At 44.1% G+C, this 72,089-nt stretch overlaps 3 protein-coding genes across 4 annotated transcripts; 2 read left to right on the top strand and 1 right to left on the bottom strand.

The window, feature by feature from the left end:
• Positions 1-21,061: 21,061 nt before the first annotated feature.
• LOC123404373 (MEIOTIC F-BOX protein MOF-like) lies at positions 21,062-23,160 on the top strand. The gene is made up of 3 exons (XM_045098291.1): positions 21,062-22,006; positions 22,106-22,264; positions 22,749-23,160. Exons 1-3 carry the CDS (start codon positions 21,098-21,100, stop codon positions 22,848-22,850), a joined length of 1,170 nt encoding a protein of 389 aa, XP_044954226.1. The 5' UTR covers positions 21,062-21,097; the 3' UTR covers positions 22,851-23,160.
• A 4,543-nt stretch (positions 23,161-27,703) lies between these two features.
• LOC123401604 (beta-1,3-galactosyltransferase GALT1-like) lies at positions 27,704-33,982 on the top strand. 2 transcript variants are annotated; one of them, XM_045095434.1, is made up of 8 exons: positions 27,704-27,807; positions 30,162-31,002; positions 31,239-31,453; positions 31,530-31,769; positions 31,946-32,074; positions 32,165-32,344; positions 32,422-32,529; positions 32,941-33,982. In XM_045095434.1, exons 2-8 carry the CDS (start codon positions 30,261-30,263, stop codon positions 33,145-33,147), a joined length of 1,821 nt encoding a protein of 606 aa, XP_044951369.1. In that variant the 5' UTR covers positions 27,704-27,807; positions 30,162-30,260; the 3' UTR covers positions 33,148-33,982. The 2 variants fall into 2 exon arrangements, with proteins under 2 accessions (XP_044951369.1, XP_044951368.1); XM_045095433.1 differs by having other exon boundaries at positions 31,530-31,811.
• A 128-nt stretch (positions 33,983-34,110) lies between these two features.
• LOC123401606 (pyridoxine/pyridoxamine 5'-phosphate oxidase 1, chloroplastic) lies at positions 34,111-42,241 on the bottom strand. The gene is made up of 13 exons (XM_045095435.1): positions 41,797-42,241; positions 41,635-41,673; positions 40,955-41,122; positions 40,762-40,867; positions 39,942-40,105; positions 39,594-39,836; positions 39,426-39,514; positions 39,287-39,337; positions 39,105-39,195; positions 38,104-38,208; positions 37,959-38,029; positions 34,632-34,727; positions 34,111-34,508 (listed from the first exon to the last, which is right to left on the bottom strand). The coding sequence occupies exons 1-13, from the start codon at positions 42,169-42,171 to the stop codon at positions 34,442-34,444; spliced, it is 1,665 nt and encodes a 554-aa protein (XP_044951370.1). The 5' UTR covers positions 42,172-42,241; the 3' UTR covers positions 34,111-34,441.
• Between the last annotated feature and the right edge of the window lie 29,848 nt (positions 42,242-72,089).

Below are 72,089 nucleotides of genomic sequence, written 5' to 3'. Positions count from 1 at the left end.
TTGATCCAAAACCACCACAAACATAGCATGTGTATGTTGTGGATCGAGTCAACCTTTGGCATGCACCACCACCCCCTCAGCCACTACCACTCAAACGATGTTGTCGGTGAAGAAATCAACTCCACCATTGTAATAGCCCGGAATCGACGCTCCAGAAGATTCCCCTTTTATTCCATTGTCGTCATGTGATTTGTTTGTCGCATTCATCATCGCATCATTCGCATCATCCACATTGCATCGACATTCTGTTGCCGTCATTTTTCAAAACTTGCATCCGTTGTTTTTGTTTTCTTTGTTTTCGTCGTCGACCGTTTCGAGACCAACCGCACATGCACGCGCCTGCGACACCATTAATATTTTGTGTTTAAAAATATGTATAAAACTTTCTCGAATTGGGTTGAAATTTGGTGTGCGGTCTTATTATCTTGTAGGTAGACCGCGTGACAAATTTCGTCGCAATTGATGTCCGTTTGATACCCAAACCGTTAAACCTATAGCAGCACTATAGTCGGTCTAAATCGCACACATTTTGATATATTAAACTCAGTCGCAGGGCTTCCCGTTTTCCCTCTCTTCTCAGCCTAGCCCTCTAACATATCCCAACTAGCCCACCTAAGCTTATCCGGTTATCGAGGCCGTCGATCATGGTTAGAGGGTCCGAAAACGGACAAAACCCCCCTAACCCTAGCCCCTTCTTATATATAGAAGACCTACACTTCCATTTTGGTCTCCACCTCTCCCCTCCTCAAAATCAGGGCCTCCTCAGTCGTCGGTCACCACTTGGCGAGCCCTGCCCAGCCAGCCCCGCCGCAACTGCCGCGCTCCACCTCTCTCCGCCTACCACATTGCCCTCCACCAGCCACCACCACTGCAGGCCCGCGACGGCCTTGATGTGGCCCGCCTGGGCCCGAAGCAAGCGCCCCCAATCATCCCGAGCCGCCCCGCAGCCACCCGCTGCCAGGAGCGTCCGACCTCCCTCTCCCCGTGCCCGACCTCCTCCCTCGAGCCGTCGGACCAGGCCGCCGATGCTCGCCGGAGCACGCCGCCCCTGGACGCCGCTGACCCCGCGACGCCTTGCTCCTCTCTCTTCTTCCTTCCTCCTTCTCTCTCTCTCACCCCGACCTCTCTCTCGCTCCCGTAGGTCGCCACTGCATCCATGGAGAGAAGCTCGGCCCCGTGCCGGTTGACCTTGCTGTCAGCCGGATTCGTCTTCTCTCCACCGAATTCGGGACCCCCACACCCGGATCTATCCATCCCCACCAGTGTCGGCCCGTACCTCAACATTGTTGAAGCTCTAAGGGTTGCCGCCATCGTGCCATGCCTTCTTCCTTGCCTTTGGAGCGTAGGCACGAGGAGCACGACAAGCGCTGCGCTCGCTCGCATGGGCCGCTCGCTCGCTCGCATGGGCCACTGCCTCGTCATCGCTAGGCCTAGCCTATGGCCAGATTCGGCCCAGCTCCATCGCACCAAGGCCGGCCCAGCGCGCCTCCCTCCGCCTCGCCTCCCCCCGAAGGCCCAACAGATCCAGCCTATGTCGACCTGGGCGGAGCCCAGCTAGGTGAGCTACCGCCCGAGGTCCCCAATATATCGCCTAGTCGTAAGTTTGTTATATTGCACTCAGTAGAGTCGGCCCGTGTATGTTTTTTTGAGCGGGCTAATTTCGTAATACTGCAGGGACTTGGCAGATTAGACCCGGAACTTCATGCATTAATAACTCCACAACCGTGCATCGGATTAAAATAATTTAGATATGTAAAATGTTCAGAATTTCGTGTAGATTCACAATATGCCACTTTGACACATGTTAAAAAACATTTAAACGTGTTGTTTGCATTGTTTTGCATGATGCCATATTAAAATGATTTAATTTATAGCAAACTAACCGTGCTAAAAATGCTTAAAATTGTGTGTAGTTTCACAATATCCAACTTTCAACAATGCTAAAAATATTTAACTTGTTGTTTTCATGTAATTTGCATTAATGCCTTATTAAAACGGTTTGTCTCATAACTAATTAATCGTAACTCCGATTAAAATGATCCATATATATAACTGATAACCCATAAGTATAGGGGATCAATTGTCTTTCTCGATAACTAATAGTGTCAAACCCAATGAGGAGCTAAAGGTAGAACAAATATTCCCTCATGTTCTATCGACCACCGATACAACTCTACGCACGCTTAACGTTCGCTTTATCTAGAACAAGATGAAACTAGAAGTACTTTATAGGCGTGATAAGATAGGTGTTGAGGCATAGTTTATGCCTAAGTAATTTTGGTGATTGATGACAGTACCGTACAGGACTAATCGTGTGTGTCAAGGTTTCAGATAACACTCGTCAACGACACAGGACGACACGTCTCCTCTCTTCTGAAACGGAAGCACGGCGCTCTCTACGATTCTCTTTATTTGAGTCATAGGAAAGCCGTACTATTAAGAGGGGATCCGCAGTGGAAAAGTTTGGGTGGAATCTATCTTTACACATGCACACTTCACTTTCTCCCTTTCCTTATCTTTTGGAGCGGCCCTCGCCTATTCGTCTCGATTACCTCTGCAAAATGGTCCCAGCGGTAGTACCGCTGGTACCAACGGTAGTACCGCTGGTACCAATAGTAGTACCGCTGGACTGCTAGCGGTAGTACCGCTGCATTCAGCGGTAGTACCGCTAGCCAGCGGTAGTACCGCCCCTGGTTAGCGGTAGTACCGCTCCAGGTGTTTTGTTTCACCTACCTAGCGGTAGTTTGTGGACGGACCCTTTTGCGAAGACTTTCCCGGCGGTAGTAGTGCTTGTGCACTACCAAGGGGCCAGCGGTAGTACCGCTGGTGTCAGCGGTAGTACCGCCAGGCAGCGGTAGTACCGCTCCTTCCCAGCGGTAGTACCGCTGGATCTCGGGCAGAGAGTGGGAAAACGGTCTGAATTTTCCCCCCACTGTATAAAGGGTTCTTCTAGCTGAGGAACCCTATCTCTTACCTCTCTAAGCTCCATTGTTGCTCCACAAGCTCTAAAGTGCCCGATCTCTCTCCCTAGCCAATCAAACTTGTTGATTCTTTAGGGATTGGTTGAGAAGGCCTAGATCCACACTTCCACCAAGAGAAAAGTTGATTCCCCCACCAATCCCTTGCGGATCTTGTTACTCTTGGGTGTTTGAGCATCCTAGACGGTTGAGGTCACCTCGAAGCCATATTCCATTATGGTGAAGCTTCGTGGTTTAGTTGGGAGCCTCCAAGCTTTGTGTGGAGTTGCCCCAACCTTGTTTGTAAAGGTTCGGTCGCCGCCTTCAAGGGCATCTATAGTGGAATCACGGTACCTTGCATCGTGCGAGGGCGTGAGGAGAATACGGTGGCCTTAGTGGCTTTTTGGGGAGCATTGTGCCTCCACACCGCTCCAACGGAGACGTACTTCCTGTCAAAGGGAAGGAACTTCGGTAACACATCCTCGTCTCCATCGGTTCCACTTGTGGTTATCTCTAACCTTTACTTTGTATTTGCTTATGCTTGTGACTATATCTTACTTGTCTTAATAGCTCTAGTTGTTAGCTTCTATAGGGTTCACCTCTTTGTCATATTAATTGTGAACCCGTATAGTGTTTACCTTAACTGGTTAAGATTAATTAAAAAGTGGTCGTTGTCTATTCACCCCCCTCTAGCCAACCATATCGATCCTTTCAATAGGTTTGCAAGAAAATAAGGACACGTAAATAAAAACTAGGGTCAGCTAAGATAAACCAACAACAAAGTTGGTCTTAGTAGAGATCTTTTTGTCACAAGAAGGTTATTTGTCCCTAGGCAATCGATAACTAGACCGGTAATCATTATTGCAATTTTATATGAGGGAGATGCATAAGCTAACATACTTTCTCTACTTGGATCATATGCACTTATGAATAGAACTCTAGCAAGCATCCGCAACTACTAAAGATCATTAAGGTAAAACCCAACCATAGCATTCTAAGGTATCAAGTCCTCTTTACACCCATATGCAACAACCCACCTACTCGGGCTTATGGTTCTATCACTCAAGCAACCCACCATAGGCAAATCATGAACACATTGCAACACCCTACAACGGGGATCCCTCACGCTTGCGCGACACGGAGAGCACCATAGGACGGCACCAATAGTAAAACATGCAACTCAAATCAATCATGATCATCAATCAACCCATAGGACAAAACGGATCTACTCAAACATCATAGGATAGCCATACATCATTTGGAAATAACATATAGCGTTGAGCACCATGTTTAAGTACAGATTACAGCGGTGAGAAGAGGTGTTGAACCGCTGCATAGAGGGGAGAGAGTTGGTGATGACAGTGGCGAAGTTATTGGTGTAGATCACCGTCATGATGATGGCCCCGGCGGCGTTCCGGTGCCACTGGGAGAGAGGGGGGAGAGCCCCCTCCTTATTCTTCTTCCTTGGCCTCCCCCTAGATGGATGAGGGTTTCCCCTCTGGTCCTTGTCCTCCATGGCGGCGGAGGGGCAAGAGCCCCTCCGAGATTGGATCTATCTCTCTATTTCTTTCTGTTTCTGCCTTTTTTATTCTCTCTTTTCATCGTTTCTTATATTCCTAGATATACGTAACTCCCATTGGGCTGAAACTATAACACTATTTGTATCCAGATATTAGCTCTCTTGCGGCGAAAGAAGGGCATAAACCGCCTTACGGGGTGACCACAAGCCACCCTGGCGCACCCTACCCCCCAGGGTGCGCCCATATGGCTTGTGGGCCCCTCAGGCACCGCCTTCTGTTGATTCCACTTCCCAACATTCACATATATTCCAAAAAAATCTCCGTAAGTTTTTATCCCGTTTGTACTTCGTTTGATATGGATTTTCTGCGAAACAAAAAATATGCAACAAACACGAAGTGGCACTGGGCACTAGATCAATATGTTAGTCCCAAAAATAATATAAAAAGTTGCCAAAAGTATATGAAAGTTGTAGAATATTGGCATGAAACAATCAAAAATTATAGATACGACGGAGACGTGTGAGTAACTTGGCTGGAAAAATGTGTAGAATAACATGGTGGCTTTAATTTTGCTGTTTAACAACTCTAAAATTGTGTTATAGGAAGAACAGTACCGAAATCTTAATTTGCATATGGGACTTTCGAGAAATGTCATTCGTTGTTCCGACCTCATTTAAACTTGCCTAGAATTTCATGTAGTTTCTTAATATCTTGTCGCATCCATGATTAACATGCTTGTGGCTCTCATTTGCATACATTTTGCATTCATACCATATCATCTTGTGTTGCTCATATCTTTTAGACCGTAGCTTTGTTTTTTATGATCTATATATGTAAATCGACTAGAATGACATGTAAATTCACACTGTCCACTTTATTTTTTGTTTAATAAATATAAAATGTGTTTAGTTCAGATCTGGACCAATTTCCAAAATTAACATATGGGGTCACTTAAAAAATCCTATAAGTTGTTTCCGACCTCATTTAATATGCCTAGATAGGTAGTTTATTTATGCTTCACCTCTTGCCATGTTTAACAATATTTAATGTTGTCATGTACCTAAATGGGAGTGAACTAAGTAATTCAAATATGGAGTTTCGTCAATATGCAACTCGTTGCATGTTGAGCTTCATTTAATGTGTAGGAGTTGATTGTTGTGGTTTGCCATACCATGCATAATTAAATGGGCATCCATCATATTTAATTGTGCATCTTGTCATGTATATGTGGTGGTGTTTATCTTGTGTTGATTGTTACTTTCAGATTGTTTCTTCTTGATAGAGTTCCGAACCGCTTCGGAGTGAGAGGATTCGTTCGACTACGTTGGTTCATCTACTTCATGGATTCGTTTTTCTTCCAAGCGAGATCTCAGGCAAGATGATCATTTTGCTAGATATCATTACTATCATTGCCATGCTAGTTGTCTCGTTTCTATTGCTATGCCTCGTTGCCTACCACCTGTTATGTCAAGCCTCCCAACATTGCCATGAAAAGCCTCTAACCCCTCCACATCCCAGCAAACCATTGTTTGGCTATGTTACCGCTTGCTTAGCCTTCATATAGCATTGCTAGTTGCAGGTGCAGTTTCTTGCATGTGAAAACATGGGTACTTTGTTATATCACCATAATATTGTTATTTAATTTAATGCACCTATATACTTGGTAAAGGGTGGAACGCTTGGCCTTCTAGCCCGGTGTTTTGTTCCACCTTTCCCACCCTAGTTACTTGTGTACCGGTGTTATGTTCCATATTGAGCACTCCTAACATGTTTGGGGTTGCTATGGGGACCCCCCATGATATTTGTTTTGGGATAAAGCTCGTCTCGCAAGGCCCAACATTGGTACTATTTGCTTAATAACAACAATTTTTATTTGCATAGTGCCCTGATCACCCGGTAGATAATTAATCAACAACCCGAGCGAGTGCTCCTCACGAGTGTTGATCCAAAAAGGGCAGACCGCGGGGCCACCGTGGGGAAATCGTGGTTTGGTTTTACTCGTAGGCGTTCCCATCCGGTCATGTCCGGAGAACGAGATACGCGGCTCCTATCGGATTCGTCGACACGTCGGTCGGCCTTGCTGGATTTTTCTTACCCTTCTTGAACGTCCTGTGTGAGGGATTCCGAGGATACTTTGGGCTATCTCGAGGTTGAGGTTTTCCACCAGGAATCCGAGGAGATCACGGGTTTTTCGTGGTCGAGGTTTCCGATGCAGCTTGTGGTAGTTTGTGATGGACTAGTTGGAGCACCCCTATAGGGTTAAATCTTTTGGAAAGCCGTGACCGCGGTTATGTGGCAACTTAGAAACTTTGTTTAACACCCGTTCATAGCAAACTTGAAGTAAACTTAATTAAAATATGCCAACTGTGTGCGTAACCGTGACTATTTCTCTCGTGAGTTCTTATCCGAGAGAGGACATGGTGGGGTTATGTTTGACGTAAGTAGGTGTTCAAGATCACTTCATGATCATTCTTAGTTCGTGTACGATTATGCGTAGATCAAACCCCTCTTATTCTTGTACTCGTAAGTTAGCCACTTAAAATAAATGCTTAGTGCTTGCTGCAACCTCACCACTTAACCATACCTCATGCATTAAGCTTTGCTAGTCTTGCTACCTTTGGAAATGAGATTACTCAGTCCCTGTGGCTCATGGATTACTACAACAACAGTTGCAGGTACATGTAAAGCGATACTTTGACATGAGCGCGATGATTGTTCTATTTGGAGTTTTTTCTTCTTCTTCTTCTTCATCGATCTAGGAAGGGTTCCAGGCCGACAACCTAGAATAACAAGGATGGATGTCATTCTTTTATCGTTTGTTTTCTTCTGTAGTCGTACCCTGCTCTTCTACATGATGTTTGAATGTATTGTTGTATTGATATGTTCTTGTTGTAGCTTGTGGCGAGTGTAAGCCAATTCCATATACTCATCTCTTCTGTACATGTACTTGTAACGATATCCATTCTTACAAAACGATGAGATGCACTTCTATCCCTGTCGAGGCCCTCGAGCCAAAATAAGGATAGGATCGCATCTTGGGCGTTACAACCATCCTCTCGGCCATGATCACCACCACTATCCTCTTGTCCACCATCATTACCATTGCCATCCTCTTGGCCACCACCATCAATATCATCGCCGCCACCACTCCCTCGGCAACCACCATCAACACCACCCCCTCGGACACCATCAACATTCCAATGAGAGGCTTCCAAGATCGCTCCACGAGTGAGCTCCCAACACTTTCTTGCAGTTGCATACATTGTGCTTGGATTCATGAACATGATAATGTGTTCCTCGGCCTTCTTGAGATCACAAATCCTCTCCTCCTCAAGTGCAAGCCTACCCCTCCGCCTTCAACTTTTTCTCCTCGGCCACTCACATGGCCTCCCACTTCCCATCCTCCAACTCCTTGAGCTCATTCCACTTCGCCATCTTCTCCTCTTTGCGTTCGGACGCCAACGGTTGGGGAACGTAGTAATTTCAAAAAAAAATCCTACGCTTCACAAGGATCTATCTAGGAGAAACCAGCAACGAGCAAAGGGGTAGAGCATCTTCATACCTTTGAAGATTTCTAAGCAGAAGCGTTACTAGAACGCGGTTGATGGAGTCGTACTCGTAGTGATTCAGATCGCGGTGGATTCCGGTCTTAGCGCCGAAAAACGGCGCCTCCACGTTCAACACACGTGCAGCCCGATGAGATTTCATACGCCTTGATCCAGCAAGGAGAGAGGAGAGGTTGAGGGAGAGCTCCGGCAGCACGACGGCGTTGTGACGGTGGAGCTGCGAGGTACTCCGGCAGGGCTTCGCCAAGCGCTACGGAGGACGAGGACGAGGAGAGGTAGGGTTGCGCCTTGGAGGTGGAAGAACTTGTGTCTAGCAGCCCCAAACCCTTGGGTTTATATAGGAGGAGAGGGAGGAGGGTGTGCCACCCCTAGGGTTTTCACCCAAGGTGGTGCGGCAGCCCTAGATGGGGTGGGCCGGCGGCCAAGTGGAGGAAGAGGCGACGCCCTAGGGTGGCTTGCCACCCAAGGCAAGCCCCCAAGCCTAGGGTTAGCCCACTCTTTCATGTTATGCGCCTTGGGCTGAAGGTGGGTGGCGCACCAGCCCACCTAGGGGATGGTTCCCATCCACTTTTGGCCCATGTAGCCCTTCGGGGCTGGTGGCCCTTCCCGATGGACCCCCCGGAACCCTTCCAATGGTCCCGGTACAATACCGACATTCTCTGAAACTCTTCCGGCGATCAAAACTCCACTTCCTATATGTGAATCTTTACCTCCGGACCATTCCGGAACTCCTCGTGACGTCCTGGATCTCATCCGGGACTCCGAACAACATTCAGTAACCACGTATACTATTCCCATAATAACCCTAGCGTCATCGAACCTTAAGTGTGTAGACCCTACGGGTTCGGGAACCATGCAGACATGACCGAGACACCTCTCCGGTCAATAACCAACAGCGGGGTCTGGATATCCATGTTGATTACCACATGTTCCACGATGATCTCATCGGATGAACCACGATGTCGGGGATTCAATCAATCCCGTATGCAATTCCCTTTGTCTACTAGTATGATACTTGCCCGAGATTCGATCGTCGGTATCCCTATACCTTGTTCAATCTCGTTGTCGGCAAGTCTCTTTACTCGTTCTGTAACACATCATCCCATGGCTAACTCCTTAGTCACATTGAGCTCATTATGATGATGGATTACCGAATGGGCCCAGAGATACCTCTCCGTCACACGGAGTGACAAATCCCAGCCTCAATTCGTACCAACCCAACAGACACTTTCGGAGATACCTGTAGTGCACCTTTATAATCACCCAGTTATGTTGTGACGTTTGATACACCCAAAGCACTCCTACAGTATCCGGGAGTTGCACAATCTCATGGTTTAAGGAAACGATACTTGACATTAGAAAAGCTTTAGCAGATGAACAAAACGATCTAGTGCTATGCTTAGGATTGGGTCTTGTCCATCACATCATTCTCCTAATGATGTGATCCCGTTATCAATGACATCCAATGTCCATGATCAGGAAACCATTACCATCTATAGATCAACGAGCTAGCCAACTAGAGGCTCACTAGGGACATATTGTGATCTATATATTCACACATGTATTGTGGTTTCCGGTTAATACAATTATAGCATGAAAAATAGACAATTATCATGAACTAGGAATTATAATAATAACCACTTTATTATTGCCTCTAGGTCATATTTCCAACAGTCTCCCACTTGCACTAGAGTCAATAATCTAGTTACATTGTGATGAATCGAACACCCATAGAGTTCTGGTGCTGATCATATTTTGCTCGTGGAAGAGGTTTAGTCAAGGGATCTGTGACATTCAGATACATATGTACTTTACAAATATCTATATCTCCATCCTGGATGTATCCACGAATGGAGTTGAAGTGGCTCTTGATGTTTTTGGTCTTCTTGTGAAACCTAGGCTCCTTGGCAATGGCAATAGCACGAGTGTTGTCACAAAAGAGAGTCATCGGGCTCGACGCACTAGGAATCACTCCTAGGTCGGTGATGAACTCCTTCATCGAGACTCCTTCCCGTGATGCTTCCGTAGCAGCTATGTACTCTGCTTCACATGTAGACGCCGCCGCGATGCTTTGCTTGCAACTGCACCAGCTAACTGCCCCATTATTCAAAATATACACGTATCGGGTTTGTGACTTGGAGTCATCCGGATCCGTGTCGAAGCTACCATGGACGTAACCCTTTAAGACGAGCTCTTCGGCACCTCCATAAACGAGAAACATATCTTTAGTCCTTTTTAGGTGCTTAAGGATGTTCTTGACCGCTGTCCAGTGATCCACTCCTGGATCACTTTGGTACCTCCCTACCAAACTTATGGAAAGGTTCACATCAGGTATGGTACACAGCATGGCCTACATAATAGAGCCTATGGCTGAAGCATAGGGGACGGTACTCATCTTTTCTCTATCTTCTGCCGTGGTCGGGCGTTGAGTCGTACTCAACCTCACACCTTGTAATACAGGCAAGAACCCCTTCTTGGCCTTATCCATATTGAACTTCTTCAATATTTTATCAAGGTATGTGCTTTATGAAAGACCAATGAGGCGTCTTGATTTATCTCTATAGATCTTGATGCCTAATATGTAAGCAGCTTCTCCAATGTCCTTCATTGAAAAACTATTATTCAAATAGTCCTTTATGATTTCCAATAGTTCTATATCATTTCCCATCAACAATATGTCATCCAAATATAATATGAGAAATGCTACACAACTCCCACTCACTTTCTTGTAAATACAGGCTTCTCCATACGTCTGTACAAACCCAAACACTTTGATCACCTCATCAAAGTGAATGTTCCAACTCCGAGATGCTTGCACCAACCCATAGATGGAGCGCTCGAGCTTGCATACCTTGTTAGCATTGCTAGGATCAAAAAAACCTGTCGGATGTATCATATACAGTTCTTCTTTAAGAAAGCCGTTTAGGAATGCCGTTTTGACGTCCATTTGCCAGATTACATAATCATAAAATGCGGCAATTGCTAACATGATTCGGACCGACTTCAGCATCGCTACGGGTGAGAAGGTCTCATCGTAGTCATTCCCTTGAACTTGTCGATAACCCTTAGCGACAAGTCAAGCCTAATAGATGGTCACATTACCATCCACGTCACTCTTCTTCTTAAAGATCCATTCATTTTCTATGGCTCGCCGATCATCGGGCAAGTCCAGCAAAGTCCATACTTTATTCTCATACATGGATCCTATCTCGGATTTCATGGCCTCAAGCCATTTGTTGGAATCCGGGCCCGCCATGGCTTCTTCGTAGTTCGAAGGTTCACTGTTGTCCAACAACATGATTTCCATGACCGGATTGTCGTACCACTCTGGTGCGGAACATGTCCTTGTGGACCTTCGAGGTTCAACAACAACTTGATCCGATGTATCATGATCATCATCATTAACTTCTTATCTTGCCAGTGCACGCACCTCAAAAACATTTTCTTGTGTTGCACTACTTTTCGGTTCGAGAGGAGGTGCAATTACTCATCAAGTTCTATTTTCCTCCCACTTACTTCTTTCGAGATAAACTCTTTCTCTAGAAAGGATTCGTTCTTGGCAATAAAGATTTTGTAAGGTGTACCCAATAGTTTCCTTAGGGTATGCTATGAAGAGCATTTTTTTGCTTTGCGTTCGAGCTTCTTAGGTTGAAGTTTCTTCACATAAGCATCGCAACCCAAAACTTTCAGAAATGACAGCTTAGGTTTCCTGCCAAACCACAATTCATACGGTGTCGTCTCAACGGATTTAGACAATGCCCTATTTAAAGTGAATGCGGCAGTTTCCAATGCATATCCCCAAAATGATAGCGGTAGATCAGTAAGAGACATCATAGATCGCACCATATCCAATAAAATGCGATTATGACGTTGAGACACACCGTTACGTTGTGGTGTGCCAGGCGGCGTGAGTTGTGGAACTCCACATTTCCTTAGGTGCGTGCGAAACTCGTGACTCAAATATTCTCCTCCACGATGAGATCGTAGAAACTTTATTTTCTTGTCACATTGATTCTCTACCTCACTCTGAAATTACTTGAACCTTTTAAAGGTTTCAGACTTGTGTTTCATTAAGTAGACATACCCATATCTACTTAAGTCATCGGTGAGGGTGAGAACATAACGATAACCTCCACGAGCCTCAACGCTCATTAGACCGCATACATCCGTATGTATTATTTCCAATAAGTTGGTTGCTCGCTCCATTGTTTCGGAGAACGGAGTCTTGGTCATCTTGCTCATGAGGCACGGTTCGCATGTGTCAAATGATTCAAAATCAAGTGACTCCAAAAGTCCATATGTATGGAGTTTCTTAATGCGCTTGACACTGATATGACCAAGGCGGCAGTGCCACAATAATGTCGGACTATCATTATCAACTTTACATGTTTTGGTACTCACTCTATGAATATGTGTAACATCACGTTGGAGATTCATTAAGAATAAACCATTAACCAGCGGGGCATGACCATAAAACATACCACTCATATAAATAGAACAACCATTATTCTCAGATTTAAATGAGTAGCCATCTTGCATCAAGCGAGATCTCGATACAATGTTCATGTTCAAAGCTGGTACCAAATAACAATTATTAAGGTTTAAAACTAATCCCGAAGGTAGATGTAGAGGTAGCGTGCAGACGGCGATCACATCGACCTTGGAACCATTCCTGACGCGCATCGTCACCTCGTCCTTTGCCAGCCTACGCTTGTTCCGCAGTTCCCGTTTTGAGTTGCAAATGTGAGCAATAGCACCGGTATCAAATACCCAGGAGCTACTACGAGCGCTGGTAAGGTACACATCAATAACATGTATATCATATATACCTTTGACGTTGTCGGCCTTCTTATCCGCTAAGTATTTAGGGCAGTTCCGCTTCCAGTGACCGGTTCCCTTGCAATAATAGCACTAGGTCTCACGCTCGGGTCCTTTCTTTGGCTTCTTTCCGGCAACTGGTTTACTAGGCGCGGCAACTGCTTTGCCGTCTTTCTTGAAGCTCTTTTTACCCTTGCCTTTCTTGAAACTGGTGGTCTTATTCACCATCAATACTTGATGTTCTTTCTTGATTTATACCTCCGTGTATTTCAGCATTGAATACAACTTGGGAATGGTCTTCTCCATCCCTTGCATGTTGTAATTCATCACAAAGCCCTTATAGCTAGGTGGAAGCAACTGGAGGATTCTGTCAATGACCGCGTCATCTGGAACTTCAACTCCCAGTAGAGTCAAGCGGTTGTGCAACCCAGACATTCTAAGTACATGCTCACTGACAGAACTATTCTCCTCCATCTTACAACTGAAGAACTTGTCAGAGACTCCATATCTCTTGACCCGGGCATGAGCTTGAAAAACTAGTTTCAGCTCTTCGAACATCTCATATGCCCCATGTTGCTCAAAACGCCTTTGGAGCCCCGGTTCTAAACTGTAAAGCGTGCTGCACTGAACCAGAGAGTAGTCATCACTCCGGGACTGCCAGGCGTTCCTAACATCCTGGGTTGCCGCGGGAACGGGAGTTTCACCTAGCGGCACATTAAGGACATATGCCTTCTTAGAAATGGTGAGAATGAGCTTTAAGTTACGAGCCCAGTCCGCATAGTTGCTCTCATCGTCTTTCAGCTTGGTTTTCTCTAGGAACGTGTTGAAGTTGAATGGGACATTTGCGTTGGCCATTGGATCTACAATATTTGTAAAGACAATTTTAGACTAAGTTCATAATAATTAAGTTCATCTAATCAAATTACTAATGAACTCATACTCAGATCGACATCCCTCTAGTCATCCAAGTGACACATGATCCACGTCGACTAGCCCGTGTCCGATCATCACGTGAGATGGACTTGTCATCAATGGTGAGCATCTCCATGCTGATCGTATCATCCATACGACTCATGTTCGACCTTTCGGTCTCCCGTATTCCGAGGCCATGTGTGTACATGCTAGGCTCGTCGAGTCAACCCAAGTGTTTTGCGTGTGTAAATCTGGCTTACACCCGTTGTATGCGAACGTTAGAATCTATCACACCCGATCATCATGTGGTGCTTCGAGGCAACAATCCTTTGCAACGGTGCACACTTAGGGGAATACTTATCTCAAAATTTTAATGAGGGGTCATCTTATCTTTGCTACCGTCGTTCTAAGCAATAAGATGAAAAACATGATAAACATCACATGCAATCATATAGTGACATGATATGGCCAATATCATTTTGCTCCTTTGATCTCCATCTTTCGGGAACCATGATTATCATTGTCACCGGCATGACACAATGATCTCCATCATTGTGTCATCGCGAAGTCGTCTCGCCAACTATTACTTCTACTACTATAGCTAACGGTTAGCGCTAAAGTAAAGTAATCACATGGTGTTGCATCTAATACAATAAATTAAGACAACTCCTATGGCTCCTGCTGGTTGTCATACTCATCGACATGCAAGTCGTGAATCCAATTACAAGAACATGATCGATCTCATACATCACATCCTTTTGGCCATATCACATCACATAGCATACCCTGCAAAAACAAGTTAGATGTCCTCTAATTGTTGTTGCAAGTTTTACGTGGCTGGTTTGGGTTTCTAGCAAGAACGCTTCTTACCTACGTGACAGCCACAACGTTGATATGCCAATGTTATTTACCCTTCATAAGGACCCTTTTCATCGAATCCAATTCGACTAAAGTGTGAGTGACAAACACCCGCTAGCCACCTTATGCACCAAGTGCATGTCAGGCGGTGGAACCAGCCTCACGTAAGCGTACGTGTAAGGTCGGTTCGGGCCGCTTCATCCCACAATACCACCGAAAAAATATAGGACTAGTAATGGCAAGCAATTGACAAATCATCGTCCACAAATTTTGTGTTCTACTCGTGCATAGAAGCTATGCATAGAACCTGGCTCGGATGCCACTGTTGGGAAACTTAGTAATTTCAAAAAAATTCCTATGCTTCACAAGGATCTATCTAGGAGAAACCAGCAACGAGCAAAGGGGTAGAGCATCTTCATACCTTTGAAGATCGCTAAGCGGAAGGGTTACTAGTGTTGGAAATATGCCCTAGAGGCAATAATAAATTAGTTATTATTATATTTCCTTGTTCATAATAATCGTTTATTATCCATGCTAGAATTGTATTGATTGGAAACTCAAATACATGTGTGGATATATAGACAAAACACTGTCCCTAATGAGCCTCTAGTTCACTAGTTCGTTGATCAAAGATGGTCAAGGTTTCCTGGCCATAGGCAAGTGTTATCACTTGATAACGGGATCACATCATTAGGAGAATCATGTGATGGACAAGACCCAAACTATGAACGTAGCATATTGATCGTGTCGTTTCATTGCTATTGTTTTCTGCGTGTCAAATATTTGTTCCTATGACCATGAGATCATATAACTCACTAGCACCGGAGGATTACCTTGTGTGCATCAAACGTCGCAACGTAACTGGGTGACTATAAAGGTGCTCTACAGGTATCTCCAAAGGTGTCCGTTGAGTTAGTATGGATCAAGACTGGGATTTGTCACTTCGTGTGATGGAGAGGTATCTCGGGGCCCACTCGGTAATACAACATCACACACAAGCCTTGCAAGCAATGTTACTAAGTGTAAGTCATGGGATCTTGTATTATGGAACGAGTAAAGAGACTTGCCGGTAACGAGATTGAAATAGGTATGCGGATACCGTCGATCAAATCTCGGGCAAGTAACATACCAAAGGACAAAGGGAATGACATACGGGATTATATGAATCCTTGACACTGAGGTTCAACTGATAAGATCTTCGGAGAATATGTAGGATCCAATATGGGCATCCAGGTCCCGCTATTGGATATTGACTGAGGAGTGCCTCGGGGCATGTCTACATAGTTCTCGAACCCGCAGGGTCTGCACACTTAAGGTTCTATGATGTTTTAGTATACTTGAGTTATATAGTTGGTAACCGAAAGTTGTTCGGAGTCCTGGATGAGATCCTGGACGACACGAGGAGCTCCGGAATGGTCCGGAGGTAAAAAAATTGATATATAGGAAGTCCTCTTTTCGTCACCGAAAAAGTTTCGGGCTCATCGGTAGTGTATCGGGAGTGCCGGGAGGGGTGTCAGGGACCATCGGGAGGGGTGTCACGCCCCAAGAGGTCTCATGGGCTATGGGAAGAGATAAACCATTCCCTAGTGGAATGGAATAAGTTCCCACTAAGGCCCATAAGGTTTGAGAAGGAAAAAACACAAGGTGGAAAGAGTTTCCAAGTGGGAAGGTGGAATCCTACTCCAAGTAGGATTGGAGTAGGACTCCTCCACCTCCAATTTCGGCCAAACCTTGAGGTTTTGAGGCTGCCTCCTCCCCTCCCTCCCTCCTATATATACTAGGGGTATTGAGGATTTTTGAGACACCACTTTGCCACGTGCTGCTCGACCCTATACCTCGCAGTTTTTCCTCTAGATCGTATTTCTGCGGAGCTTAGGCGAAGCCCTGCCGGAGTAGATCATCACCACCACCGGCGCGCCGTCACGCTGCCGGAGAACTCTTCTACCTCTCCGCCCCCTCTTGCTGGATCAAGAAGGTGGAGATCTTCATCGAGTTGTACGTGTGCTTAACGCGGAGGTGTCGTCCGTTCGGCACTAGATCGGGAAGGATCGTGATGAAGTTCGCGGGACGGATCGTGATGAAGTTCGCGGGACGAATCGTGATGAAGTTCCCGGGACGGATCGTGATGAGATAGTACGACTACGGCAATCTGAATCGCGGAAACGTTCCACTACATCAACCACGTTATATACGCTTCCGTTTAGCGATCTACAAGGGTATGTGGATCTAATCTACTCTCGTAGATCAACATCACCATGATAGGTCTTCGTGTGCGTAGGAAAATTTTTGTTTCCCATGAAACGTTCCCCAATAACTAGAATGCGTTTGATGGAGTCGTACTCGTAGCGATTCAGATCGCGGTGGATTCCGATCTTAGCGTTCAACCCGCCTGCAACCCGGAGACGTCTCCTACGCCTTGATCTAGCGAGGAGAGAGGAGAGGTTGAGGGAGAGCTCCGGCAGCACGACAGCATGGTGACGCTGGAGCTGCGTGGTACTCCGGCAGGACTTCGCCAAGCGCTACGGAGGACGAGGAGGAGGAGAGGTAGGGCTGCGCCTTGGAGGTGGAAGAACTTGTGTCTAGCAGCCCCACACCCATGGGTTTATATAAGAGGAGAGGGAGGAGGGTGGGCCACCCCTAGGGTTTTCACCCTAGGTGGTGCGGCAGCCCTAGATGGGGGGCCGGCGGCCAAGTGAAGGAGGAGGCAACACCCTAGGGTGGCTTGCCACCCAAGGCAAGCCCCCACGCCTAGGGTTAGCCCACCCTTTCCTCTTGTGCACCTTGGGTTGAAGGTGGGTGGCGCACCAGCCTACCTAGGGGCTGGTTCCCATCCACTTTTTGCCCATGTAGCCCTTCGGGGCTGGTGTCCCTTCCCGATGGACCCCCCGGAACCCTTCCGGTGGTTCCGGTACAATACCAACATTCTCCGAAACTCTTCTGGCGATCAAAACTCCACTTCCTATATATGAATCTTTACCTCCGAACCATTCCGGAACTCCTCGTGACGTCCTGGATCTCATCCGAGACTCCGAACAACCTTCGGTAACCACATATACTATTTCCATAATAACCCTAACGTCATCGAACCTTAAGTGTGTAGACCCTACGGGTTCGGGAACCATGCACACATGACCGAGACACCTCTCCGGTCAATAACCAACAGCGGGGTCTAGATATCAATGTTGATTCCCACATGTTCCACGATGATCTCATCGTATGAACCACGATGTCGAGGATTCAATCAATCCCGTATGCAATTCCCTTTGCCTACCGGTATGATACTTACCCGAGATTCGATCGTCGGTATCCCTATACCTTGTTCAATCTCATTGCGGGCAAGTCTCTTTACTCGTTCCGTAACACATCATCCCATGGCTAACTCCTTAGTCACATTGAGCTCATTATGATGATGGATTACCGAGTGGGCCCAGAGATACCTCTTCATCACACGAAGTGACAAATCCGAGGCTCGATTCATATCAGCCCAACAGACACTTTCGGAGATACCTTTAGTGCACCTTTATAATCACCCAGTTACGTTGTGACGTTTGATACACCCAAAGCACTCCTACGGTATCCGGGAGTTGCACAATCTCATGGTCTAGGAAACGATACTTGACATTAGAAAAGCTTTAGCAGACGAACAATACGATCTAGTGCTATGCTTAGGATTGGGTCTTGTCCATCACATCATTCTCCTAGTGATGTGACCCCGTTATCAATGACATCCAATGTCCATGATCTGGAAACCATGATCATCTATTGATCAACGAGCTAGCCAACTAGAGGCTCACTAGGGACATATTTTGATCTATATATTCACACATGTATTACGGTTTCCGGTTAAGACAATTATAGCATGAATAATAGACAATTATCATGAACTAGGAAAAATAATAATAACCACTTTATTATTGCCTCTAGGGCATATTTCCAACACCAACATTTTATTGGTCTCGATCATTGCCATTCTTCTTTATAAGTGCCACCGAATGCATTTCTCTTCTTTCTTTATTTTGTAATCTTGTTTCCTTCTGGTCTATTGTTGGCATCTCCATCAACCTTGTCGTACTTCTCAATGGATATGCTCAACCTTGACCTATATGGAGTGGTCTCCACAATTCTTTGGATCCACTTCTCGTTCTTGCATTCAATAGGTGCGGTGGGAGGGCGGCATGTCATTGCCTTCGGCTTTCGAGCCCATTTGTCTCTGGTAGGTTCGGTGGGAGGGTGACGTGTCGTTGCCGGAGAGGCTGTGGCCACACCAGAGGTCGTCGGAGCGGTTGGAGGACGAGCTTGGACGCGATGGGTCTTTTTGATACCCAAAACCTTCTTTGGCGCTGACGTCGGTGCATGAGTGATTTCCGACGGGGTGAGGGAAGGGGCCAGTCTATCCATTCCGGCTGGCAGGTTGGTCATCGATGGCGGTAGATGGGAGGGGGCCGTGATGGTTGCATCGACAAGAGAATGTGCGGCATAGGAGGTGCGAGAGGAAGAGGCGTCGGATTTACTCAGCCGCTGCGAGATGAAGTAAATTTTGGAAGATTTGAGGGAAAACAGGAAGGTGGGGTAAATATTTTACTCCAATAAGACTTTTATCGGATTGGCTAGGTGGAACTGAATTTTTACTCCCTTCAGACCTTTTAGGGATCCTTTAAAAATGTCGTAAATGCGCTTTGAGCACTAAATATGACAATGTTTATGTGAGGACTAAGGTGGATCGCGGGAATCTTGGCAATAATCTTGAGCAACACATAGACTAGACTAATAATAGGCCCATAGTTAAAGGAGTTCATCCATTAAAGATTTGTCACATAAAGATCGGTACAGATTAAGTGTCTGCTCTGCAACGCTCCCTAAAGCAAAGCCTACGAAGTATATTTTCACCAGCATATTTTCACCAGCTTCATAAAATATGAGCGGAGGAAATCCGAAAGCAGCCTAATTATGCCCAACCTTATTTGGACATCGAACTCGATTCGAACTATGTGTCCCTAGTGAAAAGGAAAAAGTCTAAAACAAACCTTGAACTTGTAGACGGGAGCTAAATGGAACCCTCAACTTACAATCCCGGAAATCAACACACTGAACTTTCTAATCCCGGTCTATTTTAAACCCTGTGGGTATTTAGCTGGTATTCGCTGATGTGGCAAGGGTTGGTTGGGCATTAGGATGAATTGGGCTGACCCATTAGTGCAGTCTCTCGCTCGCTCGCTCTCCTCTGGTTATTTTTTCTTTTTTTCTTTTTTGTTTTCTTTGTTTTCTCGTCCGTATGCACTTACGTGCAGCCGAGAAATTGCCACACTGTTGCCTGCTTGCATCAAAGAGACTACTGCACATCTAGTTGCACGTTACTGTACTCTAGTGGCTATTTTGGTGAAAAATATGTCCATGTGGCGAGTCAACGCACGCGTAGTGGCGAGGCCGAACGGTTGAATCTTACGTCTATGGCTTTTAACGTGCCCAAAAAAATTACGAAATTGTTCACATTTTCAATATTTGTTTGCCCCCAAAACAAATTCAAAGTTTGTTGGTTCATTGTTTTCCAAAACACAAATAATTTACGAAATTGCAAAAACATTATTTGAAAAATGTGACACAAACACGTTTCTTGAAACTCATGAAGATTCTTGATATTTTACATTTTCTTGAATGTAAGAAAGATTTTTTTCGAATCCAACGAGTGTTATTATACATTATATTTTTTCTGAGAACTATTATACATTGTATAAATATTTGTTTGGAGGGGCCCACACATTTATGGTACGGGCCCTTATACATTTTATACATTTCAGTCTTTATTAATCATATGTGCGACTTAAAAATACCTATTGTGCGAATTCAAAATACTAAAAAGAATATTTTTCATAGCTTGTGAAAAACTGTTGGAGTTCTGAATATTGTTCATAGCATGTGAAAAACTGTTGGAGTTCGGAATATTGTTCATAGCATGTGAAAAACTGTTGGAGTTCTGAATGTTTTTTTGCCAAATGTGATTTTTCTGAAACTGTGATTTTTTTTTGTTAAATATGAATAGAATTAAAAAACAAACATTTTTTTGAAACAAAAAAGACATAGAATTTGTGACAAAAATAGAAAACATAAATATTTTTAACTTCTGAACAATTTTAAAAATACGCGCACTTTTTATAAACTTCATAAATTATGTCTGTGAGAGTAGCAGCCTAGCAGCTTATCCCGGTCGGGATTATGGTATTGTCAGAATCCTGGTGTGTCAAACGGGCATATGGTTTAAAATAGACCGGGATTATAAATTTAGAAATTATTCAAAGTCTACAACTTTAAGGTTTGTTTTAAACTTTTTTCTAATTGAAAAGGACAAGTTTGTAAACAGGAACGTCCTGCCCGCGTGGCGCGTGCGGATCAGAATCAGAAGATAGAAACAAACCTAGTCGTCCGCCGATCCGATCAACTCCCTAGGGCCAAGGGGCCGATTTGCCTTGCCATGGCGCCGGACAGGCTGAGCGAGTTGCCGGACTGCCTGCTCCAGGGCATCCTCTCCCCCCTGGGAGCCAGGCAGGTCTTGCGGACGGCGGCTCTGTCGCGGCGGTGGCGCCACGTCTGGCGTGGCGTTCTGTGCCTGTCCCTCGACATCGACCAGCGGGAGTTCCAGGCGGCCGACGCCGAAGCAGCAACGACCGACGGCAACCGCAGGCGCAACAAATCGGTCGTGCTCGAGGAGTGGGCTAGGTTCGATGACTTCGCGGACGGCATCCTCCGTTTGGATCTGGACCGCCGCGACGGCCGCGGCGGCCTGCCACTGGACCTTGACTCGCTCCGCCTGCACGTCGTCGACGATCAGCAGGCCAGCCGTCGGAGGCGGCCGCGCTACATCACGTGGCTGGCGTGGGTCCACGGCTGCCTCGACCGCTACCGTCCCGCCGCGCTCGAGATCGTGAGCGATTTCGACATCACCGTCGACCTGCGTCTCATGGGCCTCCGTTCCGATCTAAGCCGCCTCAAGACCGTGCGCCTCACGGGGATCATACACAGCGGCGGCCTCGGCGACTCCGTGTGCCCTCAGCTGGAGCACCTCGAGTTCACCGGGTGCGCCATTGGTTTTCAGGAGGCGGTGACGAGTCCCACGCTGAAGAGGCTGGTCATGGACCGTACCTGGAGGAGAGGTGATATGAAGCAAGATTCTCCCGTGCTCATCGACGCTCCTGCCCTTACTTCTCTGCGCTTGCTTCTGCACTTCAACGCCATCTGGGCGTTCCAGACGCCGTCGCTCGTGGAGGCATCGGTCCGTTCCACGAGGGGTGCTTGGGTCAGCAGGGCCGACGAATACCAGCTTCTCTGCAGCCTCTATAACGTGACAAGATTAGAGCTCTCCGGCTTCCTGGCGCTAGAGAAGGTGCCTTCTATGGCCGACGATCGACGACTCCTCTTTTTCTTTTCTTCATAATATCAATTTTGAATTTTTGATCTGACACTGAATTCCTCTTTGTTTCAGATTAGGACGAGTCCAGGACATCAAGATTTGCCGACATTTGATAACCTGACTACATTGCTCTTGGACGAGTGCGACTTGACCGGCGAAGTGTACAACATGCTAGAGTTGTTTCTCAACAATGCTCCCAACCTAGAGGAACTTACTCTGCAGAACTGCAAGGTACGTACTTAGATATCTCCCCTTACCACCAACTTTGGAATGTTGTAATGGGGGTATCATATACTAGTATCATGCATATGATATTACTGTATGATACTACTCCCTCCGTTTCTAAATATAAGTTTTTTTAAGGATTTCACTACGAGAATACATACGGAACAAAATGAGTGAATCCACATTCTAATATATGACTATATACATCCGTATGTAGTCTCCTAGGGAAACCTCTACAAAAACTTATATTTAGAAACGGAGGGAGTAGAACAGTTCATTTATTACCATGCATGACACATAGTAGCACAACATTTAATATAATACGGTATTATAATATGATACTCAACCCTCTCTTTCTTCACTTAATTTCATGTCACTTATTAAACATGCCTAGTTGGCATGCACGATACTACTTATAATACTCCCATTACGACCAACCTAACGGTTAAGCTTACACGGATCATTAATACATTTTCTACTTCAATGAAAGCTGCCGCAAGATTGGACTGAGTCGAAGAAGATGTGCCTGAACCTCAAGTTTAGGGAGATCAACTGTCATAAGGAGGGTGATCTTCCACAGGTGGATCATTGAGCTTTTGCTGGGCAATTTGAAGAACCTCGAGAAGGCCGGCATTTCCTAAGAAACAATGATGGACGTGGGTGTCGATCAAATAAATGTTATATTCAATTCAAACACAAGCATGCTTGGATTCAAATAGGTTACAGGAACCAAGAAAAATTCTTGGAGATGACATTGCTATCATCTGCTTTCTCTCAGCCCCCAGGATTTGTAAGAGCATGACTAATGCTCTAATAGTATAACCAACTGCTTAGATATACAGCTGCCATGTCATCTAGAAACATCATTTATATTCACTCATAGAGTAAGGTTGGCTACTAAAGCAACTCCCACAGAAGGCCTCGTTTGGCACGGGGGAATTCAGGAGGTTTCGAGAGGAAAATCTCCGGAAGGGTCAGAAACCCCACAGAACCTCGGGCGCCCATTTGGTAAAAGGGGTTTGCTTAGCCGAATCCCCTTCGTTCCCCTTCAATCCCTTCCTATCCATGTGTTTCAGGATTCTCCTCGAGGGACTGGTGGAACCAAAACCCCGAGAATTTGAAAGGATTGGGTGGAAGGAAGGGATTCACCAAATCCCCTCAAATCCCCTCATCCCCAAACCTTCTCTATCCACTTCTACCAAACAAAGCCGAATGGTCATATATGAGATACGATGGCAGGCTTCATATGCATATGCCCTCTTCATATGCATTATCGAGAACGCTGAGGTGATGCGCAAACTGAGAGCCCCATATCTACTGCCTCCATAATCGTGGGACTTGTCAATGGGACATTCCTTTCCCCAATCCCAATGCCATCCCATGAAGTTTACTTCACACCACATGCAACTATCATACATAATGTGTTTTAAAAGGGACCCATAGACGTTAAATATCGAGGTTCATAGAATAGATATGGAGGGCGTTCCATAAATTACGGCAACCCTGACAGATATGATGACTCTACTAGAGTGTCGATTTTGGCCAAACCGCAATGTTAGCAATTATTATGGCGATTTGGCCAATACGACCACTCTGCTAGCTCTTAGACTAGTACTTTTTGCAATCTTCTCTTTCTCTTTTTTCACGCATATTACATTCGTGAGTATGGGCTGCCTATGCCAATGCTAGTTTCTTAACGCGGTTTCTTAGCATTTTGCAGACCTGGCATACTAGTTAATAAAGAAAGAGAGTGAGGTCGTATCTTAGCTAACATACAACCCTTGCACGTGGCCATAGGCAAAAACTGGTTCTAGCCCAATCATATGCATGCATTACCTCAAATTATTAAATGTAGATACAACTCATAAGAAACAATGCATTGACATGGTTGTATCTAATTATTATTGCTCCTATGATAACGTGATAAAAGACGATGCATTGGCACATGCCTTATGCAGAGCCCATTTTCCGTATCTTTTTTATCTCTCTTCTCCACGTAGGTAACAGTGTCACGGGCTATAAGCCACTTATATTACTAGTTCTAATAATGACATGATATCAGTAGAGTTGTCGGATTGTATCAAAGTTTGACCCAAAATACGAGGGACACTAATGAACTCGGACGAAGGAACTAGTATCGATCGGTAGGTGCTTCATGTTTTTCTTTTCAGGAGAAGGGTCAAGGGAGTTGATGCTTCAGGGCACTTGTACAGGAGAATGGTCAACGAACCTAGAGCTGCATTACCGTTGAAAAGTCTTAATACACCTAACACAAGGATTAAGAAGAAAATAAAAATTACAAACAATCCTTAAATTTGCATGAAGGACCACAATTAAGAAGAACTATGCCAGATAATAGTAAATTTGTAATTATTCTATTTCTATGTTCATAATTAAGTTTATATTTATATTTTTATGATATAATTGCAATGGTTATTGAATATGAGATTCGGGGGGAAATCTATTTGCATGTGTGGAAATGTAAACACCAATTAGATCCTAGACAGGCCTCTAAACTAGCTCGTGCGTTGTTTATGATCTATTTTCCTAACCATTAGCATTGTTAATGTAGAATGCTAAGAATAATGAGAACAAATTATTAGAGTAATGATGGTTTGTGATAGATTCAACTTTTGAAATATTACGAGATCGCATCGTCAATATGGTATTAGTATTCTCATATAAAGTGTGAAGGTTTACTTACGTCCCTAAGAATGTCGTAGATACCAGATGGCCATTTTGGGTTGCCAAACGTCACTATGTAACTGGATGATTATAAATGTAACTCTCGAGTATGCTGAAAAAGTATGATGTGGTGTTCGCTATGCCAATATTGGGATTTTCTCCTCCTGCTAGCTAGGAAGAGATACACTTTGGGCCCACTTGATATCATGGTGTCCATCATCGCTTGGCCAAGCACAGTGACTAAGGTGTTAGTCACGGGAACATCACAAACGAAATGAGAAAAGAGTATGAATTGGTAATGAGGATAACTAGGTATATTGTCATGGGGATACTTTAGAAGTCTCCGGGTTTTCGTAATGTATCGTGAAGCAAAGGGAATTATATATATATAAATGATAATATAAGGTTTGCTTGATAAAGATCTTCATTCGTATGCAAGAATTATTATGGGTGTATCCCATTGATAATTATTGATCAGACGTGTTCCAGACATGTGTGTATATTATTAAGCATGCAGAGTCACACACTTAATGACCAGCTGTATTTAGAAGAATTAGATATAATGGAGAATGAGCAAAGGGGCGTATGGAAGTGTTCCAGTTAATCTCGGATGTCTTCTGGTAGGTCATGGAAGTGTCCAAGTTATGCCCAGGAGTGTCCCGAAAGTAATTGGAATGACCCGAAAGGTGTCTAAAGCCTCTAGCATGGTTTGGAAGGTTTTGAAAGGATCCTCCAAACCCCACTGGTTAGGGTTAAGGCGCCACCAAGGCCCCAAATCGATAGGATTAGAGTCCAAAGGGGGACACTCGAAGGAGTCCTAGTCCCACTAGGACTATCCTATGCGGGAGAAGGGGACTCCACCTAGAGTCGGCCGAACCCCGGTCCTCCTATATATATGTGGCCAGAAGTGCCCCCAAGAGCACACCAAAGCCCAAGTTGGCTAACCTCCTACTGCATGTATGCTCTCTATATGATGTAGACTGGTTTTAGACTCGGACACCACTAGGCTACTCCTCTCTCCCTCTCTCTAGTTCTCTCGTTTGTTCTTCGTGTTGGTCCACATAGAGTTGTACCTATAGATCGGTAATCTTTGAACCAGATCGACGGATCGCTCCGGAGAAATTCTCGCGCTCGGAGGTATAACCTACCCACGGGAATCATCTCGCGTCATCAACTCTTCTTCCTCTACTTTTGATGTGTGGATTGTTGATTAGATAATCGTTACGTGTATCTACATAGCGTTCCTGGGATTGAATTGTGGGTCACATAAAATTTGTGTTGCTTGGTACGTTCCCCTACACACTACCCATGGATACTAGTGGTCACACACAGACATGGCTACATCCCTGATGGAGTCAAAGTGATATGTTATATGGTGCCGATCAAAGTAGTTGAAACCTCTCATGAGTCAACGCCGTCATCAAGTAGACAACCACCGCCGACCGAAACAATCTTCACGAACTCCCTCACAGGAGTATAGGGGACGACGTAGCAACATGATCGCAAGCAAAAGAAAAATACATGTCATGGATAGAAAAGAAATAAATGTTTCGTGGTGAAAACAAAACGTGGGAAGAAACATGTGGTTATATGTCATGGATTCTATTCCTTGTATGCGGAGTTTGGCATCCTCGTCATTTTACGGGTGTCTTGAACCTCTTGCATTTTGAACACGTTGAAACTTCCAATAACAACGAACATACCAGCACATTATTGTGTTAGTAAAAAATGCATTTCCTTCGTTCGAGTTTATTGGATCTTTCTCATATTCTGGATCAAACTTTGACTCTATATAACTAACAAATATAAAATACTCCGATGTGCATGCTATAAAAAGTATATTGTTGGATTTGTATTCAAAAGAGATTTTCCACCATAATATTTATGACATATAGTTTGTGTTTATATTAATTAAATCTATGATCAAACTTTGACTCCAGAATGTCTGATAAACCCAGATGGAGGGAGTATTATAGTCTTGGCATGATCACAAATTTGAAAAAAAAAAGATCACAAGGTCTGACAGGGGAGCAAGTGGTGCAACCTGTATAATAAGGACCTACCTCGCAAAGAAAAGGGCAGCGCTCTGCGCCGGCGTCGCCCAAACTTTCGGCCGGCCGCACGCGGGTCGTCCGATCCGTCGGCCGCGCGCGGCCACACCGTTTGATCTTTCATGCAGCAAAAAACCCTCGATGCAGCAAATTTAGGCTACGCTGCAGCAAATTTCGTCCACGGTTGCAACAAATACAATTATAGCAAAAAATATCAACGTGGTCATAGCAAAAAAAAATGACGTTGATGATGCGTTGTAGGAAAACAGAATGTGGGTTGTAGCAAAAACAATCCGGTAAACTCGGGTTGCAACTCTCACGAACGTGTATGCAACTTTTTTAATGAACGGTTGCAGCAAAAAATGATCCTTGTTGTAGCAAAAATTAACACGGTTGTAGCAAAAATCAAACGCCGGTTGTAGAAAAAAAATCAACAAACTCAAGTTGCAATCAAACGTGGATGCAACTTTTTAATTAACAAATTGTAGCAAAATAAAAACGTTTATAGCAATTTAGACGTGGTTGTAGCAAATATGATAAAAATAATGTTACATGCCTGACCAGGCAGCTGCGCGGGCCGCGCGCGCCGGTGCGCCGGCTGCAAGCTTTTCCCCAAAGAAAAGTATAATAAGGACCTCCTTAAGCGTCGCCGGTTGCACCACTTGCTCCCTCGATTTTCTCGCCCGTTAGCATTACACGCTTGCTCCCTTTCCCTCTCCTCGTCCACATCTTCTTCCCTCCTCATCATCATCGCCGTGACGAGCACATCTTCCCACTTGAAGCGTTGAAGATGGAAGCAGTACAGGCAACAAGGTAAGCGTCATCCCAAATCCTCCCTAGCATGCATGCAAAGTAGGGGGTCGTTTGGTTATACTCCGGTGCTTTGCTACTAGTTTGCTTGCTGGTTTGAGGATACGATGCAGCTTCTTGACCATTGATGCAGCGCACATGGTAGTTACACCATTAAGCAATTCATCATCACTCATCAGCATCATCAGTAAATAGATTATATCCACGTTTTGCTTTTAAGTTTGGTATATGTAGAAGCGGGTGTTTAAGGGTTATTTAGGGTACATAGCTTAGCTTTGGAGAAGGAACAAGAAGTCAGGTCTGACGAGTGACGATGAAGAACAAATCAAAGATCATGCCCTGAGAATAACCGCCGTGTTCATTAGAATAAGAAATGGGAGAAGAAAAAGGCAGGGCTGGGCTGCCGTCTACGCATTGCAAAGACCGCGCGAAACAACGACAAATGCAGGCTTGACTGGACCGGAGGCGCCTGGTCTGGCGCCATGGCACATTTGGCAGTCCCTGGCGTTGCATCGTCGTATCTTTAAGTTGACAAACTACCGGCCAAGAAATTTCGAAGGATACTATACAAGTTCATTGGATTTGACATGGACACTCAGGTTGATTTTGTGATGAAAAAAGGCTCATAAGATTACCGTTTTTGAAAAAGAAAAAAATATCGATGTTTAAAAAAAAACTGAAACAGAACACAAATGTACATAGGGATGTATACTACTACGTTTCTGTACAACTTGATGATGAAGTACATTTCGGTGTGAGCTGCAAAAAAAATATCATGGATATTTGTAGTGAATAGCGCATGTGTTAGAAATACATTTTTTTTAGCTTGCACAAAACGTATTCATCATGAAAAAATACATAAATGCAGTATACATCCCTGTGTACATGGATACATTTTTTAACTTAAAAATTGAATCTTTCAATAATCGATGCTCCATGGAACCCGGGATCCGAAAACAGTTTTCGGTTTATAATATATATCTTCTATGTATGACGAAAAGCATAATATAAATTAAAAATATAAAGGTGTGTTAAAAAACCACAAAAAGGAAAAACTTGTTGTAGCTCGCTACGAAACTTCATCAATACCTCTGACGAAGTTTTGTGGAGCCCTTGTTGTATCCCGCACTTCTCTCCTCTCTCCTTTCATCTATCCTCCAACTCACTACAAATCTAATGTGATAGTTCTCTACTTAAGTCATCTTATTATACCTAATCTAACTTTTCTTTTCTAAAGTCAATGGTCCAATGACCTCGGTAAAATTAAAATATTTATGTATGCTTAATTGTAGTGCTGGTTAGGAGTAAGTATGACGTTCCCGAGGAATGAAAGGATAGAGTATGGTCAACATCTCTTGATTATGTACATATATGGGCTCGTGAACACTACATATTTATGCCATTACATTGTTAGGCATAAATCTTATCTTCAATATCTAAATAGCTAGGCCCTACTAATATATTTCTCTTAACATACAACATGCTACCTCATCATGCAAATGCATTAGAAAAGGCCAACCTCAACAGCCAACAATGCATTGGAAAACCTCACTTCAACATGCAAATATGCATGGTAATTTCCACTCTATTATGGTCTTTATATTTTAAGAATATTTTGCAACTATGCAATAAACAAACACACAAAAATCCCGTAAAAATTCAAACATAATAAATCATATATACTTTTACTTTTAGTTATCATATTATTACTCCAAATGTTAGATGTGGGTAGGGAATGAGTACGATGTATTGATTATCACACAAAAGTTACAAGATAGCTCGTGAAATAGAGTTTTATTGAAAAAGTGGATGACCTCCAGTTATTGTATCTGAATGCATACAACCAATTTATTAATTATTCACAAATACCTTACAAAGTAATACATCAACAAGTGTCAAGCCGACATCTTAGCAACATATGTCGTCATTTCTATCCACTTGATGAAGGGGTGCAAATTGTTTGAACTGAATACCCAGACCTCACAGCAAAGTCCAACATCTAAAGCCGAAGGCCCCAACCAAATTGCATTGCCGGATCTGAGGCACACACCGGTCCGAAACACTCACAGCGGGCACCGCATGCGCTCACTGCACGGGGCGTCACCATTGTCTTTGAAAAGCACTATTTTAGTGCAGATTGTTTACGTTGGTTATACTAGAACCGTAGTATTTCTTATTACATAATACTCCGTATAAGTATGCATACACTTCACTCACTTAAGGAGGTCTAGTTAACCCACAAGCTAAAAGAGTTTTCAGTTACTAGGGCATGGTTTGTTTCCATTGTGTCTGTCGCACGCTAAGGGAAAAGAATGCTTACACTGAAGCTAAAAAAGTGACGTCAATTGCATCGGCAGGTGCTATGCTGGATAGACTGCAACGTCTAGTTTTCCATTCAAGTCAGCAGTGCCCTGCCTGATTGCCACGGTTCCATTCCATAGAAAGTGAGATCAGAGATGTGGACAACAAAGCAACTCTGCATCGCAGTTCTGATCACCTTCTTTTCACCGCTTATCGTGCGACATTTGATAGCCAACAGCCCCATATCAGCAACATCCCGCTATCAAATTCTCCATGCCAATCCCCTTGCATGGCTGAGCAACCGAGCGGACGCAGATGCACCAGCAGCCAGTCCAGCAAATGCTCAGGCAGTACCATCACCAGCGGAAGATTCAAGCAGCATGGATCACAGAAACTCCTCTACCGAAAGGCTACACTGGCTAGACACATGGAACCATATGAAGCAGCTAGCCAACGTCTCCACTGGCCTTCCCCATGCGACCGAAGCGATCAAAGATGCAAGAACCGCATGGGAAAGCTTGACGACGGCAACGGTTCAAAATGCAACTTCTCCGGGGACAGAATGCAACCTCTGTCCATACTCGGTTCGCAGAATGAACGCTTCCAAGTCGGCGGGTGGTCACTTTGCCATGGACATACCGTGTGGGCTTGTTGTAGGTTCCTCCATAACTGTCATAGGCACTCCTGGCAGCCTCTCTGGTAACTTCTGGATTGATCTCGTCGGGACGGCGCTCCCGGGGGAACCTGAAGAACCCATTGTGCTGCGGTACGGTGTTCGTCTAACTGGCGATAAACTTGCTCAAGGTCCGGTCATAGTGCAGAACGCCTTCACTGCAAGTAATGGCTGGGGTTATGAGGATCGTTGTCCCTGCAGCAACTCCAACAATGCAACTCCAGGTAGTTTAAACTTGCTTACTATAGTACTCCCTCCGTTCCTAAATATAAGACATTTTAGAGATTGTAATATAAACTACATACGGATGTACATAGACATATTTTAAAGTATAGATTCACTCATTTTGCTTCGTATATAGTCTTCTAGTGAAATACCTAAAAGGTCTTATATTTTGAAACGGAGGGAGTAGTTGTTATTGTGGTACCTCACACGACTTATCTGACATTTCCTTTCATAGTGGATGATTTGGAGAGATGTAATTCCATGGTGGGTAGAGAAGAAAAGAGCAGAATGAACTCTACACGTCACACTGGTCCCAAGCAAGGTGGAAAGCCGAGCACATATTTTCCATTTAAGCAGGGATACCTTGCTATCACAACTCTCAGGATAGCGCTCGAAGGAATCCATATGACGGTTGATGGGAAACATGTTACTTCATTTGCATACCGAGCGGTAATCTACTCCCGTGTGGATCATGAAATAAATGTGATGTTGCCCGAATCCTTACAGTCTGAGTTTCTGTTATCAGGGCTCGGAACCTTGGTTTGGTACTCAAGTAAGGATTTCTGGTGACTTCAAGCTAGCAAGTGCCATTGCAAGTGGACTGCCTACCTCTGAGGACTTGGAGAATAGCTTGGATCTTGAAATGTTGAAGTCATCACCTATTCCAGACGGCAAAGATCTCGACCTTCTGATCGGCATCTTCTCAACAGCAAACAACTTCAAGCGTAGAATGGCGATTCGGAGGACGTGGATGCAGTATGATGCAGTGCGTAACGGAACAGTTGCGGTCCGATTTTTCGTTGGCTTGGTAAAAGACTACACAATAATTATTTCAATCAACTGGCAAGGGTTCCAAAGTGTTTTTATTGTTTTGCTTCCGTTTACATATTATTAAGATGGCCGAGACTCCTGACACCAAATTTGGTACTGTTTTGTTCAAAGCATACAAACCTGATGGTAAATAAGGAACTCCAGAATGAGGCACGCGCATATGGTGACATTCAGGTGTTGCCCTTTGTTGATTACTACAGCCTAATTACATGGAAGACACTGGCAATATGCATCTATGGGGTAAACAATGATCTTCTTCTGACAATTAATTTAGGCTTCTCCATTGCTTTTGCTTTTGTGTGCTTAACTAACTGTGGTCTATCTGAACAGACCAGTGCCGTGTCGGCCAAGTACCTGATGAAAACAGACGATGATGCTTTTGTTCGAGTGCACGAAATCTACTCCACGGTAAAACAGCTGAATGTCAGCAACGGTCTGCTCTATGGTCGCATCAATTCGGACTCGGGTCCTCATAGAAATAGTGAAAGCAAGTGGTACATAAGCCCAGAGGTAATGTCCCCACATAGAAAGATTCGCCGCCATAAACATAATGTGCTAAGATTTCTTGATGTATTCTGCTTCTGTAGGAATGGCCTGAAGAGAGATACCCACCATGGGCTCATGGACCAGGATATGTGGTTTCAGAAGACATTGCAAAGACAATCAACATTTGGTATAAAACAAGTCGTCTAAAGGTATTTCTGTTTAGACGGAAGTGCAAGCTATGGCTCTGTGATATGCATCCTAGATGAAAACTACTCCCTCCGTCCCATAATGTCAGACGTTTTTTGACACGTCTTACATTGTGAGACGGAGGGAGTAACTTACAAACGACCTGCCAAACCACAACTCACCTAGAGAAATATTGGTATAGCAAAGATGAGCTATGATTTCCATACTGAAAGAGGCACCCAAGCTATACTCGAGTTGCTGTAAAACTAAAAGCTCTACAATAAAAGCACAATAAATGTCAAAGTAGTCCTGCCTGCTGTCCTGCTACTACATAACAAATGATTTCTACTGTACCCAAGTCTAGCATCTTATTACTACTTCATCTTGTCTGCTTAACACTGGAGAGCTAAACAAGATGTCCTTCATTCTTGCAGATGTTCAAACTAGAAGATGTGGCAATGGGCATATGGGTTGGCAAAATGAAGAATGACGGTTTACCGGTGAGATACGAAACAGATGAAAGGATTCACATTGATGGCTGCAAGGAGGGGTACATTGTTGCTCACTATCAAGAACCTAGGAATTTGCTATGCATGTGGGAGACATTCTTAAGGACAAATCAAGCAATGTGCTGCAACTAACTAATCCAGAAGCAATTCTGATGCTGTGAATATAATTTTGTAAATTCAAGAATATATTTTAAAAAATTATGAACAATTTTAAATATCTGTGAAAAACGGGTCTTTTTTCGAAGGGGGGTGCTGTCAGCCTCCTTACGGCGGACAAGGCACAGCGATGAGGGCATAGATGTTGGAGACGGGGAGCTTCGAAGACGCCAGGTACCACATTATGTCATTATCAGCCTACCATATAAGTCCAGTGTGGAAATTATAGGATGACTAATATTGTGTGTTGTTGTATTGTATTGATCTAACCCTTGTAGGGGTATATATAGGAGTACATGAGGGATAGAGGCTTGGAGTACAAGAGAAGTTACATGTGGTTTAAACTAATTCTATCTCTATCTCCTTATCTCTAACTTAAACCCAATTATACTTCTAACATCCAGCACAGCTGAACAACAGCTGTATCTGTCTAGGTACAAACAATTCACGGTAGACACAAGATCTTGAGCTATCAAAGGGTCTGCTAAATGTGTGTGAAAGCACTGAAAACATTACCACTGACTACATATATCTAATTAGTCAAAATCAATCAAAGCAACAAGGAGAATCACGAAAAAACAAAAATTAAATTGACAAGCATTGAACTCACAGTTCACATTGTAACTTGGTTTACTCCGTTTTATGCCCAGTGCATCAGAGGTGTCTCAATCTAGCCAATACAAGCCTTTAAACCATGTACCAATACAAGTTTTAAACCATGTATCAATACAAGTTTTAAACCATGTACAGTTAATATACCATGTATTTTTTTATAGAGAAAAATAGCATGTACTCACCCCGTAAAGAAATATAAGAGCGTTTAGATTACTAAAGTAGTGAACTAAACGCTCTTATATTTCTTTATAGAGGGAGTAATTTGTAACACACAACTCTGACGAGCTTCCTCGTCTACACGAGGAAAAATGGACTCTGCATATCTATCAACAAGTACGGGATTTCAGTAAGAAATATTGGCAGATGCAAAGTAACCAATGTGAGTTCGGAGTAGCGCCATCCAACAAACAAACGGGCGACATAACAGCAATCTTCACAGCCTGCCTCGCGAGACAGGGCCCGCCGCATTAAATCGGCTTATACGCCTCACGTATCCTGCTTTTCTGCATTCACACATACATCACGAAAATACATCTAGTACACATCTCCAAGCAAGAAATTGCAGTCCATTAGGTACCAGGAGCAGGTGTGCGCAGGTGCCAAAACAACACCCCCTTTTATTACCAAGAGGCAAGAGCTTTAAGGAGGTTACTGATCAAGGGGACAACCTTTGGATGTGCCATTCTGTACTCCCACCTACTTCTCGCTGTGAATATTGTAGCCTGTTTATATCAAAAAGTATTGTGTTCAAAACTACATTGCCATGTTCACGGATATTCAAATGAGGGTTTCTGACAAAATCGAAATGAATTAATAAAATCAAATGACAAACGTACAGAACGTACCGGTCATGCAGACGAGACTGTTGGCCTTGCCAGAACTCAAAAAGATTTGGTGTCAATCTGTAGCCACCCCAGTAATCAGGTTTTGGGATGAAGCTACTGCAGAACAAGAAAATAGCAATGGGGTTAAAAGAAGAAGCAAGAATTCAGGATTAACATGCAGCGGCTAACTAAAGATTGTTGCACTTTAGCAGCTCAGACTGACGCACTAACTGCAGTTGATAAGCATCTAATCACAGATAGGACATAAGTGATTCATGGCAACCATGCCCCACTAATACCAACATCCGGGCTATGGAGCCTTTTTTTTCGAGAAAACGCAAGGAGCGTTTGCGTTTCATTTCATTGAAAAGGTGGGAGATTACAGGCCTCCTAAGAGGTGTTGTTACAATGCAAATTCCTCATCAATGGACGTCCCAGGAGACGGGCAGCACAACCCTCAGCCCTTGTGCCCCAGCTTGTGCCCAACATTTGGCTTCTACTTTGATCCTATCAACTAGTGCATCTATCGAGGCTCGCATTGTTGAAGACACAATCATTCTGCTGTTTCCAAATCATCCAAGGGTCGTAATGGATTGTAGAGCCTTGTGGAGTGCGGGCGGGGTTTGCGCCTTCGCCCGTTGCCACCAGTCCTGCATGGTAGGTTCGTTACCTGGTAGTTGCGCTGGTATGTGCGTCCATTCCAGGATGGCATGCCAAGTTTGCTTAGCAAATGGGCACGCTAGAAGCAAGTGATGGATAGTCTCTGGGTCTTGGTCGCAGAGGAGGCATTTCGGGTGGTGCTGCAGGCCACGCCAGGCAAGTCTCGCTGCCGTCCAGCATCGGTCTTTGTTGGCGAGCCAGTGAAAGAATCTGACGCGGGGCGGCACCCAACCCTTCCAGATGAGCTTCCAGGAGGGGCAGCGAGTGGATCCATGGAATGTGGCGGCGTACCAGGACTGCGCCATGTATATGCCATTGGCCATCCATTTCCAAAGCAAACGATCGGGCTCATTCGAGAGGGCGAATTGTTGGGCAGCCTGCCAGAGCATCAGGTACTGACCTATCTCGTGTATCCCGAGGGTTCCTTGTATGTCACGGGCCCAGATGTTCCCGTGGAGTCCCTCTGCCACAGTTCTCGTTCTGCATCGCCACTTGGGGATGCACTGGTATAGCAGGGGGGCGAGTTCCCGGACTGATTGTCCGTGTATCCAGCGGTCTTCCCAGAAAAGGGTTGTCAATCCATCGCCAAGGACCATAGTGGTGGATGCAAAAAACATCGCACTCTCCTCTCTAGTGAACTGTAGGTCTAGTCCTTGCCATGCCCGTTCGGCGTCCGTGCGGGCAAACCACAGCCATCGCAACCGAAGCGCCAGACCGGTGCGCTCCAGATCGCGGATCCCAAGTCCACCATATTATGTGGGCTGATAGGTGTGGCCAGTGGCGGATCCAGTGTGTAGTCACGGTGGGCCGTGGCCCACCCAGAATTTGAAGAATTGTTTTTTTAGTATGTACTAATTTAGCCCAAATAATTAGTTTAGTTTTTTTTAAGGTGTGCACACCCTATATTTCTCTCCTGGCTCCGCCACTGGGTGTGGCACCAGTTGACATGGCAGTGCCCTCCGTTGGCGGTGGCGCGGACGGCCCAAAGTAATCCGCGTTGTAGTTTCTCGAGCTGTTTTATGGTCTTCTTTGGAGGGGCAAATGCGAGCAGCTGATGGATCGGTATCGAGCCCAGGCCAGACTTTACCAGCGCTAGTCGCCCAGCTCTGTTCATGAGCGATGCCTTCCATGCCGGGAGCCTGGCCGCCACCGAATCGACGACGGGTTGCAGCTGGGCCACAGTGGGGCGACGGAGCGTACTCTCCATCTCAGAGGTAGAACAGGAATTAATGAATCCATTTCCGTTGCTCCAAGAGAGGATCGTTGCAGTGCATGCTTTTCATGATGTAGTATTCACAAATAATATGCAATATGAATATGCAGATATATCAATGGGAGCAACATATTAAGGTTGTTGCGTACACCCCCACACAAATTTCAGCACTTTGACAACTGTTCACGGAACTGAGTTTATGGCAGGGTTGCCCTGTCCTTGAATCTAGGAGTATTAAACTGGTGTTGCAGTTACCATTCATGTGGTAAGATAGAAATAAACTGCTTGGAAACAAAGCAACCAGGGTGAATTATTCGTGTCAATTAAAAAAAATGGCATGGATGATAAAAAAGACCAGCTTTCCATGGAAATAGCACAATTCTTTGATCGAATCAGCTGCAGCTCTTACAGATCCTATTTCTATAAAGCATATTACTCGATATATATATATATATACATAGGGTCGCGCTATTCGTCACCCTGGGTGAGGAATAGTTATTCTTCACCCCCCTCTATTTTAACATTAATGCAACGTAATTTTACATTTCATAATTTTTTTCTTATTTTATACGCAAAAAGAGACCGTAAGAAAATATAATCAACATAAAAATATTTTATGTCACGTAAAATTACGAACATACAAAAATAGTGCAAAAAATACAATAATTTTTTTTTCTGGTCTTGTGACCTATACTTTTGTTTTTCTTTTGTCAAATTTTACATAATGATTCAATATAAATGTAACTATTTGTATTTCAAATGTAATTTATTTGTAAATTGATCGTAAGATTATCTCGGGTGAAGAATAAACTATTCTGCACCCTGGGTGATGAATAGACTTTATATATGTATATATTTATATATATAGTCACCCCCCTCTATTTTCATATCAATGCACCGTAATTTTACGTTCCGTAAATTTTGTCTTATTTCATATGTAAAAAGAGACCGTAAGAAATATATTGACACCATAAAAATATTTTATGTCATGTAAAATTACAAATACAAAAACATAGTGTATTATATACATAAAATGCGTTTTTTGGTCTTATGACCTATATTTTTGTTTTCTTATATATCAGACTTTACGTAGTGAAAATCGGTATAAATGTAACTATTACAATTTTAAATGTAATTTAATTATGAAACGATCGTAAGATTACCTCAGGTGAAGAATAACTTATTCTGCATCCTGGGTGATGAATAGACTTTATATATATATATTGTAGATAGAGTTGGCCAGTTGGGGAATACTTTCTTGAGGGTCAAGTAATTTTCCCATCTATATAAGGGCGGCACCTGCTTGTATTAGTCAATCCAAGCTAACCAACAAGAACAATTTATCAATCTATCCTGCCTTCTTCGTCATTCTATGTTTTTTACTCCCCAATCCCCTGGCTATCTATAAAACACCCAAGGATGCTTACAGAAACATGCAATCGAGACCAAACATTGCAGCTGGAATCCTGACTCACCCATCAGAATATTTTTGTTCCAATTCCTTGTACGCTTGTTGGAGAACTTCTCTTCCAGAAATGACAGTGCTCTAGAAATAGCATAGTTAATACTGAATTTTGCTATGAAGCATGCTGCGACAAACATAAACTAGAACAACAATACCTGCTTGCTAACAATTGCACCAAGCTGACTTCCACGTGGGCGACTGTGGAAATACTTCTCAGATTCTTCTTCTGAGACCTTCTGAACCGACCCTTCTACTCTAACCTATGAAACGATAAAGGTCAGCATCAGCCAACAAGAGCACTTCTAGTACACGCTGTTTTCTCAGTCGGTTTGAAACAGATCGTTCCACTGGAGCGTTAAAAATAAGAATGAACTGAGCACCCGACTGAATTTACAAAAATATGCGGTATTTCAAATATTTGGCGAGCCAACATGAGCAAAATCAAAAGTTGCCAACATTTGGCAACCCTTTGTGAGATTGTCAATGGAAATTGGTATGCAACCAATCTCTAGCCAACTTTTGGCATCAAACCAATTAGGCTATTGGTTCTAAAAACAAAAAAATGTGGCGTACCAACACCAAACTGAAATTACCGAGCAAACCAACATATCCGTTATTTTGCCTTGAAGACCCATTATATTTCAACACATACCGAACCAAAGTTGTTTCGCGTTAATTTAGTAAACCACAAGTCTATTTGGTAAATCTCTTGCCTGGTTTGAAAACTATGTTGCATCAAAATACATCAAACATGCCTCATGAGTTCATTCCTTACTCCTTTGTTGAACTAATACACCAGATGCATCAACATTCATCGTTCTCACTTATAACTGGTACCAAAAATCAGATGGAACATGAAATGAGACCTATTCTAATAATTACATACTGCATACATGGTAGAATAATGAAGAATAACGGATTTGAGAAAAGATCAGAAAAGAATAACATGCATAAAAATAAAATTACTGAACAGATCAGCTTACAAATAAATTCGAAACCAGATTATGCTGAAAGAGGTGAGACCATATTTCACATATCTGACACCAAGCATAGTATAGTTTTGAAAAGGACTACCATTGTGTTGCTTTCACCCTCTTGCTACTGCAGGCAATAAAATTTATCCTATAATAGTAGCGCAGGCGGTTGGTAAAATCACCTGTCGGTTCATCTCATTCCAGTAGAAAAGAAGTGCCGCACTTGAATTTTCCGATAAATCATGTGCTTTTTGGCTACCGTAATTTGTGTACCTGCACAAGACCCAATGAAGGCATGAGTAACAAAATTGTAGGGAGGTTTACTGGAATGGATAATTGTTTAAGATGGTGATTTTTAACGTACCAAACGAATCCCTGCTTATCAACACCTTTTAAAAGAACCATTCTTGAAGAACTGCCCATAAATTAACAACAAAGAAAATTATCATTATGAGTAACCAGTTTTGTAAGCTGAAAGGAACATCAAGGAGAGAGAATCATACGGCTTTCCCGCTTTATTGACAGTTGTTAAAGCCATGGCATTTGGTTCGCGCAGGCCAGCGGTAACTGCTTCATCAAACCAACTACGAAACTGCAGCAAATAAACAGTCATCAGAATATCATTGGAAAACTGGCTTACGATTTCCGGAATTACTTCAAGTTAATCGTACCTGGTCAAATGGATTAGGCATCACTTGATTCTCAAGAAGTTCCGGTGAAATATAATTCTCTCTGAGAGATGAAATGTCAACTGACGGCACTTTCCCAATTCTCACACACATGGAGGTTCCAGGATATGGTGGAAGTTCAAGCCCATATTTGCTCGAAATAGGAGGCGGGACAAACCTACCCCCTAGGAAATGGTGGGGTCCAGTAAATTTCTTGGCACAGAGCTTTGGTGCAGTCAATGATACCTAGGCATTCCGCAATAACTTGAGAACTAAAATTTGTCATGGTTAAATGGTTATCTATAATGTCGATGCATGAATTCATCAAAAAATCTTTCAATAGATGCTAACCAGCATATCAGGCTTAATTCCTCCTCCGCTGACATCTCCCTCTTCTACATGCCACCCAGAAGGGATATCAACAGAAACAATTGGTGGTCTTTTAGCTGAATCACCAACAACACTCAATGAAACAAGCATTTGGATAAGATCATCAAAGGGTGGTCGGGGTGTTCCTGAACAATATTTTCCAAAAGAAAATCTTAAGTAAGAATGATGGGGAATATATGGTATAACTGTGAAAAACAATCACATAGCCTGTTAGTTCAATTCCATTCAGTTCTCACTTCAAATGGTAGAAGTACTTTCGTAACTAACATATTACAGATCTATCTTTCTTTTATAAGATTCTGCATTAAACTAAGCCACTTGCTCCCAGCACCCTTCTGTATGCCTATATTCCAAAATACCACTTGATACAGGATAGGTAACCCCATGTGTATACTCAATAATCATGTTATGTATGAGTCTGACCAAATTTAATTTACCCAAAAAAGCTGCTAACATTTTCCATCCAGAAAATCATTGTTGTTTATGCTTGAAGCTCAACCATTGTTTTGATTAGATTATGCATAAAATAATTTGACTTGTACAGCCCATGTGATGCATACATTCAGCTCCTCAACTCCTGCTGATACAGGGACAACAATAGCATTGTTTCATTGAGAACATATGAACTACTTTAAAATTCATATGGCATAGAATAATCACATGGAGCAAAACAGGGGAGACATGTAAATGATAAAAATATCTGACACGAGATTTACATAAAATCAGTGGTTGCAGATCAGAACAACACAAAAGGTTAACAGGATATAAAAGTGACATGTACCATGAAATGAGAAACCAAACATCGCATCAATAACAATGTCGTACTGCCCTGATAAGTCCTGAGGTAGGTCTTCAACAGGCACAAACGGGATAGCCAGTGATTCAAGCTAGAACATAAAGATGATTAAAACGATAATAGTGGAAAGGGTAAGATATGGCAAACCAAGAAAATCGGGGAGCCCATCAAAGATTACCTGAGTAACAAGGCCAGCATACAGAGGTTTGGCCGTACGTTTTGGATAACAAACAAAGGGCTTGTATCCGAAATGATAAAGATGCCGAGCAGCAACCAGACCATCACCACCATTATTTCCCGGACCACAGATGATAAGAACCCTCGTATGTTCGCTCAACTTATAAACCTGTGTTGAACATGAAAATTTTCACAAAACGGAAAGAATTACTTACAAAGAAAGAAGGGGCCTGAAATGACAAACATGATCAAGGACATAGATGATAGCTCATGTATAACATTAGTACTGCCTTGTATGTCTGATCAGTCCCTATCTTTTCAACTAGTTAGTGGGGAGTTCACAACTATCAGGAGACCATATCTAGACAAATTTCCCAAATTACTTCTCTTAGATTTGTCTAGACACAGATGTATCTAGACACGTTGTAATTCAGGATGGGGATAATACTCTATTGCCCAGTCATTTTCTTTTTTCTGGTCTCCCCTTGAGTGCTTTAGTGGGATATATGTCTTTATCATTTCACAATAACAGCAAGCTACTGCTGCATAGTCTAGACGGTCTGGAGCTAGAAATTTACTCAGGCAACTAACCTGCTAACTGGTACTAGCACAGCAACCAGAACAACAAGCCAACATGGCAATACAGTTCAGGATCAGCACAGAAAGTCAGGTGTCTTATACCTCGGCAACGGCCGTAGCGACGCTTAGCCCGGCGAGCTCCTGCAGGGAAGCAAACCCATATCAAATCAAGCAGTCAGCGCCGGAGGGCCCCCACCCCACAACCGCGGCATTAAAAACAACAGGTGAAGGGGGGGAAGGGAGCCGTGGTTCCCCGCCACTTACCATGAGCTGGTCGACGCTGAACCCGAGGGGGCCCATAAGTTGCTCGTCGATATCCGCGGCGTCGCGCTGCGAGAGGTGCGTCACCTCCGCGGCGGCAGCGGCCGCCGTCGATGTCGCCAGCGACGCCATGGCCTGCCTGGGCGTGGGGGACCGGGTCCGCGCCGGCGCAGCGGCGGCGAGGAAGGCGAGGCCCCGGCGGGGCGGGGAAGGGAGGAGGAAGTGGGGGCTAGGGTATGGAGACGGAGGAGGACAGAGCGGAGCGGCGGTGGCGTTGGCGGTGGCGGGGACGGGGAAGGTGGAGAGGAAGAATGGCATAACACGGGTGGTGCTGGCGAGGCCGGATTTGCTGCGGAGTTTGCACGCGGCGGTCAGCATCGAGCGCTGGCGGCGCCGGGGACTGGGCGCTCGCACCGCGGTGACTGGCTCAGCCGGCTGGTGTGTCTGTCACGTGTCATGGACGGGGTGGCTGCTAGCCAGCTGGGTGACGTGGCGTGTCACAGCGTCTTCAAAAGTCCGTATGTTCAACCGTTGGTATAAGTGTCCACATCAACAACCAACAACACACCATACAAGCTATTCAATAGAGTGTATGTTAATCATATGTAAAATAACTAAACGGGTTCACTAAACATGGAAGAAATAACCATGCTTGTCTCGGAGCTTGTGCGTGAACCGTTGCTTCAATTTCATACGATTTCATTCTCTCTTTTCTTTTATTATGCGCCATGTCATGAAAATTATCTATGTGGCAATTTTACCAACGATTATCATACAAGCATTGAAGATGCCCTCAAGGGTTGCATAAATGATAAATCGATGCATGAAAAATGTTTAGAAAATCATTTATATCGTATGAACCATATTTTTCAGATGATAAAAATGCTAAACTTATGGATAAATTACATAAGCGCTGCACTTGATTAAAATGACGTCCCGACTAGCATTGGCGGGACCTGCTGAGGCGACATAACTAGGGTTTTGGCCGCCGTCGTCGCCGACGGCGGTAATAAGTCCGGCGTCGGTTCACACGTCTTGGGTTCGTCTCTCCTGCATGGATTGATTTCACGGCATGAGGGCTTCACGCACTACCTTGTTGTGTATGACTCCCTCGGGTGTATGCACCGAGAACTTGTCTATTGATCGGATCTCAAAATTTCGTTGGGTTTGTTCAAGTTTTTTTGCCATGTCGCTGCGTGTGGCAGCGATCGGCTTTCTGTTTCGGCGGTGCCTCTCGCAGCGATCGATTTTCTATCCCGAAGTTGTGTGTGGCATTGATCGATTTTCTGTCCCGGCATTGGCTTTGGCAGTCATCGGTTTTCCTTCCTCCAGCACTGGTTGGTACGTCGGCGAGATCTTGGGTGATCGTCGGCCGCAATGATAATTTTATAATGAAATTGTCGCGGTTTGGCCACCATCGCGACAGTGAGGTCGCTCCTGGATGTCGAGAAGCAATTTGGGTCACATGTGTTTTTCTTGTATGAAACACATCTGAACAAAGCTAAGGCAGGAAAAATTAGAAAAAAGATTTGTAACATCCCAAACTTTGGAATGTTATATTAATAAATGAATGATTCATTGTTTGAATGAATTTGAGTGAAATTTGAAAAAAAAATAAAACTTTTGAATGAGAGGGAATAAAATGACTTTCCCTTTTTCTTTTGAATTCAACTTCATCCAATTCTTAAGTTCACTCGGACGTACTACTCAGCAGAATCGATCAGGGCGAATGATGAAGACTTCAATCAGCGCATAATTTTGCAAGGCCATGAAGCACGTTCAAGTTCGGTCTGCTGCTACAAGATTTACATCGACACCTTCACCACTCGGACCCTGATCCATTCGGGGCTAATGACGGGGATATAGCCCTAGGGTAGGGTCATAGGTCTGACCAATACGTCCTACCCAAGGGCACCTCATTATTAGTTTAAGGACTACAAGGGAAATTCCTACTGGATCGTGACAACATCTAATCCACTCGGTACGGATCCACTCAGACAAGTACATTCCATCCACTCGGATGATAGTCAACCACTCGGCCGTATGACTCACTCGGTCATGCAAATACCAATAGTCGGCAAGACATCTGTAGTGGGCTGACATTATGGCATCAATGCCCCATCTTGTAACATAAGAGGTGAGGAGGTGGCGCACTCTATATAAGCCACCCCCTCCACATAGCTAGGGACATATTCTTCTTATTCTTCTCCCCCTGCGGGCTCATTCCTTCCCTGGAGCTCTGGCTCTCTCTATACCATGTAACTCATGTCCATGACAGATAAAACAAAGCCTCTCCGGAGCACGAGACGTAGGGTTGTTATCTCCACTGTGAGAGGCCCGAACTCGCTAAAACCACCGTGTCACCCATGTGCATCTTGATAGATCATGCTCTGTTATCTTACCTCCCTTTCTACTGTCAGACTTATACCCACGACACAGATGATGTAAGTGTTATTGATAAAGCTAGCCATGAAGGCCTTCCCGTCAAAAAACTTACGGATCAAACGGTGGACCCCTTCCCACTAATATCTTCTGATTGGCACGGTAACGTGTGAAGCTGAAACATCAAAGTTCGGTTTATACCTTGCTAATCAAGAAACTCAATGTAATTTTTGTTATATTTGAATGATATGAGTTCTTTTCAAGAAAATAATAAGAATTAGACGAACTCAGAGTAGAGAGAAAACATTGGGGAACATTTCTCTAGCATTTCCCAATCTAGTACAATAAGCTACTATAGGATAGAAAGTATGTCTAGAGGGGGGTGATTAGACTACTTGACAAGATATTTTTTTTGCCTTTTACCAAGTTTACTTGAGAGGCAGCTACGACAGTTATAACAAGTCAAGTACACCCTACACATGCAGTTCTAATAGTATAGGAGCGAAAAGTAAACATGCAAGTGTAAATAGAGGAGTAAGGTAGGGAGATCAAACGCATGAGGTTGACACGGTGATTTTTGGCATGGTTCTGATAGGTGGCGCTATCGTACGTCCAAGTTAGTGGAGACTTCAACCCATGGAGGGTAACGGCTGCGAGAGTTCACGGAGGGTCCACAAAGAAGCGGCCTTGTCTATTCCACCACGGCTTCCGTCCACGGAGGACTAGCCTTACTCATGGTAGATCTTCACGAAGTAGGCGATCTCCTTGCCCTTACAAACATCTTGATTCAACTCCACAACACGAAGTAAGAGGCTCCCAAGCGACACCTAACCAATCTAGGAGGCACCACCCTCCAAAAGGTAATAGATGGGGTAGATCAATGAACTCCTTGCTCTTGTGCTTCTAAAGATAGTCTCCTCAACACAAATCACTATCTCACATAATATGGATGGGTAGGAGAGTTTGATTTGGTGGCAAGCAGTTGGGGGAGGCTAGAGATCAAGTTTCAAATGATTGGATTGGAGTATCTTGGTCTCAACACATGACTACGTGGTTCTCTCTCAGAAAATGGATCTGGAAATGAAGTGTGTGTTCAGAGTGCTTCTCCCACGAATGAGAGGTGGGTGAAGGGGTATATATAGGCAGCAGCCGAAATACAGCCGTTACACATAAAAGAGCAAACTCGGTGGTACCGACTAGCACTAAAAGTGTGAACTTTTGAATCCCAATGAGACCGATATACACAATTCGGTGGCACCGAAAAGGTGATTAACGGTTAGATGGACAAACTCGGTGGCACCGATACTCAAACTCGGAAATTCTGATTTTGTGTATCTTGGCAATAGAATGTTGATCACACTGAACTCGGTAGCAGCGATGCAGTTTCGGTTGCACCGATTTGGTGGGAATGGCTAGGGTTCTGTCTGAGGTTCAAATTCGGTGGGTCCAAAGTGGAAATGTTGGTGACACCGAATTTGTGAATGTGGAACTTGACAGAGTGGATACGTGGGAAAAATGACTGAGTGTTTTGGTGGCTAACTTTGGGCATTTGAGCAATCAGTTCATTTTACTACCTGACCCCCTTTTAATAGTATTGGTTTTCCTATAGATTCAAAAGTGATTTCTCACAAATATAAAATAAAGAGTCTTCTAGCTTGAATATTGAGCCAACATTATTCCGTTCTTGCATCAAGGGGCATCTCCACAAAAACCTTAAGCCATAGCATATTTTGAACTTTTCTGAAACATACTTGTAAAACACATTAGTCCAATGATGCGTATTGTGATCAATTATGAAAACCACACTAGGGAGCAATTGTGCTTTCAATCTCCCCCGTTTTGGTAATTGATGACAACATATAGATCAAAGCTTCGACAAAAGATATAATCAATGATTAGCATCGACACTTTGAGAAGTATGTGAAAAGCAAGAGCTCCCCCTAAATTTGTGTATTATTTAAAATATGCGTTTGAATGCAAATGCACAATTGATTAGGATCATGGGTTACTCTTCCATGTCACATACATCTTGGTGGTGCGTAAAAGTAATAGCAATGCACATGACACCAACAAGATAAGTGAGTGATCATCACAAGGATAGCTAATAGATTATATCGTAGCATCACACATGATAAAGCGTGTGATCAATCACACAGATAGGATAAAGTCATCCAAAAACCAAAGTTTTTAAAACCAAATGGGAGCAAATAAGGTCAAAAGCTCTCTCTCACATGAAGTCTATGATCTATACATTTCTCCCCCTTTGGCAACAAGTTACCAAAAAGTTCAAAAGTATTGAACTACCCGTCTCTCTGGGCAACTGATGATGGAGTCGATAGAACAACGTCTGTGAAGGCCTCTGCTGAATGTCCTAGAGCTTCTGCTAAATGTCATGGAGTTGAAGGAGCTTGAGCTGGAGCTCGTGTTGAAGGTGCTGAAGATGTCTGTCTTGTCTCGTGAGCAGGAACAACAACTTATCGAGGCTTGGTGCTGAACCTGGTGGTAGTGGGAGGAGGAGACTCATCCTCGACATCATCATCATCTTCATCTTCATCTTTATCCTCTGAGCGTGGAATCTCCATAGAGTCAACTTCATGTTGAAGTTGTCTGACAATGGTGGTCAACTCAGTTACATTCATATCCATGTTGTGGAATTTTGTCTCCACAACTCTCTCAAGACTCTTCTGATTTAAAATGATCTCTTGGGTGTTCTTCTCCATGCCTTGGTCAGTGCTCACTAGAAATGCCATTTGCTCAGCTTGAGGAAAATAGACCGAACCAAACTTGTGAGTGGCCAAGTACTGATGTTGAATGGTCTTGTACATATTGGCCATGGAGTTGTGATTCTCCTTAGCTTATTGATGACGAGATGATGTATATACTTCTCGCACCTCATTGGTTACCCCAAGTGGAAGGTTGAGATGTGGTCAGCAGCAAGTTTTCCCTCACACGGGAAATGTAAGGTTTATCGAACCAAGAGGACTCCTAGGATCAACAAGTAGGTGTCTTCCACCCTGGCGCTAGCAGAAGACATGGACCTGCACACACACAAATAACTTTGCTCCCAATGAGTACATATAGGTTGTCAAACTCTCCGACCTTGTAGTTTGCAAAGGATCAAAACACAAGCGGGAAAGTAATAGTGATTGCAACGGAAAAGTAAATGAAAACGGTAAAGGATGGAGATGTAAACAATGATGGTGATATGGACCGGAGTCACATGATGTTCACTAGTGACATCTCTCTCCCAAAAGATGAGAAACAACTATTCTTGGGTAAACAAATGACAACTAGGAAATTGATAGAATTATGAACGCACCACAATGCTAATTATGCTACTTGATAGTTAGAGGTTCAATAGTAATGGGCAGTATGCCAAGACAAGTAGACCGTTTATTCATCAGAATCTACTTACTTATCATCCACCCTGAAATATATATCCAGAACATCTCTCCGGTATTAAGTTGCGAGCCCCACCCAAAGTGTAAACTCAAAGCAACGGACAACTGCATTAACGGACTATGTGTAAGGTAAACAATCCTTGCAACCGTGGTCACAAGCACCGTTGTTTTCTCCCTGGTGGAAACAGCACATCCCCTAGTCTCATGTTTCTGTCACTCAAGCTAGACATCGAGGGGCATGAACCCACAATCATGCATAACGCTCCCTCTTCAAATTACAATCTACTACTCGGCCAAAGCAATAAATAGCAACGGAGAACATGCATGAATCACTAAGGAACATAATATAAAAGGATAATCAAATATATAACTCATAACAATCTGAACATAATCTCATAATCCATCGGATCCCAACAAACCGAGCATAGCAATAGCAAGATAATTACATAGATGCCTTGATCATGAAGGGCACCTCACAAGGACTAACCATTGAAGCACAAGATTGGAGAGAAGACATCACATAGCTACTGGTCATGGACTCATGGTCCAAGGAGGACTACTCACGGCACGTCCGGGAAGCTTCCATGGCAGTGGAGAAGCTCCTGGAGGTCAATCCTCCCTTCGGCAGGGTGCCGGGAAGAGGTCTCCTGACGCTCCCGATCTCGGAAGCGCTGCAGCGGCGGAACGCTGGAGAAATTTACGATTCTGGAAGTTGTGGAAGGGTTTCCTCTCGGGACTCTAAATATAGGTCAAAGGAGGGCACCGGAGGAGGTGGGGGCCCACCGAGGTGGCCTCCTGGCGCGACCTAGGGCCTGGCCGCGCCAGCAAGTCGTCTGGGCAGCCCCTGGCCCCCTCTGGCCCATCTTCGGTGATCCGGAAGCTTGTGTTTCGCTGAATTTTTTATATATTTTTCCTGGAATTTTTTGGTCTTCAGAAAATTGGGCAAAATCCCCTGCAAAATAGACATCATCAGACAGAAACTGGCACTGGGTGCACTGAGTTAGTAGGTTAGTCCAAATATGTGTAAAATGATATAAAAGTGTAGCAAAACATATAACAATGTCACCCAAAAGATCATGGAACAAGCATAAATTGTAGATACGTTTGGGATGTATGAACATCCCCAAGCTTAATTTCTGCTCGTCCTCGAGTAGATAAATGATAACACAATAAATTCTGTGGTGACATGCTAACACACATATAAGAACTTCAAAGTAAAGCAAGTGAGATATGGAATTCAAGTCAAGATAATAACAAGCAAGAGTCTATATATAGCATTGAATTTAGCAAAGTAAGAACATAAAGGTGCAAGAGCTCTCGCTGTCCATGACGAATGTCTCCAAATGGTGTTTGCATGCAAGAAGTGGGAGATGGGTTGAGATCATAATATATATATATATTTTAATTGAGAAATCAATTTACTAATATTTCACACTTGGTCTCCTTCAAACTCTTATTTTGACTCATCCCCAGACCACTAGTCAGGCACAAGTCAAAATGATCCTCTCCCTTTCGACTTTGAGCACTCATGCAATGGATGAGCGTAAGCAAGATATGTTGGCACTTAGGATGGCAAATAAAATAGTGATGGGGAAGGAAGACAAAAAGGGTGTGAACGGCTCACATCAATGAGGACAACCATAGGCGAGAGAAGCCAAATGATATATATGATGTGACGAGTAGGGATTGCCATGTAACGGATGCACATATGAGCTAAGGTAAGCTCTCCAATGGAACTAGTGGGGGTGCATCCAACTTGTTGCAGGGCCTTTGCTCTTAGCAGCTCCAGGTATATCTTTGGTGGTCTTCCTGGAAGCTACAACCTTCTTTGCTTAGCAGCAGGCTTAGGAGCAAACTTCATTGCATCAACCATCAACTTCTTCTTCTTGGGAGGAACTGGGATCTCCTCAGGAGCTTCTTCCTCAGCATCTTCTGTATCTTCAAACATTGAAGTCTTTCTGCCAACAAGATGGACAATTCTCTTCCTAGGCCTCTTTACACCAGCCTTCTTTACAGGTGCATTCTTAGAAAGTGCTTTGCCCTTCTTGGCAATATTCAGGTGCCCTCTGATCACCAGCACTAGCAGATATCTTCCTGTCAACTTTCCTTGGAGGAGCCCTAGGAGGGGCTGAAGTTTCTTCTCGCGAAAAGTCTGAGTCCTCTTCATCAGAAACTAGCTTCTTCCTTTGCGTGGTGACTGCCTTGGGAAAGCCATGGGAACTGGGAGAACTTGGGTCTGAAGCAGACTTCTCTGGACTAGTGCCTGAGTCCATCTCAACACTCTGCTCTCTAAAGTCATTCTGACTATCATCTGAACTTCACATACTGACAGACATGCTCAGCAGCAAACAACCGAACCTATGAAGTGGTTATAGGAAAGACAGAATGGATGAGCATCACAAAATTCAGATATTTTTTGAAAATATGAAGTGTGAAACTTTGGGCGTGATCTTCTTTAGGATGTAAATCGGTGGCACCGAGTTGGCATTTTCGGAGTCATCGCGAAAGCTTACTCGCTTAACAGAAACTTGGCAGTCATTTTCGGTGGCGGCAAAAAGAGTTGCTCGGTCTCACGGAATTGCTTCGGAGTAACCCTAAAACAAGAATCGGTGGAACCTATTTTACAAACTCGATCCCACCGAGTTGCATGCTGCGGCAGATCAGATCCAAAATTTCTACTTCTTCTACACTACGAGATTCATCTGGTGGAAGGAAGGGTTTGCACATGGTGGATCGAAGAAAATCTTTCCCAATGCATAAGCATCAGATAGGGAAACGCAAAGGAAATCAGATCCGTACCCTAACTTGGTGGCGGTTCGGGTACGACGACAACGGCGGAGTTGATTGCATCGACGACGACGAATCCCAGAGGCGACAACGCTCGGGGAGACAAAGGCGATGACCCGGGGTCTCGGGGGCAGCGAGGGTTTGGCGAACGAAACGGTTTTGACGAAGTGAAGTCAAAATATTCGGTCCGCAAATATATATACTTGTGCGCTATCGGTGTCATCGAGATGGCAAAATCGATGTCACCGAGTTCCTCAACTGTCAGTATACAGGGAAACTTGGTGTAACCGAGTTGGCGATTTCGGTGGTACCGAGATAGAAAAACCTGATCAACTTTGACAAATCGGTGGCGCCGTGTTTGTGGAGTTGGTCACACCGAGTTTTTCAAAAAGGTTTTGGAAGGCAGCCTTTGACGATACGGAACTCCGAGTGCACCTTCACACAGAGGGATCGACAAGTGCTTGTTCAAGTTTTGTGATGAAGCATGAATAGAACTTGAGATGAGATAGCATAGATAGCTAGAGAAAGGTCCTAGGCATTCTTGTCCATCCAATTGGCAAAAGATAAATCAAAAGCCAAATAACAACAATTGGATGTCCTCGAATGATCAAACACATGCAGACCAACATGCTCACACAATAAGAATGATGAATAAAACATGGTGAACATGCACAAACATCCTAGTAGCTATCAAGCACTTGGGCGATGACAAAGTCATCTATATATGAGTATATTGACATAGGATCCAAGTAAGAATACTTGATCATAGGTCATACTCATCGTTAAGCACAAGTGGGGTTACCACTTTTACATAAGCATTAATGTGTTCATATCCTTAAGAGATGCTTATACTCAAGTCTTAGAGTAAAGCTCCCCCTTGATATGATATCCCCACTAAGAGGGATCAACTAACCTTGGGTTTTGTCGTAGAAGACTTCAAGTAGGTGAAGTAGTGGTGGATGCTCAATGTTGATGAAGATCATCTTGAGTTGGGAGAAATCCTTGTTATTTTCATACTCCTTTTACATACATGGGTTATTCCCAAAGAAAAAGGAACATATGCAAGAATATCTATGGACATGGAGTGAAGCACACATGGGATAATGTCCAAAGATGCATTGATTACCTTGTTCCTTGCTTACCTTTGAGGGAATGTGTGACTCCTTGAACTAATGCATACGGTTGAGGTTGGTTGCATATAGTTCTTGCCAAAATGAATAAGAGTGAATTCCATTGGCAGAGTCATCCGTCAAGAACTTCTAGTTCTTCCTCTTGGGGATCCACACCAATTTGATGGGAATCCTTAGAGTTGTGGTAGCACTTGTTGAGGTAGAGCTAGTAGTATCCTTGGGAATCCACTAGACCTTGGCTTGGGGTTCTTCTTCAAATAGGTCAATGTAATCTTGAAGTTTTCCCTTGCCTTTGTGGACTTGTGGTAGAAGGCCATCTTGTGATCTCGTTCCTTCGTAAGGAGTGGACTTCTTCTCTTGGGGAACAAGCTTGGGAGTGGGATATGGACCTTCTTCCCAAACATCTCCGTTGATGTTGAAGTAGCCAACACCTTGTTTCTTCCAATGTCCTCCTTGCTTGCGCACAATTTCCTCAAATTGATTACTTCTGGCAAGACTCTTGAAGACACCTCTCTCTATAATACCTTTCAATAGATTATTTTCTTGCTCAAGTGTAACTTGGCTAAGAGAATCGTTAGTGGAATCAATAGAGTTACTAGCAACAACATTATTGGATTTAGCTTTAGCATTGTTGTGACTAGATGAAGAAACCTTCTTGCCTTTGCTACTAGTGTTCCTAGGTTTAACTTGTGGAACAAAGTTAGACAAGAGTAATCATTTGGCTAGATAAGAAGAACTCTTCTTCTGAAGATCATCATTGATTGCTCCAAGTTGACCTTCTCGAAGCGTAGCTTCTCATGGTTTCTTGCAAGCTCTCTATGATCTTCTAGAGTGGTCGCATGAGCTAGCTTAATTTTTTTCATTCTTGAGTTAGTTGTTCAATTTCTTTCTTATCATCATCATTCGATTTCTCTTGACTAGCATGATAAATAGCAAATTCATTTTCAGTGCATTCACTAGTTTTATCTAGAAGCAAGTCATCTTCTCCTAACAAGTCATCCTCATCACTATTGAAATTAAGATACTAAGGGTGTGATACCTTGGGGCCTTTAGCCATGAAGTAGTTTCTGACTCCCTCATTTGGTGAATCAAATAAGTCGTAGGAGTTGATGGAAACAAGCGCAATCCCGGCAACACCTTCATCTTGACTATAGTCAGAGTTGGAGTGATAGCTTCTCTCGGAGTGGTGATCAGACTCGGATCCAGAGACCCATTCACCAACATGAGCTTGATGTCTTCTTCTTGAACTGCTCTTGGTGTATTTGTCCTTCTTCTCCGATTCCTTGCCTCTCCGTGAGTGTCTTCGTTCATAGTGATCTTCTCTACTCCTTCTCTCTCTAAGAGGTGACTCATCTCTTGAGCTTCGTCTTCGAGGTGACTCTTTTCTTCTTTTGTAGGGAGCCGGGCACTCATTTGAGTATTGTCCGGGATTCCCACACTTGTAGCAGTTTCGGTCACGACTGGATGAACGCTTCTCATCATGTCTTGAACTTGAGATTCTATCTTTGCCTCTACTCTTGTAGAACTTGTTGAATTTTCTGACCATGAGGCTTGTCTCTTCATCAGTGACAAGATTGTCTTTTGAAGTAGCGGGAGCATCACATGAAGCTTTATAAGCACCGCTTGACTTGTTGTGCAACTCATATTTGTCCTTCAGTGACATCTCATGAGCAACAATCCTACCAATGACTTCAGTTGGCTTGAGATCTTGGTAATTTATCATCATTTGGATCAATGTGCACACTGTGTCATACTTGCCATCAAGATCTCTAAGTATCTTCTTGATGATGAATTTGTCGGTCATCTCTTTGCTTCCTAAGCCGGTAATCTCATTGGTGATGAGAGCTAGTCTAGAGTACATTTCACCGACTCCTTCACCATCCTTCATCTTGAACTTGTCAAGCTGACTGTGAAGCACATTCAACTTAGATTCTCTGACAGAATTGTTGGAAATATGCCCTAGAGGCAATAATAAATTAGTTATTATTATATTTCTTTGTTCATGATAATCGTTTATTATCCATGCTATAATTGTATTGATTGGAAACACAATACTTGTGAGGATACATAGACAAAACACTGTCCCTAGTAAGCCTCTAGTTGACTAGCTCGTTGATCAAAGATGGTCAAGGTTTCCTGACCATAGGCAAGTGTTGTCACTTGATAACAGGATCACATCATTAGGAGAATCATGTGATGGACTAGACCCAAACTAATGAACGTAGCATGTTGATCGTGTCATTTTGTTGCTACTGTTTTTCTGCGTGTCAAGTATTTGTTCCTATGACCATGAGATCATATAACTCACTGGCACCGGAGGAATACCTTGTGTGTATCAAATGTCACAATCTAACTGGGTGACTATAAAGATGCTCTACAGGTATCTCCGAAGGTGTTCGTTGAGTTAGTATGGATCGAGACTGAGATTTGTCACTCCGTGTGACAGAGAGGTATCTCGGGGCCCACTCGGTAATACAACATCACACACAAGCCTTGCAAGCAATGTGACTTAGTGTAAGTTGCAGGATCTTGTATTACGGAAACGAGTAAAGAGACTTGCCGGTAAACGAGATTGAAATAGGTATGCGGATACTGACGATCAAATCTCGGGCAAGTAACATACCGAAGGACAAAGGGAATGACATACAGGATTATATGAATCCTTGGCACCGAGGTTCAAACGATAAGATCTTCGTAGAATATGTAGGATCCAATATGGGCATCCAGGTCCCGCTATTGGATATTGACCGAGGAGTCACTCGGGTCATGTCTACATAGTTCTCGAACCCGCAGGGTCTGCACACTTAAGGTTCGATGTTGTTTTATGCGTATTTGAGTTATATGGTTGGTTACCGAATGTTGTTCGGAGTCCCGGATGAGATCACGAACGTCACAATGTAACTGGATGACTTCATTTGGTTACCGGAAGGTTTTCAGGCATTATCGGTAATGTACCGGGAATGACGAATGGGTTTTGGATCTTCACCAGGAGGGGGGACCACCCACCCGGGAGGGCCCAAGGACCTTGGGGGTGGCGCACCAAGTAGGTGGGGTCAGCCTAAGGCTGTCTTGCGCAAGAGAGAAAGAAAAACCAAAAGAAGAGAAAAAAAGGAAAGGTGGTAAAGAAGAGAAGGACTCCACCTTCCGATCCTAGTTGGACTAGGATTGGAGGAGGACTCCTCCTCCCCTTGGTGGCGCAGCCTCCCCTCCCCTCCTCCTATATATATGGAGCTATTAGGGCTGATTTGAGACAACTTTTGCCACGGCAGCCCGACCACATACCTCCACGGTTTTTCCTCTAGATCGCGTTTCTACGGAGCTCGGGCGGAGCCCTGCTGAGATTAGATCACCACCAACCTCCGGAGCGCTGTCACGCTGCCGGAGAACTCATCTACCTCTCTGTCTCTCTTGCTGGATCAAGAAGGCCGAGATCATCGTCGAGCTGTACGTGTGCTGAACGCGGAGGTGCCGTCCATTCGGCACTGGATCGGAACGAATTGTGAGGCGGATCGCAAGACGGTTCGCGCGACGGATTGCGGGACGGTTCATGGGACGGATCGCGGGACGGTTCATGGGACGATTCGTGGGGCTGATCGAGGGACGTGAAGACGTTCCACTACATCAGCCGCGTTTCTTAACGCTTCCTGTTGTGCGATCTACAAGGGTACGTAGATCGGAAATCCCCTCTCGTAGATGGACATTACCATGATAGGTCTTCGTGCGCGTAGGAAATTTTTTGTTTCCCATGCGACGTTCCCCAACAGTGGCATCATGAGCTAGGTTCATGCGTAGATGTCTTCTCGAGTAGAACACAAAAGTTTTTGTGGGCGGTGATGTGCGTTTTGCTGCCCTCCTTAGTCTTTTCTTGATTCCGCGGTATTGTTGGATCGAAGCGGCTCGGACCGACATTACTCGTACGCTTACGAGAGACTGGTTTCATCGCTACGAGTAACTCCGTTGCTCAAAGATGACCGACGAGTGTCGGTTTCTCCAACTTTAGTTGAATCGGATTTGACCGAGGAGGTCCTTGGATGAGGTTAAATAGCAATTCATATATCTCCGTTGTGGTGTTTGCGTAAGTAAGATGCGATCCTACTAGATACCCATGGTCACCACGTAAAACATGCAACAACAATTAGAGGACGTCTAACTTGTTTTTGCAGGGTATGCTTGTGATGTGATATGGCCAATGATGTGATGTGATATATTGGATGTATGACATGATCATGTTGTAATAGTTAATATCGACTTGCACGTCGATGGTACGGCAACCGGCAGGAGCCATAGGGTTGTCTTTAAACTAACGTTTGTGCTTGCAGATGCGTTTACTATATTGCTAGGACGTAGCTTTAGTAGTAATAGCATGAGTAGCACGACAACCCCGATGGCGACACGTTGATGGAGATCATGATGATGGAGATCATGATGTGACGCCAGTGACAAGAAGATCGTGCCGGTGCTTTGGTGATGGAGATCAAGAAGCACATGATGATGGCCATATCATGTCACTTATGAATTGCATGTGATGTTAATCCTTTATGCACCTTATCTTGCTTAGAACGACGGTAGCATTATGAGGTGATCTCTCACTAAAATTTCAAGACGAAATTGTGTTCTCCCCGACTGTGCACCGTTGTCGGGACCCCGATCCTAAGCCATAGGAATCCAGCCTGTAACACATCGCATCCCTTTGTGGTCTCACGCACGGTTAACTCCACGGCTGCAGCCTTACCTTAGCCGGGACCGTTTGTGTCTTTTGACTCACGTATGCGAAGGTGTCGCTAGCAATCCAATGTCAAAGAACCCGGATCGACATGTCTAGTCATAAACCAAAGTGGCAGTACCGCACAAGGACAGGCATACATGACCCAACAAAGCAGGTGTCGGTCATCAGCGAATGTAGACGAGTCGTAGCAAGCTACAAGGACTCCATTACATCGCGTGACATTTCCCCAAAGGGGACAGACACAGCAGCTAAGAAGGACACATGCCGGTCAACCATTGTGTCCGGAGCTGTAGCGAACTACCAAGGCTCGTTGGATCACAAAGGGGCATTTCCTTGTAAGGAGTGCTACTAAAGTTCACGACTAAGTAATCGAACCCCATACATATCAAGTATGACACACGTACGCATAGCATACCAATATGTATAGATACATCGATGGCATCACAACATAACCATAAACATACAACCTTTATTTAAGAGGCTCGGAAGAGCCACACACATAATATTACACATTAAGGGTCTCACGACCCATAATAGCAGTCATACAATTACAAGCCAGCGAAAGAGTTATAAACTGTCTGGGTACAGACAGGGCAACTAGAAGGCACATGGCCTGACTATACTACAGGGCCAACGTAGGGCCAGATCGTAGCTGGGACACCAGCTACTCGTCGTCGTCGATGTCTACGAAGAACCCTCCATTAGGGTCATTAGCAACCTCTGCAACATTTATTAAGCAAACATGAGTACGAAGGTACTCAGCAAGACTTTAGGATGACTAACTACTCATGCAAGGTATCAAAAGGTATTGTGGGGTTTCATGCGGAAAGCCAGCATTTGACTCGTGGCTAGACAACTTGCATTTTGAAATTATTTTTGACAACTTGATTTCTCGCACACGAGTCCACTAACACCACAACAATACACTATCGTGGAATCATTCCGTCTCCGTACGGAAATGCCGTCCACGACACTCACGCTTATCTTGGCAATTTTAAGAGTAGCCATTGAAGTTATCTATGAACAACATATGTCTCCAAGTAGTCCATATCCGCGGACGCGGCTATTCGAATAGATCATAACCCTGCAGGGGTGTACTTCGTCACACACGCTCTCGCCACTTATCGCCATGTGCACGTCATGCACCTCGGCAACCTTCAAGCGGAAGCCCAGCGAGGGAGTCGGCCACGACCGTTAACCACACTAGTACCTAGTCCAGGTTTATCGCCTATCTGAGAGTAACCCGTACGGAAGTCCGGCCGAGGTTTCCGCCACGGCCTCAAACGATGTGCGCAGGGTTCCCAAGCCCACCATCCGGGTGCCACTTGGTACACCGTGCCACTGCCTACCGCATCACGGCCCACCTCTCAGGTCAGCACCATGCACGGCCTCCAGCATTACTATAAACACCAGAAACTACTTGCAACTCCTGGACCGAGTACTACGCGATTAATAGGCCGAGCGGGGTCATATTTCAGGGCCCAGCATGTGGTAGTATCTAGTCTTGGATTACATACACGAAACTCAGTTCCTAAGGACGGTTCCAATGAAACAACCCGCCATGTACTCCTACACAGCCTTTCACCGGTACCTTTACCAAATCAAGTTCAACACACAACCTTTGCTCACCGAACACATTCCACATTTCTGTTCATCTCCCAGATGACAGACCATACACAACTCTAAGCATAGCATGCATAGCAGGATAAGGCACATCATAGCTCAAGCAACTACCAGGTATGCTAGGTTGCAAGGTTCGGCTATTTACTGTGACAAGGTTAGGTCATGCAAAGGAAGTGGGTTCAACTATCATGGCAAAAGCAGTTGAAGCATTTGATCTTAAATGCAATAAATAGGTGCAGGAGCAAGAACATGGGATTTATCGGGATGATCAAAAGGGTTGCTTGCCTTGTTGCTCAGAGGAGGAACGATATCCGTCAGACGGATATTCGGTGGAATCCGGGGTTGCGGAGCCTACCGAAATAAATGGCAACATTCAATAACAATCATATGCAATCAAAATGATGCATGAGCATGGCATGAGAATGCAAGGTGATAAGTTATTATAATCAACATGTATTAGGTTTAGAGTTGATTTGAATCATATTCGGTATCACTTCAAACGGGGCTTTCACGGTTACCGATTTAATTGATTCGACCTGATGCTCAGATCAACTTGATGTTAGCTTGCATGAGATGTCATGTTATGGTACTGATTTGTAACTAGGACAGTGTGTGATCATTGCATTCATAATGAAATTTGAATATTTTTCCAAATTCCATTTAAAAAGTGATTATAAGAATTGAATTATTCCTTATTTCACATTTTAGGGTTCTGTAACTTTTTCAAACATGGTTGAAAATAGCATAATCAGAATCCTTGAATTTTTCTGATACTTTTTCATATATAAATTATTTTCATTGGAGTTACAGATTAATTTCTATGATTTTTACAAGTTTTAGCAATTGACTGGAATTATTTCTATACTGGAAATTCTATTTATTGCATCAGGCTGACGTCAGCAGGTCAGCTGACCTGTTCAGGTCAAACCTGACAGGGGGGACCCACTGGTCAGTGACCCAGGGGCTAACCCCGCGCTGACCAGCCCCTAATTGGGGTTTGACCAGGCGTGGGGCCCTCTGGCAGCGACTGAGGGGAGGGCAATTACGCCCTAATGGTCGGCCACGTCGACGCCCACCGGAGGGTGGTCGCCGGCGACCAAGCCCGCGGTGGAGGGCTCGCCGGAGACGACCTAAACGGTGCTGCACAGCACCAATTCGAACGCGGTTTGCAGCTACGGAACGCTGGCGAAGTGGCCGATCTGGCACGGGCATCAGGGGTGGCTAGGGTCGCCGGAAGAGGCGCCGGCGACGAGCCGAAGCTCGGCCTTCTACGAGCGATGGCTCTAGGGCACGGGGAGGGCAGCTGAGGGGCTCATCACGCTCCTGGAGGCTCGAGGAGCTCGAACCCTAGCTCGAGCGCGTGGATCAGACACCACAGCGACGGCGACGACATGACCGGCGGCGAGAAGCTCTCGGCCTTGGTGGGAACGGGGCTACGATGCATGGAAGAGCGTGGGGCGAGAGGGGAAACGACGACGAGCTCACGGCGGTTCCGATGGTGCTGTTGAGGGGCTCGGGGATGCGCCGGAGGGAGCGAATCGACGGAAGAGGTCCGGCGGCCGGAGGTGGAAGACGATGGCGTTGGGGGCGATGCAGAGCTCGGGGAAGCTTCGGCTTCTGCAGAGATGACCAGAGCGACGAGGCGGAGCTAACGGACTACTCGGAGGAGGGTTCCCATGGCTAGAGGTGCTGTGGCTCGAGCTCGAGCTCGGCTCCAATGGCGGCAGCAGGAAGGAGGAAGAGATCCGAGAGGAGGGAGAGAGTTAGCGCTGGGAATGGATAGAGGAGGCCTCGGGGAGCTTATCCCCGGCCTTGCCAGCGCGAGGCGGCGGCCAGGCAGGCGCACAGGTGCGTGGCCGCGCCGGAGGAGGCGGCGGCCACCTCCTGCTCCTACTGGCGCGAGGGAGGGGACGAGCCAGGGAGATGGGCCGGGCCAGGCTAGGCGACTGGTAAGAGTTTCGCATTTTTTTTCTTCTGTTTTTGTTTTTCTGTTTTGCTAACTATTGTTTTGCTATTTATTTCAGCTCCAAAACAAAAAGTAAAAACTATTTTAGACCTCCTGAAATATTGTTATAATATTCCCAACCATTTCCAAAGTTTTCAACATTTTTGAAAATTTATAGTTTCTGATTTCAATTTTAAAATTTGAAACCAGTGGCTTTTTGCATTAATTGAAAATGCTTAAAGTGTCAAGAAAATAGTTTTCTCCAATGCTCATTTACTTTCATGATTTATCAGAAAGTTTGAACATTTCTTGAGGCCATTTTGGGTTCATTGATTTGAACTAGTTTGAGATTTTCTTTATTTAAAGTAGTGGCTAGGGTTTTGAGTTTTTCCTTTGCCACTTTCTTATTTTTGTTGAAACTTCTTAGATGCAAATGCAAAGAATACATGAGCACAAGACTAACTTGCTTAAGGGGTCAGGGATGTGACAACCGTTGCGACAGTTCTTCGTTTCGAGATACCACGTGATGATCGGGTGTGATAGACTCAACGTTCACATACAACGGGTGCAAAACAGTTGCACACACGGAACACTCGGGTTAAGCTTGACGAGCCTAGCATGTGCATACATGGCCTCGGAACACATGAGACCGAAAGGTCGAGCATGAATCGTATAGTTGATATGATTAGCATAGAGATGCTTACCACTGAAACTATTCTCGACTCACGTGATGATCGGACTTGAGATAGTGGATTTGGATCATGTACCACTCAAATGACTAGAGAGATGTACTTTTTGAGTGGGAGTTCTTAAGTAATATGATTAATTGAACTAATTGTCATGAATATAGTCTAATGGTCTTTGCGAATTATGATGTAGCTTGCGCTTTAGCTCTACTGTTTTTATATGTTCCTAGAGAAAATTTAGTTGAAAGTTGATAGTAGCAAACTTTGCAGACTGAGTCTGTAAAGCCGAGGATTGTCCTCGTTGCTGCGCAGAAGGCTTATATCCTTAATGCACCACTCGGTGTGCTTCACCTCGAGCGTCGTCTGTAGATGTTGTGAACATCCGACATACACGTTTCTGATGACTACACGATAGTTCAGTACAAAATACTTAGTGGCTTAGAAGCAAGGCGCCGAAGACGTTTTGAAACGTCACGGAACATAAGAGATGTTCTAAAGAGATGAAATTGTGATTTCATGCTTGTGCCCTTGTTAAGAGGTATGAGACCTCCGACAAGATTCTTTGTCCACGAAGTAAAGGAGAAAAGCTCAATCGTTGAGCGTGTGCTCTAATTGTCTGAGTACGACAATCGCTTGAATCAAGTGGGAGTTAATCTTCCAGATTAGATAGTGATGGTTCTCCAAAGTCACTGCCACCAAGCTGTGATAGCTTTGTGATGAACTATAACATATCAAGGATAGATACAATGATCCTTGAGCGATTCGCGATGTTTGACACTGTGAAAGTAGAAATCAAGAAGGAGCATCAATAGTTGATGGTTAGTAAAACCACTAAGTTTCGCGAAAGGCAAGGGCCAGAAGGGATACTTCGTGAAACGGCAAAACAGTTGCTGCACTAATGAAGAGACCCAAGATTAAACCCAAGCCCGAGACTAAGTGCTTCTGTTATGAGGGAAACGGTCACTGAGGCGGAGCAACTCTAGATACTTGGTAGATAAGAAGGCTGGCAAAGTCGAAAGAAGTATATTTGATATACATGATGATTGATGTGTACTTTACTAGTACTCCTAGTAGCGCACGGGTATTGGATACCGGTTCGGTTGCTAAGTGATTAGTAACACGAAATGAAAGCTATGGTATAAACGGAGACTAGCTAAAGGCGAGGTGACGATAAGTGTTGGAAGTGTTTCCAAGGTTGATGTGATCAAACGTTGCACGCTCCCTCTATCATCGGGATTTGTGGTAAAACCTAAATAATTGTTATTTGGTGTTTGCGTTGAGCATGAACATGATTGGATCGTGTTTATTTCAATATGATTATTCATTTAAAGAGAATAATAGTTGTTCTATTTGCTTGAATAATTACCCTCAATGGTTTATTGAATCTCGATCGTAGTGTTACACATGTTCATGATATTAGTGCCGAAAATACAAAGTAATAATGATAGTACCACTTAGTTGTGGCACTGCCACTTGAGTCATGTTGGTATAAAATGCATGTGGAAGCTCCATGCTGATGGATCTTTGTACTCACTCATTTTTGAAACGTTTGAGACATGCAAACCATACCTGTTGGTATAAATGCATGAAGAAACTCCATGAGAGATGGATCGTTTGGACTCGTTTGATTTTGAATCACTTGAGACATGCAAAACATGCCACATGAAACAAGAGAGTAACTTGTTGGGAATAATACATTTTTGATGTTGGCAGTCCAATGAGTGCTAAGGCACGCAATGGATATCGTTATGTTCTTACTTCACGGACGATTTGAGTAGGTACAAGAGTATTTACTTGATGAATCACAAAGTCTGAAATATTGAAAAGTTCAATTCTGTTTCAGAGTGAAGTTCATCGTAACAAGAGGATAAATTGTCTACGATATGATCATAGAAATGAATATCTGAGTTACGAGTTTTGGTACGCAGTTAAGACAATGTGGAAATTGTTTCGCAGTTCATGCCACCTGGAACACTATAGTGTGATGATGTGTCTGAACGTCATAGCCATGCCCTATTTGATATGGTGCATACTATGATGTCTCTTATCGAATTACCACTATCGATCATGGGTTATGCATTAGAGACAACCGCATTCACTTTAAATAGGGCACTGCGTATTTCCATTGAGATGACACAGTATAGACTGAGGTTTAGAGAAATCTAAGATGTCGTTTCTTGAAAGTTTGGGGCTGTGATGCTTATGTGAAAAAGGTTCCAGTCAGATAAGCTCGAACCCAAAGCGGATGAAAGCATCTTCATAGGATATCCAAAACAGTTGGATACATCTCCTATCTCAGATCCGGAAGCAAAGTGTTTGTTTCTAGAAACGGATCCTTTCTCGAGGAAAGGTTTCTCTCGAAAGAATTGAGTGGGAGGGTGGTAGAACTTGATGAGGTTATTGAACCATCGCTTCAACCAGTGTGTAGCAAGGCGCAGGAAGTTGTTCGTGTGGCGCCCACACTAATTGAAGTGGAAGCTGATGATGGTGATCATTAAGCATTGGATCAAGTTACTACAAACCTCGTAGGTCGACAAAGGTCGCATACTACTACAAAGTGGTACGGTAACCCTGTCTTGGAGGTCATGTTGTTGAACAACAATGAACCTACGAGTTATGGAGAAGCAATGGTGGGCCCGGATTTCGACAAATGGCTGGAGGCCATGAAATCCGAGAGAGAATCCATATGTGAGAAAAAAGTATAGACTTTGGACGAACTTGATGGTAGTAGGACTATTAAGTAAAGATGAATCTTTATAAAGGAAGACAGACGATGATGGTGAATCGTCACTATTAAGAAAAGCTCGACTTGTCGCAAAGATGTTTCTGACAAGATCAAATAGTTGACTATGATGAGACTTTCTCACTCATAGCGATGCTAAAAGTCTGTTGGAATTATGTTAGTAGTTGCTGCATTATTTGTGAAATATTGCACATAGGAAGGCAAAAACATTGTTTCCTCGATGGTTTCCTTGAGGAAAGATTGTATATGATACAACCAGAAGGTTTTGTCGATCCTGAGGATACTAGCAAGTATGCAAGCTCAAGCGATCTTTCAATGGACTGGTGCAAGCATCTCGGAGTTGGAATGTACACTTTGATGAGATGATCAAAGATTTTGGGTTTGTACAAGGTTTATGAGAAACTTGTATTTCCACTGAAGTGAGTGGGAGCATTATAGAATTTCTGATAAGTATATGTGGTTGACATATTGTGGATCAGAAGTAATGTAGAATATCTGTAAAGCATAAAAGGTTGTTTGAAAGGAGTTTTTTCAAAGGAATACCTAGTTTGCGCTACTTGAAACGTTGAGCATCAAGATCTATGGAGATAGATCGAAACGCTTAATAGAAGTTTCAACAAGATGCATGCCTTGACAAGTTTTTGAAGGAGTTCAAAATAGATCAGCAAAGAAGGAGTTCTTGATTGTGTTGTAAGGTGTGGATTTGAGTAAGACTCAAAACCCGACCACGGCAGAATAAAGAAAATAGACGAAGGTCGTCTTCTATGCCTTGGCCGTAGAATCTGAAGTATGCCATGCTGGGTACCGCACCTGATGTGTGCCTTGACCCAAAGTCTGTTGAGAGGTACAGAGAGTGATCCATGATTGAATCACTAGCAGCGGTCAAAATTTATCCTTAGTAACTAATTGAATAAGGAACTTTTCTCGATTATGGAGGTGGTTAAAAAGTTCGTCGTAAAGGGTTACGTCGATGCAAGCTTTGACACTAATCCGAATAACTATGAGTAGTGAAACGGATTCGTATAGTAGAGTAGATATTTGGAGTATTTCCGAATAGCACATAGTAGCAGCATCTATAAGATGACATAAAGATTTGTAAAGAACACACGGATCTGAACGTTTTAGAACCGTTGACTAAAACCTCTCTCACATGCAAGACGTGATCAGACCCCAGAACTACATGGGTGTTGGATTCGTTGGAATCACATGGTGATGTGAACTAGATTATTGACTCTAGTGCAAGTGGGAGACTGTTGGAAATATGCCCTAGAGGCAATAATAAATTAGTTATTATTATATTTATTTGTTCATGATAATCGTTTATTATCCATGCTATAATTGTATTGATTGGAAACACAATACTTGTGTGGATACATAGACAAAACACTGTCCCTAGTAAGCCTCTAGTTGACTAGCTCGTTGATCAAAGATGGTCAAGGTTTCCTGACCATAGGCAAGTGTTGTCACTTAACGGGATCACATAATTAGGAGAATCATGTGATGGACTAGACCCAAACTAATGAATGTAGCATGTTGATCGTGTCATTTTGTTGCTACTATTTTTCTGCGTGTCAAGTATTTGTTCCTATGACCATGAGATCATATAACTCACTGGCACCGGAGGAATACCTTGTGTGTATCAAACATCACAACGTAACTGGGTGACTATAAAGATGCTCTACAGGTATCTCCGAAGGTGTTCGTTGAGTTAGTATGGATCGAGACTGGGATTTGTCACTCCGTGTGACGGAGAGGTATCTCGGGGCCCACTTGGTAATACAACATCACACACAAGCCTTGCAAGCAATGCGACTTAGTGTAAGTTGCAGGATCTTGTATTACGGAAACGAGTAAAGAGACTTGCCGGTAAACGAGATTGAAATAGGTATGCGGATACTGACAATCAAATCTAGGGCAAGTAACATACCGAAGGACAAAGGGAATGACATACATGATTATATGAATCCTTACTGAGGTTCAAACGATAAGATCTTCATAGAATATGTAGGATCCAATATGGGCATCCAGGTCCCGCTATTGGATATTGACCGAGGAGTCACTCGGGTCATGTCTACATAGTTCTTGAACCCGCAGGGTCTGCACACTTAAGGTTCAACGTTGTTTTATGCGTATTTGAGTTATATGGTTGGTTACCGAATGTTGTTCGGAGTCCTGGATGAGATCACGGACGTCACGAGGGTTTCCGGAATGGTCCGAAAACGAAGATTGATATATAGGATGACTTCATTTGGTTACCGGAAGGTTTTCGGGCATTACCGGTAATGTACCGGGAATGACGAATGGGTTTTGGATCTTCACCGGGAGGGGGACCACCCACCCGGGAGGGCCCAAGGACCTTGGGGGTGGCGCACCAAGTAGGTGGGGTCATCCCAAGGCTGTCTTGCGCAAGAGAGAAAGAAAAACCAAGAGAAGAGAAAGAAAAAAAAGGAAAGGTGGGAAAGAAGAGAAGGACTCCACCTTCCATGCTAATTGGACTAGGATTGGAGGAGGACTCCTCCACCCCTTGGTGGCGCAGCCCTTGGGGCTCCTTAAGCCTCAAGGCAAGCCTCCCCTCCCCTCCTCCTATATATATGGAGCAATTAGGGCTGATTTGAGACAACTTTTCCAAGGCAGCCCGACCACATACCTCTCCGTCTCTCTTGTTGGATCAAGAAGGCCGAGATCATCGTCGAGCTGTACGTGTGCTGAATGCGGAGGTGCCGTTCGTTCGGCACTAGATCGGAACGGATCGTGAGACGGATCGCAAGACGGTTCGTGCGACGGATCGCGGGACGGTTCGTGGGACGGATAGCTGGACGGTTCATGGGACGGTTCGTGGGGCTGATCGAGGGACGTGAAGACGTTCCACTACATCAACCGCGTTTCTTAACGCTTCATGTTGTGCGATCTACAAGGGTACGTAGATCGGAAATCCCCTCTCGTAGATGGACATCACCATGATAGGTCTTCGTGCACGTAGGAAATTTTTTGTTTCCTATGCGACGTTCGCCAACAAGAACCAGTACCTTCGTGGAAGATGTGGATCATAGAGATCAATTCACTATTGGCTCCACCTCACAACTAGAACATGTGGCACATGTTGTGTCAACAGAAGCTGATGCGCTTCATGAAGGATTGAAGCTACTCCAAATTCTGGGATGTAACAATGTAGAAATGAGGATGGATAATAACATCGTGGTCGAAGCCCTACGTCTTAATGAGGGTTACTCTATGGTGGCATCTTCGCTACTGGATGATTGCACAAAGTCAATACGAGAATTCGGGGAGGTTACTATCGAGCATTGTAATAGAGAATGAAATGTCGTGGCTCATGAGCTAGCTGAGTGGGGACGTGTAAACAATCCGTCTGTTTGGATTGATGCACCCCCAAGTTTACTATTAATTTTTAGCAGATGATGTAGGTGTTATTGATAAAGCTAGCCATGAAGGCCTTCCCATCAAAAAAACTTACGGATGAAACGGTGGACCACTTCTCGCTAATATCTTCCGATTGGCACGGTAGCGTGTGAAGCTGAAACATCAAAGTTTGGTTTATACCTTGCTAATCAAGAAACTCAATGTAATTTTTGTTATATTTGACTGATATGAGTTCTTTTCAAGAAAATACAAAGAATTAGACGAACTCGGACTAGAGAGAAAACATTGGAGAACATTTCTCTAGCATTTCCCAATCCAATACAATAAGCTACCATAGGATCGAAAGTATGTCTAGAGGGGGGGGGGTGATTAGACTACTTGACAAGATATCTTTTTTCCTTTTACCAATTTTACTTGAGAGGTAGATACGGTAGTTATAACAAGTCAAGTACACCCTACACATGCAGTTCTAATAGTATAGCAGCGGAAAGTAAACATGCAAGTGTAAATAGAGGAGTAAGGTAGGGAGATCAAAAGCATGAGGTTGAGATCGCGATTTTTGGCATGGTTCCGATAGGTGGCGCTACCGTATGTCCAAGTTAGTGGAGACTTCAACCCACAGAGGATAACAGCTGCGAGAGTCCACGGAGGGCTCCACCCACGGAGGGTCCACAAAGAAGCGGCCTTGTCTATTCCACCACGGCTTCCGTCCACGGAGGACTAGCCTTAGTCACGGTAGATCTTCACGAAGTAGGCGATCTCCTTGCCCTTACAAACATCATGGTTCAAATCCACAACACAAAGTAGGAGGCTCCCAAGCGACACCTAACCAATCTAGGATGCACCACCCTCCAAAAGGTAATAGATGGGGTAGATCAATGAAATCCTTGCTCTTGTGCTTCTAAAGATAGTCTCCTCAACACAAATCACTCTTTCACAGAATATGCATGGGTAGGAGAGGTTGATATGGTGGAAAGTAGTTTGGAGAGGCTAGAGATCAAGTTTCAAATGATTGGATTGGAATATCTTGGTCTCAACACATGAGTAGGTGGTTCTCTCTCATAAAATGGATCTGGAAATGAAGTGTGTGTTTTGAGTGCTTCTCCCACGAATGAGAGGTGGGTGAAGGGGTATATATAGGCAGCAGCCAAAATCCAACTGTTACACACAAAAGATCAAACTCGGTGACACCGAAGCTGGAAACTCGGTGGTACTGACTAGCACTAAAAGTGTGAACTTTTGAATCTCGGTGAAACCAATATACACAACTCGGTGGCACCGAAAAGGTGACTAATGGTCAGATGGACAAACTCAGTAGCACCGATACTCAAACTCAGAAATTCCAATTTTGTGTTTCTTGGCAATAGAATGTCGGTCACACAGAACTCGGTAGCACCGATGCAGTTTCGGTTGCACCGATTTGGTGGGAATGGCTAGGATTCTGTGTGAGGTTCAAACTCGGTGGGTCCGAATTGGAAATGTTGGTGACACCGAATTTGTGAATGTGGAACTGGACAGAGTGGATATGTGGGGAAAATGACTGAGTGTTTTGGTGGCTAACTTTGAGCATTTGAGCAATCCGTTCATTTTACTACCTCACCCCCTTTTAATAGTATTGGTTTTCCTATGGACTCAAAAGTGATTTCTCACAAATATCCAATGAAGAGTCTTCTAGCTTGAAGCTTGAGCCAACATTATTCCTTTCTTTCATCAAGGGGCATCTCCACATAAACCTTAAGCCATAACATCTTTTGAACTTTTCTGAAATATACTTGGAAAACACATTAGTCCAATGATGCATATGTTGTGATCAATTATCAAAACCACCCTAGGGAGCAATTGTGCTTTCAGCTACGTGGTAAGCGCGCCTCCTTGCTTATGCCACGTCGATTCTATTGTGCCGAGGGAGAAAACTTAAACGTGATGACCCATAGATCCCTGCTTTTTTCATCGCTCACATGCAAGCCTACCCTCCTCTACTCTCTCGCGATCTCTCTCTCCCCCCGCGACCCCTCCGTTGTCTCCACCACCACCACCCATGCTAGCCGATTCCGACGAGTTCCAACGGGGGGTGGTACACCAACGACTTCCCATCGCCCTGCTCTTCCCTCCCATCCATCCAAATCCATTGCTAGAGGCCTCCCATGCTCACTCCCGACCCTAAGCCTTGGCTAGGGTTTCGGGCGTGGCGTCCCCTTCATTGCGAGCAAGGCTCTAGCGGCTTCCGGCGGCTAGTCTCAGCTTGGGGGCAACTAACTTCTCGCCTCGTATCCCGGGAGATCTTCCAATTGCTACTTCTCAAACAATAGCGCCAAAGATTGACACATTGACGGAGACTGGGCTTGCGTTGGTTTTTCCCTTGAAGAGGAAAGGGTGATGCAGCACAGGAGCAGTAAGTATTTCCCTCAGTTTGAGAACCAAGGTATCGATCCAGAAGGAGGGTCTCGTCAAGTCCAGAGTACGTGCGCAAACACAAACAAGCTTGCACCCAACGCTTCAAAGGGGTTGTCAATCCCTTCAAGATTGTTTGCGAAGTGAGATCTGAAGGCGGAAAGTGCAACGAAGTAAAAAGTGTAAGGTGAAAATATGGTGTGGAGTAGACCCTGGGGGCCATAGTGTTCACTAGAGGCTTCTCTCAAAATAGCAAATATCACGGTGAGTGAACAAATTACTGTCGAGCAATTGATAGAACCGCGCAAAGTTATGACGATATCTAAAGCAATGATAATACATATAGGCATCACGTCCTAGACAAGTAGACCGATACTTTCTGCATCTACTACTATTACTCCACACATCGACCGCTATCCAGCATGCATCTAGTGTATTGAGTTCATGACGAACAGAGTAACGCCTTAAACAAGATGACATGATGTAGAGGGATAATCTCAAACCAATGATGAAAACCCCATCATTTTACCCTTGATGGCAACAACACGATGCGTGCCTCGCTACCCCTTCTGTCACTGGGTGAGGTCACCGCATGGTATGAACCCAAAACCAAGCACTTCTCCCATTGCAAGAATCATAGATCTAGTTGGCTAGACAAAACCCACAAATCAAAGAGAATTACAAGGATATGAAATCATGCATAAGAGAGATCAAAAGAAACTCAAATAGGATTCATAGATAATCTGATCATAAATCCACAATTCATCGGATCTCGACAAACACACCGCAAAATAAGATTACATCGGATAGATCTCCATGAAGATCATGGAGAACTTTGTATTGAAGATCCAAGAGAGAGAAGAAGCCATCTAGTTACTAGCTATGGACCCGTAGGTCTATGGTGAACTACTCACACATCATCGGAGAGGTCATGGTGTTGATGAAGAAGCCCTCCGTATCCGAATCTCCCCTCCGGCAGGGCACCAGAACGTGCCCCAGATGGGATCTTGCGGAGACAGAAGCTTGCGGCGGCGGAAAAGTAATTTCGATGATCTCCTGAATTTTTTGGGATTTTAGGGAATTTATAGGCGCAACCCCTAGGGCAGAGGGCGCCCACGGGGCCCACAAGCCTGTGGGTCGCGGCCTCCCCCCTGGCCGTGGGGTGGGGGCTTGTGGGGCCCCTGAGGATCCCCTGCCTTGGCTCTCAAGCTTCCTGATCTTCTTCTGTTCTGGAAACAATATTTTCGGGGATCTTCTTCCGTTTGGACTCCGTTTCAAAATCTCCTCTGAAAGGGGTAAAAAACATGGAAAAAACAGGAACTGGCACTTGGCACTGAGTTAATAAGTTAGTCCTAAATAATATATAAAAGGCATGCATAACATCCAAAGTTTGACAAGATAATAGCACGAAACCATAAAAAATTATAGATACGTTGGAGACGTATCAAGCATCCCCAAGCTTAACTCTTGCTCGTCCTCGAGTAGGGAAGTGATAAAGAATGAATTTTTGATGTGGAATGCTACTTCTTTCACGTGACATGAATGTTCAGATCCGTAAGATTCGAAACAATAGTTTGCTATTAACATGAAAACAATAATACTTCAAGCAAACTAGCAAGGTAATCATGAACTTTCAAAATAACAAGGCCAATGAAAGTTATCCCTACAAAATCATATAGTCTGGCTATGCTCCATCATCCTCACACAACTAATGTAAATCATGCACAACTCCGGTATTGGCCAAGTAATTGTTTTCGCACTCTTACTTTCTCAAACGTTTTATAACTATCATGCAATACATGTGCGCGAGCCATGGATATAGCATTATAGGTGGAATAGAGTGTGGTGGTGGTTGTGAGACAAAAAAAGGAGGAGATGGTCACATTGACTCGGCATATCAAAGGGTTATGGAGATGCCCATTAATAGATATCAATGTGAATGAGTAGGGATTGCCATACAAGAGATGCACTAGAGCTATAAGTATGTGAAAGCTCAAAAGGAGAACTAGTGGGTGTGCATCCAACTTGCTTGCTCACGAAGACCTAGCGCAATTTTGAGGAAGCCCATCACTGGAATATACAAGCCAAGTTATATAATGAAGATTCCCACTAGCATATGGTAGCGACAAAGCAAGAAGCTCTCAATCATGAAGAACATGGTGCTATCATGAAGCATAAGTGTGGAAGAAGATAGTAGCGCGCATTGTCCCTTCTCTCTTTTTCTCTTTTTTTTCATTTGGGCTCTTAGGCCTCCTTTTTTTCTCTTTTTTTTGGGCTCTTTGGCCTCTTTTTTTATTTCCTCACATGGAACAATGCTCTAATAATGATGATCATCACACTTTTATTTACTCACAACTCAAAAATCACAATGATGACTCCATAGGAAATGCCTCCGGTAGTGTACCGGGATGTGCAACGATCTAGCATGGCGTATGACGTCGAAACATCTCGCTAGCTATCTTACGATCATGCAATGGCAATATAAGAGTGACGACACAAGTCATGAGACGGAATGGTGGGAGTTTCATGGCAATATATCTCGAAATGGCTATGAAAATGCCATAGTAGGTAGGTATGGTGGTTGTTTTGAGGAAGGAATTTGGTGGGTTTGTGCACCGACGAGCATTGCGCGACACTAGAGAGGCTAACAATGGTGGGAGGTGAAAGTGCATCTATACCATGGACTCACATTAGTCATGAAGAACTCACATACTTGTTGTGAAAGTTTTTATTAGTAATCGAAACATAGTGCTAAACGCATACTCCGAGGGGAAGGGTTGGTAGGTGTTAACCATCGCGCGATCCCTACCTCAACACAAAGGATGACAATCAATAGATCAATTATGCTCCGACTTCCTAACATAGCGGTTCACCATACGTGCATGCTACGGGAATCACTAACTTCAACACAAGTATTTCTAGATTCACAACAACCTACTAACATAGCTCTTAATATTACCGAATCCACGTCTCAAAACTAATTGAGAGGAATCGAAACTTCTCTTTCTATTCAATGCACATGAAGATGGAGGTTTTTTGCATCCTCTTTGGGTATCTATCACCTTTGGGACTACTTTCATAGCATAAGCCAACTACCAAATCAC

The sequence above is a fragment of the Hordeum vulgare genome, chromosome 6H (genome assembly GCF_904849725.1).
Source record: "Hordeum vulgare subsp. vulgare chromosome 6H, MorexV3_pseudomolecules_assembly, whole genome shotgun sequence".
Lineage (NCBI taxonomy): Eukaryota > Viridiplantae > Streptophyta > Magnoliopsida > Poales > Poaceae > Hordeum > Hordeum vulgare.
Note: the sequence above shows the minus strand (reverse complement) of the source record. Positions and strands in the feature narration are given on the sequence as shown.

Coding starts and splice junctions, on each gene's coding strand:
- LOC123401606 (XM_045095435.1), bottom strand. CDS start 42,171: ATGCTGACCGCCGCGTGCAAACTCCGCAGCAAATCCGGCCTCGCCAGC. Junction 39,837..39,941: donor GAATTAAGCCTGATATGCTG/GTTAGCATCTAT, acceptor CGGAATGCCTAG/GTATCATTGACTGCACCAAA. Junction 39,338..39,425: donor GTCAATAAAGCGGGAAAGCC/GTATGATTCTCT, acceptor ATTTATGGGCAG/TTCTTCAAGAATGGTTCTTT.
- LOC123404373 (XM_045098291.1), top strand. CDS start 21,098: ATGGCGCCGGACAGGCTGAGCGAGTTGCCGGACTGCCTGCTCCAGGGC. Junction 22,007..22,105: donor GCTTCCTGGCGCTAGAGAAG/GTGCCTTCTATG, acceptor TCTTTGTTTCAG/ATTAGGACGAGTCCAGGACA. Junction 22,265..22,748: donor TTACTCTGCAGAACTGCAAG/GTACGTACTTAG, acceptor CTTCAATGAAAG/CTGCCGCAAGATTGGACTGA.
- LOC123401604 (XM_045095433.1), top strand. CDS start 30,261: ATGTGGACAACAAAGCAACTCTGCATCGCAGTTCTGATCACCTTCTTT. Junction 31,812..31,945: donor TCCGATTTTTCGTTGGCTTG/GTAAAAGACTAC, acceptor TTTTGTTCAAAG/CATACAAACCTGATGGTAAA. Junction 32,530..32,940: donor ATAAAACAAGTCGTCTAAAG/GTATTTCTGTTT, acceptor TCATTCTTGCAG/ATGTTCAAACTAGAAGATGT.